General features: G+C 41.2%; 1 protein-coding gene across 1 annotated transcript; it reads left to right on the forward strand.

Annotated features, from left to right (window-relative positions):
• The first annotated feature begins 8,629 nt into the window (after positions 1 to 8,629).
• On the forward strand, positions 8,630 to 46,843 carry LOC145391462 (integrin alpha-PS3-like). Its single transcript, XM_080266076.1, has 13 exons — positions 8,630 to 8,799; positions 14,444 to 14,595; positions 16,635 to 16,720; positions 19,665 to 19,794; positions 20,153 to 20,290; positions 21,595 to 21,845; positions 24,663 to 24,881; positions 39,055 to 39,169; positions 39,439 to 39,618; positions 40,521 to 40,694; positions 42,396 to 42,532; positions 43,835 to 43,916; positions 46,716 to 46,843. The coding sequence occupies exons 1-13, from the start codon at positions 8,630 to 8,632 to the stop codon at positions 46,841 to 46,843; spliced, it is 1,962 nt and encodes a 653-aa protein (XP_080122202.1).
• Positions 46,844 to 63,029: the final 16,186 nt, after the last annotated feature.

Below are 63,029 nucleotides of genomic sequence, written 5' to 3' on the forward strand. Positions count from 1 at the left end.
GTATCGGCCAGCATTAAAGTGTTGTAGAAGAGAATTCTCGAACTGAAGGAGTTACATAAATTATAGCCTTCACTGACGCCATCAGATCAAGGATATAATTCTCTCTCTCTCTCTCTCTCTCTCTCTCTCTCTCTCTCTTGATGCATCTTCAACTAAATTTATTCAACCTAGGATAGAGTTTTTTTAGTTGGATGAGTTGGATATAGAACTCAACTGTCATGGAGTTCTCGTAAACTCAGAAAAAGAGTCAGGCAGGAGCAAGTAGAGAAGCCGATGACATTTCTGTTTTATCCCTGTTGCTTTGTAATTTTTATTCAGCGTACGAGAGAGTTAATTGAATCTGAGGGGCTAGATATTGCCTTCAGTAGCGCCTTCAGTAGGTGAGGTCTTTCATAAGCTGAATAAAATCGTATTTTAGTTTAGCAGAACGATTATATATATATATATATATATATATATATATATATATATATATATATATATATATATATATATATAAAGATACCACAGAGTATGTGTTAACCCACATACAGTAGAAGTAACACTTGTATTCAGTTCCAGCGACCACCATGTGATTATGAGCGAGCGAGCGATGTCTACTCTCAGTTAAATTGGGAAATGAGCGGCCCGACCCGGCCCTGCAGCATATTTCCCTTCTGTATTACGGTTCAGCACCACCGCCCTCAGCCAGGCAGCCCTGGTGGGATAGATTACGTTAAGTCAGGCTAGGAAATGCGTAGGTAATTTTGCCTGGGAAATATATTGACCACATTTCCGAGAAAAACCTATGGTTAGTTTTGAAACGACGGGGCGAGCGTCGTTCCTGGCTGACATTCCCGGTGGCGGCACTGAAGTGTAATACAGAAGGGAAAACTGTGCCCCTAGACCCGGCCGCCATGCATAACTTTACTGCTATGTGAAGCAGAGCTGAAATGCTTTCTGCATCAACTCTGGCAATTAAATAACGGAGATTCCTCTTACAATTTTACATTAACGTTTTTGCTATGTTTTCATGGTGAAATCACAGAGGGAAAACACCTCATTTCTGGGTTTAATGATCTCATCAGTAACTAAGTCTTTATATGTCAGAGGGAAATTGTGATAACATGGCGCCCGCTCTCACGTCCGGCGCTCACAAAGCACACCTTTCTGGTTTTATCCAGCTAAGCCACAGGAGCCTGGGCGTGTTGCTACTGTCACCATTACCTTTCACATGACCGGAAAAACGCCGCTGTTCTGTTCTAACTGAAACATGACGATTTTGTTCAGCTGGCAGTCAGTATAGGAGCCTTGGCGTGGTAAAATTGCCACCATATACCCTCTTATGGTTGAGACAGATGTACTGTTTTAGTCTAGCTAACACTGTACAATATCATTCAGTTGAAAGTAGGCCATAGGAGTCTGAGTATTGGTACTGTTCATTAATCCTCTCTTTGGTGGGACAACTCTTAGTATTATATTGCAGCTAATGTCAAATTATTATTATTATTATTATTATTATTATTATTATTTTGAGAGTCACAGGAGTCCAAAAATGTCAGTACAGTCACCACTGACCCTCTCACAATCGGTACAGCTCGAGTATTCTGGTCCAGCAAACACCAGATGTGTGAGAGTAAGTACCAGGCGCCTGAATGTGTTAACGTTTCTCTGTGTTGATCATGCAGGATGCTTGCCTCATTTCTAAGAACACGTTGTTCATAGTTCTCCTACTTCACCACCTTCAACCCGATGACGTTTTATTATATTCTTGCTGTCTCACGATGATTGTATACAATTTTAGTGATATTTCCAGCACTAGGTGTTTTACTACATAGCCTTAATTTACCCCTTCACTGCTACAGATATTTCCTCAGTTGATTAATCTATCTGTCTGTCTATCTATCTATCTATCTGTCTATATATTAGTTCAGCTAATATAGAAAAAATGTGTTTTATATTTTAGATGATAAAGTTTTCGTTTTTTTAATGAGATGGGGTGCGCAGGTTAGGATCCAATTGGTTAGGGGTGCACAGGCTAATAAAGGTTACACAACTCTGGTCTCTAGGTCATAGCAATGGAATAAATTAAGAGGTTAACATGAGCCAGTGCCAAGCAGTCACAGGTTTATCAAACAATATCCAAGCGTTCAAGGGCTAACTGGATTTATTTTTCTCAGAATTTCCAAGTCCTGAATGCTGAGTAACCGGATATGTGGTCCTTTTCCTGGGTACTCTATTGATTTGCTAGTTTTTTCTTCTTTCAGTTGTTCGATGGAGTTGGTGGTGGTGGTAGTAAAGTAGCAGTAGTAGTAATCGTAGTAGTAGTAGCAGTAGTAGTGGTGGTAGCAGTAGTAGTAGTATTAGTAGTAGCAGTCGTGATGGTGGTGGTGGTAATAGTAGCAGTAGTTGTAGTAGGAGTAGTAGTAGTAGTCGTAGTAGTAGTGGTGGTGGTGGTGGTAGTAGTAGTAGTAGTAGTAGTAGTAGTAGTGGTGGTGGTGGTGGTGGTGGTGGTGGTGGTGGTGGTAGTAGTAGCCTCAGTTTCATCTAAACGTGCATCCGGTTGACTGCAGACTGAAGTTGTCTTTCCTACTGTCCATCATTCCCCAATCCTGAGATAGGGTGGGAACTGAGGGACGTTTCTATTGCAGGGCAGGGGAGCTGTCAGCTTATATCAGTGCCACCACGTGAATGCGTCCCTCTCCGGCTACCAGCATAGGTAGTAGTAGTAGTCGTAGTAGTAGTAGTGGCAGTAGTGTGAAATGAGGTTAGACGATGAAGACGATGCAAATGATGCCAGCCCTTCTTAACACTCATGCTCTTATCACTCACTCTCAGCTGATTAAAACTCGCCTAGTGTTTGCTGGAATGAAATACTAGTTTTACTCAAATCATGAGAGGATAATAGTGTGGTTTTTAGTTAGAATGACGGTGACTCCTATTGTTTATGATGTATCGTGAAGTTTGAGGCGTCCATACTTGAAAGTGTGGGAAGTTGTTCCAGCATGCACACTTGCTAAAAGTGTTATTTATTGCTAACGGAAAGGGTATCCCGCTTGCCTGATATTAATACGCACTTGGAATAAGCTAACTTACTTCAGAATGTGCATACTATCAGTTTAAAATCATGGGACTCCTAATGCAAAAGCATGAGGGGTGAAACACTACTCAATGTTTTGTTGTTTAATTTACCAGGTTTGGCCTTTTTTCATCAGTTTCCTTGCAGATATTGAGGAACTTAATGAACATCTTCTCCATAAGCTTTCAGCTGTGTGCATAGGTCCGTTGTAGCTTTAACAGTTTTCGAGAGATGCTTTGGTGCTCAGTTTAGCACTTTTGGGCTCTTTCAGCAATATCATGGCAAATTTTATGAAAAACCGCCTGAGCATCATATATAACTTATTCGTATGAGCGTAAATTATTTCAGAAAAATATAGTTTTGATGCTCGCCTTAATTTTTTTTTTTTTTTTGTTCAGCAGTAATGAAGCGGATATTGAGAAACGTTGCATTTGTGATACCTATGACTTTTTCGGAAGCTTTCCAACAAAGTGCGAAGACACGGTGTAACTTTCATGGCCCCTGAAACATTAGTTCTGATGTTATTTGGTGCTTAGTTTGGCGACTTTGCCTTTTCATCGCAATATGGTTGCGAATTTTGATAAGTGACTTAAGCAACATGTATCAAGCATCATTGGCCTTCCAACGATGTGCGTATATTCCTTGCACCTTCAGTAATTTCAAAATACACACACACACACACACACACACACACACACACACACACACACACACACACTTTTTTACACAAAGTTGTCCTGCTAGAGAAAATGATGCATACTAAACCCAAGGCTGGTGTACTTCTCATTCTCTCTGGTGCCAATGTGTGTGACTGTGCAGACCAATCCTGGATCCGCAAACTTTGCCATACAGTCGGCATGTCAGATTTGGGTTTGCTTGGAGACCTATGTTTTGGTTGTGCCTCCACTGTCTATGCTTCTCTCTGGCCAGGTTTCGAGCCTCTTCGAGTTGAATGGTTCCTTTGCTACACAGGGCTCGCCATTGTTTCCTGTCTGAGCCACTGGTTTCAAGATTTTTTGGTATGATATTACATTTCTTCAGAGATGTCCTTATATGATCTTAATATCTCTTCTTCTGTACCCTTGGGTTGCGGCGTGCTGCAGGGACGACCATAGTGAACCTGGTGGGGAAGGCGGTGCTCAGGCATGCAGAACACGTGCCCGACCCATCTCAGTTGCATTTTAGACAGCATGATTTCTATGCTGGTTGACTTCACCTGCTGGAGAATTTGTGAGGGAGGGACTTTATCCTTCCATATGAGTCCTAGGATGCGATGCACTGAAAGCACTGGATGTGAAACGACTCAAGCTGTTTGATGTGATGCCGGAAGGTTGTCCAGGATTCAGCACCACATATGAGAACTGAGTTGCGTACAGCCATATATACTGATACTTTCATCTCGATTCTCAAGTCGGTGTTTTCAAAGACTCTGGATCTGAGACGTCCAAAAGAGCCTGAGGTGGGGGTGATTCGTGCAAGTACTTCAGCATCACCGTTATGTTTATCTGTGAGCACACTTTCAAGGCAGGTGAAATTCTCCACCTCTTTTACATTTTCGCCATTTATCAGATATTCACGAGGCTTTGCTGGGTTGTTTCTCTGAGATATTTCCGATTTATTTCTTTTCATTCGTAGCCCCACTGCATGGTATGTATTGGAGACTTTGGTGAGGCTGTTGTTGGGGTTCTAGGGTATGTGCAAGGACAGCAGAGTCACCAGCATATTGCAGCTGTAGGGGATGAGTCATTTCAGTCTTTGATGTGTTGAAAGACGTCTGAGATTAAATAAGGTACCGTTTAGACGGAAATGGATTTTTATTCCATCAGGGTTCATTTACTGGTGACTTAAAAGAGTGACTGCAGTGAGAGAGATGTTGAATATGACAGGAGACAGGACACGTCCTTGCCCTACTCCCATGTCCACGCTGAAGGGTTCGGCTTTGCTCCCGCTTATGGACACACGAACATTCATGTTGTCTTGCAGGCTCTTCAAGATGGTAAGCAATTTCTTTGGAACTCGAAATATGAAGGAGCATTCCATAAATATTCCTTATTGACAGTGTCAAATGCTTTTGCAAGATCGATGAATGCAGTACATATTCATTTCTCTTGTTTCTGTCGGGCAGCAAATATCATACCGCTGGTTCTTTAATTTTTCCGAAATCCACACTGTGTTTTTGGAAGTGTTGACTCAGCCAGATGTTATGTCAGTCTGGAAAACATAATATTGGATAGTATATACTTTGCTAGCGTTCACAAAGAGGGCGATTCCTCTGCTGTTGTCACAATTTGAGCGGTCCCCTCTCTTCTTGTAGATGGTTCAATATCAAAAGTAAGTCATTCAGATGGAATTCGTTCTTCATTCCAGATAGTCAGTATGAGATTATGGAGGCACTGGTGGAGTAACTGGCCACCCTCTTTGATTAGTTCAGATGGTATGCCATGAGGGTCAAGGCTTGTGTTATTTTTTAGAGATCAGATCGCCTGAATTGTTTCTGCAAGTGTAGTTGAGACATCGAGATCTGCTGCTTGAGGAGCATTTGGGATACTATCAAGGATGTTGTGCTCCACTGAGTTTCTTCGGTTCAGTAACGTATGGAAGTGTTCTGCCCATCTTTCTAGGATTGCTTATTTGTCTTTCAGGGGCTCTGCTTCTGGTGACTGTTGTGTTTTGTTGGCTCTTGATGGTTTTCATAGTCTTATAGAACCCATCTTGATCAGCCACTCTTTGCAGCTCTTTTGCTAGCTTAGTCCACCATTCGTTCTCCATGTCAAGCAGTTGTCTCTAGGTTTCACTGGAGAGATTCTAGAATTATTTGTTTTAGGGTTAAGGAGCTAGGACGAGCCAACCAGTTGTTATGTGCTCTATTTTTCATTGCAAGAAGGCCATTGCAAGAAGGTCACTCAGCATTTTCGTCAAACTAGTCTTTATGACGGCGAGTGAAGAAGCTTAGGATTTCTTCTGCCGTGCTTTGAAGGGGTGTCTTAATTTTCAGCCACTCTGTTTCTAGGTTTGTTGCGGTGTTGTTTGGGTCAAGTAGTGGGCATTGAGAGAAACTGTGTGTAATAATGCTGCAGAAGGTGTTACAAATTGCTGCATCGTTTAAAACACTTCAGTTTAGCTTCTTGGAAGATAGTCTATGATGCATTTGTGGATGTACGACCAGTTGCAGTTTGGCGAGTTTAAGGTTATGGTCTGTTGAGCACTCAGCGCCTGTCATAGCATGGGTTATAAGAGCTTTTCGGTCTTGGTGCCTTTCAATGACCTACTCAATTAGGTGCCAGTGTCTAGATCGTTGGTGCATCCATGTGGTCTTGTGTTTATTCTAAAGTTGAAAAATGGTGTTGGTGACGACAAGACCGTGTTCCAGGTATTAGGAAAGCAGTCGAAGCCAAGGCCATTGTTGTTCATGTTACCAGCACTATGACAGCCTATAATGCCTTGCCAAAGGTTATTATCTTTTAGTACACTGGCATTAAAATGTCCAAGCTAGATGAGTTGACATTATGTGGCTTTGAACGAATGGTAGATCCAGAGTGTCATAAAAGGAATCTGTGACGGTGTCCTTAGAATCAAGCACTGGGGCATCGGCAATGATAAGTGTCACATGTTGGCCTTTAGAGGGTGGAATGTGCCAGGGCATCAGCCTCTCTGATGTGCCCAAAGGTGATTCTTGTATCTTCTGTAGTAGGTTGCATCGGAGTGCAAAGCCAATACCCTCCAGAAACAGGTATACCTTTCTCCTGCCTCTATTAAGTTGCCCTCTCCTGAGAGGCGAGTCTCAGAGAATGCAGCAGTGTCAGTTTTATATCTTTTCATTTCATGGGCAATAAGGGCTGTCCTATGGCATGGTCGTGTGAATTGGTAAGTATCAAGGAAGGTTCATATATTCCGGATAGCAAGAATCAGAGGGAATCTTTTACTGTAGCTTTTCAGCCACAAAGTGGAATGCCTTGACAGACGCGGTTATCTGTCCAGGTGATGCGGAGCAGTAGATGATTAGGTTACCTTTTCTTATCCCCTCCCCGTCAGGGGTATGCATTTGGGGGTCTGTTTCCTGCTACTTAGTCGCACTGGATACTGCCAAGGACATGAGCTGCTCTTACGCCATCATGGCAGCGACCACTGGACCAATGCGGCCTGTGTGCAGGACTCAGGCTAGCAACTTCCAGCTACATCCATGACCTGTCACCATTACCCTATCCTGTCGCCACAGGTTTATTAATTTTGATGAAAGGATGAAATGGGACATGAGTATAGCAGTGGACTTGCACGATGAACGGATTTGGTGTGATGGTGGGGGTGCGCAGTGTTACCACCATATGACTTGGCCCTTCTCAGCCTGTGATGGTGGCATGAAGATTTTCAATGACCATCTACTGAGCAGGGTTGCAGAAGTCTGCTGGGAGCTCTGTCTGTCGAGCCCCTTCTTCCGTAGGACTCCACCCACAGATTTTTCGTTTGGGATTTACCTCCCTAGCCTTAACCCATCCAAGGGTAATCTACAAAGCAGTGGTCCTGGAAACACTTAGTCTGACCCATCACTAATGCCTCGTTCACCAAGGGTAACCCTGTCCCCCTCCTGAGTCCGGGGGGGATCTCCCCCCTTGGTGTATAACCCACAAGATTTACGGGTTACACGAGATCCCCACCACGACAAGGTGGATCCCATTGGGGGCACACGCACGCACGCACACACACACACACACACACACACACACACACACACACACACACACACACACACACACAGTTTTGGTGCTGTTCGTGACATAAGCGTTCATAACCTCATAGTTGGGTCATGTTCCCACCTGTCTAATAGTGTTCGCGCTCACTTCGCCTGCTCGAAGAATAACTTTTCGTTCTGTGAAAAAAAAAAAAAAATCATGCTGTCATTGTCTTCCAACACACAAATCATCCTGTTCTCCTCTCCGTCTAAAATTACACCTTTCAGTTACTGTCAGGAGAATATACTTACTACCTTCTATGGTTCATTTACTAACCACGCCTTTCTCCCTTTTGCTGTTTCAACTAAGCTTAGCCTAGCCTTACCTAAACTAACCGAACAAACCTTACCCCGACTCATACCAACCCATCCTTACCTAGCCTAACCTAACCTACCTATCCTGACCCAACCTGACCTACCTCACCTCACCTAAACTGCCCGAATCCAACCTCTGAAATACAATAACATCATCACATCCTTTCTTCTTGCTGTCATGAAAAGAATTTGCTTATCGCCAGTTGTTTCATCGTAATGTAACGAAACTCATCTCGACACTTTCTCGATTTGTGTTTCCCCTTGTTCCACCTACCACCATAAGACTATATATCCAGGGCCCTTCAACCTTCAAAGTAACTTAACGAAACCAAAATAGAATTAACCACACTATTAATCTACACTATTTCACCTGTCACCAGAAGAATTTGATCAGCCCCTATTTTTACTCTTTAGTCTTGGGCGGCGTCTAATATTTCAACCTTAACTAACGTAAAGTAACCTGATCCATTATAAGCCCTACCCAGTTAATGCTTTTCTTTATTTCAGCTGCTGTCAGAAGAATGTGCGCAATGTTGGGTCTGCTCCTCCTCGTATGGGCAGTGTCTTCCTCCCACTCTTTCAACTTGGAGCTTCGGGAAGCTCTCGTGTTTCCCTACCCTGGACCTCCACACCCCCGGCACCGACAGCCGTACTTCGGATTTACTGTAGCACTCCACTTACAACATGACGGAGAGCCATGGTTGGTGTTATATTTATTTTTTATGGTGTATACACACACACACACACACACACACACACACACACACACACAGACAGACATTGATATAAATATATTACTGTATATTACTGGAAGACTTAGATGGAACTTTCACGTTTTGATGGTCATGACATAAATAATACTCCCCATTTGTGATACTAACTAGTTCATGAACTTGGCAAATTGTGAAAAGGATTTTTTGCTGTGAGCAAAAAAATATTTGAGACAAAAGGAGCACTCAAAGATAACAACACTCCCGCCCTACAGTTGGTCTAAGGGCCAAACATTTGATTACCTGCGTAGATATTTCAGTGTGACCTTCACTTTTGGCTATTCTCAAGAGTGAATCTCTTCATCTCTGGTTGACCCTCAGTTCATCCAACAATATTGATCAAACACGAAACAAAACTGTTATGAGTTATGAGGTCAAGCCGTTGACCTTGCCCTGTGATCCTCACATTTGATGTTTTTTTTCGAAATAGAATCCCTTGATCCTTACATTACACTTAACTCTCCCACGTTGTTTCGTCTCTGTCGGAGGAAAATTGTTAAAGATGATCTTGCCATATGACTTTGACCTTTGGTCTGTTGTTCCACAAAAAAAAAAAAAAAAAAAAACTTTCGTGATCCTTAACCCTACCAAGTTTCGTTAAAATAAAAACAAAACTATTTTAGTTATTTAGTTCACACGCACACGCACGAGCTGAACTTTGATCTTGCCTTGTGACCTTGACCATTCAGTCTTTACCCTTAACCCTTTCACTGTCTTTATTCTATATCGGATCACACCTTTAAGCTGAGACTGCCATGTGTCCTTGATTTTTTATTTATTGCACTAAAATAAAACAAGAGGCCAACCTCGTGAGTGACACTCAACATATCTAACAAAGTTGGTTGAAACCACAACAAAACTGTTCGATTAATACTGTTCACACACACACACACACACACACACACACACACACACACACACACACACACACACACACACAGACACACGCACACCGATCCATACATAACACCTCCCGCATTTTGTGCCACAGGTTTAATAACCCAGTAAACATACAGAGAATTTGCGTAAATCAATGTACAGTACATATCCTGTAGCTGTTTCCTGTGTACAATAATTTCTCTCTGTACGTGACACACAGTTTGGCGTACTGCACTGTTATATGAGTGTAAGTAGAATGTTTTAATACTGAACTAGTTACTGCTTTGCATGTTTTCTCCTCCAGTGCTAGTTTTTGTACGTAAATCATGAATAATACTGTTCATTACAATGCCCTTACTTGCAGTTTACTTACTGGTACCTTTGGCAACATCATTTAGTCCAACGAGAAATCATCATCTCGTCGAACACACACACACACACACACACACACACACACACACACACACACACACACACACACACACACACGTTTAATATTTTACTAGTACAACGTCATACTACCCAACCCACCGTCCCTGGCAGCTTTTGTCTTATTTTCTGCATTTTAACATTTCTGTAATTTTCCGTTCATAATCAGCTGTACACATGTATTGCAAGCATATAATTCTATGCTGCCTTCAACACTAACCCTGTAGAAAAAAATGCAGTTAACAAAATGTGGTCCTCTTCTTCGCTGGCGCAGTGACAAATGTACGGGATGCGACACTTCCGATTATTCCAAATCAGAGTTAATCAAGAGCAATTAGTTCCCTACGTTCCCAAGCAGTTTGACTGTCATTAAGTGGCTTATCATAGCTGAAAATTCTAAATAGCAGTCAGCGGATTATTGCTTGTTTTAGGGGTCGCATGCATGATGTCACCGTGTCTTTGAAATATTACGAGACATCAGATTAAATACCATGCAGATCATACATCTAGGAAACTTTTAACCTCCAGCACGATGTTGCCTATTTCATGAATTGGGCAGCAAATTTGTCCAGTTCATGAAAAGGCCTAGTCGGAATGCTCAGTTCACGAACTGGGCAGATTCACTGTCCAGTTCATGACTGAACATAATTCTGCAGCAGTTCTGGTAGCTGGACTCTGCATATAATGTAAGGGTATGAGAAGAAAGGTTTTGCGCTATAAGACTCACACGTTGTGTAAAATCAGGCAAATTTATCTGCATGTTTTTTTGACTAGGGAGTGGAAAACTGATTACCTCCATTCAAAGAAGCAGGTATGCTTTGGGTACAATTTAGAGACTTGGGAACTAAATAGGGAAAAGGGTAGAATAATTAATATGTATTCATGCTATAGTCTGGCCTTAAATTACAGTTTCCATTTATCTGTAACCTTGTGTGAGCAAAAGAGAACCCTGGGGTATACGGAGTGGATACTGTTGTCACATCTCTGGCAAGATTTTTTGGTTTTCATACAACTCAAAGTTATGTGCTGTATCAAACATTTTATACAAACAATAAACAGAAAAAAACAAATCCAACATCGCTGGAGGGCTTCTGTTATACGTGAGAGTATCTTTATTTTGTTTGAAAAGCAACATTCCGTTCCGGAATTGGTAGGTCCGACCAGACATCGTGCAGATGACAGTGAGAAAAGACTCTCAAAAATGTGGCACAAACAAATGAAGAGTTGTTGTACCACATTTACCCTAATCTATAGACGATCGGTCATTTTGCCTCTTGAGATGGGCAGCTTATCAAGTTTGCTTCAGAGATTTCGAAGGACCTCTTCCTCAGCAGTATTTTCTACACATTACTCATCTGTATCCTCTTGTACGTCACTTACTCAAAGCGATCTGTGCCGATATTAAAGCTATATTCTGAGTATACGATAGAATGTTAAGGAGTAAAATGCAAAATAATGAGGTAAGAGGTGCTACGAAACCGCCAATGCTACTTAATATATGACAATAAATCTCATTCCGACCTTAGTGAGACCAAGCCCTTAAGACTGTGAAGGTCTATCTATCTATCTATTGCCAGACGCCTCAATCCCATACGGGGTGGCCACAAATAAATCGCCTCTACGTCGCCCTGTCCCCCGACATTTCACTGCCCTGCTCCCAGCTCACAGCCCCGTCTCTCATATACCTCTCCACTCCATGCTCCATCCCAACATCTCACCCTTAGCCTCCCCTTCCCTCTCTCCCTCTCCACCTCACGGACATACACTCTCCTCGTCAGTCTCTCACTCCATCCTCTTCACATGACCAAACCACCTCAGTGTGTTTCTCCTAGCGCTTCCTCTCACATTACATCCACACCACAACGCTCCTTCACTTCCTCATTTGTCAGTCTGTCTCTCCATGTGACTCCACATGCTCCTCTCAAAAACTAATCTCCACTGCTCTCACTCTTGACTTGTGTTCCTCAAGCAAGGTCCAAGCTTCACTTCCATACTTCAGAGATGGTATCACAATACTGTCATGTAGCAGCTTTTTCACTTCCATGCTCACTTCCCTGTTTCTTATCACTGCTTTCAAGGAACCAGCAACCTTTCTTCCTTGTTGTACCCTTTCAAGCACTTCACCCTCCAAACTTCCATCCTTACTCATCACACTACCCAAGTACTTAAACTTACTCACATTTTCCATTTCCTCCCCATCCAACCTCACTGTACATTCACTGACTTCACTTCTCTCGAATACCATAACTTTACTTTTCCCTACATTCACCTTTAGATTCCGTTTCTTATACACTTTCCCAAACTCATCCACGAAGCCTTGCAGCTCCCCTTCGTCTTTACTTAACAACACAGTATCATCTGCAAACAGCAGTACAGGGAGTTTCCAAACACTGCCCTCTCTCATTAGGGCCACTCCAACGTCCACTGTCCCACCTTGCATCTCTTTTATAACCCCATCCATGTACAGATTGAACAACCATGGAGACTTAACACATCCCTGTTTCAACCCAACCTTCAAATAGAAAAATTCACTCAGTTCACTATCCTCACACACTGCAGCCTTAGCACCCTCATACATACTTTTCACAGTCAACAACTTTCCATCTACTCCATATATTCTTAATACTTTCCACAATCCTTGTCTATCCACCCTGTCATATGCTTTCTTCAAATCCATGAAGGCAATATACAACTTCTTTCCCTTCTCTAGAAACTTTTCCACTAAAGATCTAAGAATGAATATCTGATCTACACAACCTCTTCCCTTCCTAAAACCTCCCTGTTCTTTTCCAACTAATTCCTCTGTTATTTCCCTAACTCTTTCAATAAGTATCCTACCATATACTTTTCCAATTACACTAAGAAGACAAATGCCTCGATGATTACCACACACTTCTTTTCCCCCTTTTCCTTTGTATGGGGGAACAATTATACCTGACTTCCAATCCTCCGGGACTCTACCTTCCTCCCATGCCGATCTGCACATCTTCCACATCCATTCTACTACTATCTCTCCCCCATGCGTCAGCATTTCACCACACACTCCATCAATTCCTGGGGCTTTCCCCATTTTGACTTTCTTCATTGCTTCCACAACTTCCATCCTACTGATTTCTTCCTGTTTTCTCACATCCCTCCTTCTCCCAGCCATTCCCCAGCCACTTATACTCGCATTACGTTCATTCTCTATGTTCAATAATTCCTTAAAGTATTCTCTCCATCTGCTCACTTTTTCTCCCTTCTCCACTACTAATCTACCATTTTTATCTTTCACTCCCCGACTAACTTCACTGCCACCCTGACTAACTCTCTTTACCTCTTTCCAGAACATTTTCTTACATTCCCTCCACTTTACACTGAAATTCCTTCCAAATTCCTCATCCACTCTCTTCTTACTCTCTCTTACTAATCTTTTCACCTCTCTTCATTTCTACATATAAGTCTCTCTTCTGCCTCTCATCTTCTTTCACGTCCCTATTTCTCATCCATTCATTATATGCTTTCTTCTTTTGTGCCACAGCCTGTCTCACTTCTTCATTCCACTATGCTGTTCATTGCACCCCCTTTCGTCTTCTGTTCATCCCACAGACCACCTCACATGCTGCACATATTTCTTCTGTATCTTGCACACATCTTCCACGTCCCTCATCTGCTCCAATCCATATTTACCCAATCGTTCCTCCGCTTCTCTCCTATATTCTGTCTTTTTCTCATCCTCTTGTAACATTTCCACTCTCCTTGCATCTACTGCTTCCTCCTGTCCTTCGCTTCTTCTATTTCTCCATTTTACTTGGGCCTTGATTCTGACCACTACCAAGTAGTGGTCAGAAAGTCCACTCCCCCAGCCTCTATATGCTCTTGCATCCGTTATACACCTTCGCATTCATTCATCCATACACATAATCAATCATAGCCTTCCTTTCATTCAGTTCACCACCCACCCTTCTCATCACACGCCAGCCATGTATACCTGTGGATCATTTTGTGCTTGAAGAGGGTATTGGTTATCACCAACCCCCTCCCGGCACAAATGTCCACTGTGACAGTAATATCGTTTATTCACAATAAGTAAATGGAATTTACTGTCTTTTGGAGATAATTTTCCGTAGCTCAGCGGCAGCATGAAACAACAGTATGGCTGTAACGTACATCCATTCTATATCACTGTTTTTATGATTAGCACGATTTTCTTACTGTTTAGTACTGAAGACATGAAAAGTTATGCCCAGTTAAAGTGCACACAGTATAGTTTGGTATGATCCCCAGGTTAGTAGTTGGAGCCCCTCGAGCGAATTCCAGCCAGTACCAGTCTGAGGATGTCGTGGAGCCTGGCACTGTTTTTAAGTGTAGCCTCCACAACAACCAACAGTGCCAAGAGATCATCATACCAGTGCATTTGCCAACAGCACCAGTAGAAGGTATTATTCTAATCACTATCATCATCAACCCCACCACCACCACGATCATCATGAAGGTCATAATCATTACCTTTTTACCCTTATATGGATCGGCTAGGTTGGATCTAGTAACAGGGAATGAGGTTGTACATGAGTGGGAGAATCATCATAATCATCATCATATTCATTTTTTTTCCATATAAGGATGGGTTAGGTTCCAATAATATGGAATGAAGAGTTACAAGAGTGGGAGAAGTATTATTATCATCAACATCATCAATTTCTACGTAACGCTCATCATCAACACAATCCATATCGTCCCATTTCTGTCAGCTATGTACTGGGTGATGTAGTATGGAGAAGCAAGTAAACGAAACTGGAAGGACTATTAAGCTAAATACATTTGCCTCGCCAAGTAATGTAAACATGAGGACAGTAATATTGATCCACATTTTATGAGAACAGTTCATGAAGTACTGTACTTATATAATATTTTAATATTCATTTGAATTACAATTTTTGTATTATTGAGTTTTGAAATCCATTACTCACTGCCCCTTGATATATCATAAGGACATGGATCAATGATATATTCGTAGCTGTACAGTTGTGGACATGAATACTGATTCACCTCGTTACAGCATATATCGGTACCAGAGTGTGAACAGTGACCTTAGAACCTCAGTGATTCAGTCTTCGGAACTAAACATTTTTTTAACTGAGTGTTTTCTTATATTTATATATATATATATATATATATATATATATATATATATATATATATAGTAAGAGAGAGAGAGAGAGAGAGAGAGAGAGAGAGAGAGAGAGAGCACTACCTTACTTTACGATGAGGATACATTTGATAATACATTGCATGACTATCGATCGAATATCGATACAGCTATAATATGGAATCAGTGGGGTATGTTTTTGACCAAATGTCACCCACCCAACGATGTCTTAAAACAAGTCTTGAACTCGCCTAAACTATCCGTTATTACACTCCACTGCACTTCACTTGGCGCTTAGCCCCCAGAATCAATATAAAAATTAGTTTCCAATTCACCTAAACTGGTAGCTGTTTCACTTCACTGTGCCACACATGCTACTTGAACCGGACGTCACACAGCTATTCCATCACTAACACCAACACACACGACAGTGACCGAGTTCAAAGGTCATCTTGGAACAAACAAATGACTGTAGCCTTGCGTGTCGACGATTATATAAACAAAACAGCGATCGTACATTGACCAGTTAGGCTTTGTACGGTATCATAATGGTCGTATCAGAGAAAATGTGATCTTATATCGACCGAATACTAATCTTTAGTTGGTGTAGGAACAGTTTATTTCATACGAGCTCGCCACATATGGAGTACACACACACACACACACACACACACACACACACACACACGGAGTATCGGGAGTTGTCATACTAACTTAAGGAGATAATCCCTGAGGTCATTCTAAGGCACAAATAAATTGTAAACATACGTCCATTTCGCAGCGACTATGGAGCAAATGACATTTAAATGTGAATGACTTTACTGGAGAAAACTATCCACTTCCGCATTGTATTACTATCCTTTGTACTCTTCACTGCTTAATTTTGCGATCAGACAGCTGATAGTGTAATTTGTAAATGTTGTTTAGGATAATATTAAAAACACTGCAATGAAGAACAGAATGGCAACAGTGGGTGGAACAGTGAGTGGAAGTGGAGAGAGAGAGAGAGAGAGAGAGAGAGAGAGAGAGTGTGTGTGTACAATGTGTATGTATGTATGTTTGTATGTATGTGTGTGTGTGTGTGTGTGTGTGTGTGTACAATATGTATGTATGTGTGTGTGTGTGTGTGTGTGTGTGTGTGTGTGTGTGTGTGTGTGTTCATACCTAAAGGGCGTCCAATTTGGGCAAAAACTCTTGTATCTACCATATACTGTATGTGTGATTCACTGCTTTGATGCAATGCTGATAACCAGTTTATTATTTTCCACAACTAGTGTTAGTTATATTATGATGTAAAGCCGACGATACTTAGCCTATTCTATGTTGCAGGGAACAACATTTACAGGAGTCACATGTGGCTGGGAGGCTCTTTGGACTCACAACCCACATATTGCAATGATCGGCAGGCTACGGTGGTAAGTACAGAGTGGATCGTTTATTGCTCCCCCCAGACATTATGGGAGGCATGTTTTAGCCTCATAAGACTTGGTCAGCACCACAGCTTGAATACTGAGTCATGACGGTAAAATTCAGTGAGCCTTAGGGATAAATTCCCCAGATTACTAGTCAGGCTGACCGTCCACTCTAACTACACTTGGCCATTGGCTGAGTTCCAAGGGTTAGGAGTCTTCATCAGATTAGAACGTGTTGTTGTTGTTGTTGTTGAATAATCATGGTGTGGGTTTAAGAACGCCTCAGTCACCGTTATCATTCGAGTTCCGATAATCCTTTTCATGCCTTGTAGTGTCTGCTTTCTTACGTACACTGACTGCATAGATTATTATCAGTTTCACCGTCGGGACATGTTTTGTATTCTATTCCAACTAATGCAAGACAACTGTTTTCAGCTGAGAGTACTGCATAAGATTCTGGGAGTGTTATTAACTTCATAGGGCAGCCAATTGTGTGCAGTTCTCACACCAGCAGACCGAGGGGGCAATACAGGCACCCCGCTACATAATTAGTGGCTGAGATTTGGAAAAAAAAAAAAAAAAAAGTGAATTCAAGCACAGTGTTCCGTTTTCCTGTGACTGACGTATGATTTTATTTATTCGTGTGTGTGTGTGTGTGTGTGTGTGTGTACTGGATGGACAAAAATGTGTAAAAGCATACCATATTTCCTGCCTTTCCTTCCCCTTTTCTCTTCCCAAAGAAAAATCCATCAAAGAAGTCATGTTCAGAGTTTCTCTCTACACCAAAACACAGCTCTTTGGAAACTGCTTATTCATACATCCGCCGTTTTGTATTTATTACATCCACCAATGAAGTTGGACGAAAGTTATCTGTTCACTCGTACCCGTTAGAATACAAGCAGGGGCGTAGCGAAGGGGGGGGGGGGCGGAGGAGGCGGCCCCCTCCCCCCTTGAGGTTCTTGAAATCGTATGGGGCTAAAAAAAAAAAAATGTAAAATTGAAAATATAAAAGAATGAATAAATAGAGAGAGAGAGAGAGAGAGAGAGAGAGAGAGAGAGAGAGAGAGAGAGAATCGTGGTGAGTCAGCGGGACACGATATCAAGTACAGAACGCATCCTCGCCTCTGCTTACTACTTTCTTTTTCTTTTTCAGGTTCAGAACTACTTTGGTTCAGTGTCTTCTAACGAGTAGTAGTGAAAGGTTGTTCGTTCTTCCAGGGCTATATTATAAGAGCAAGGCTTCTTTTGCAAGTTTTAAGAAATGTGCAGGATGAGTCTTGCAGAAAAGGAATGATTTTAATTGTAAATTGTGAGACAAATTAAATATCACATAATGTTTGTTTTCACATTTGAAAAAAAAAAAAAAAACGAACAAAACTATCGGAGTTTATGTGTTACAGAACAGTACGTACGCCAACTGAATATCCTGTGTGTGATGTCAGTACAAGTGTATGAAGATATATTGTGGCAATATTTTAAATACAATTCTCATACTTCTAATACTGACTGGGGAGTTTTAAAGGTTTACCCATTTAGTTTAACCAAGTAAGTAGAATTCCAGTGCATGGCACATTTATGATTACAGATGATGTATGGACTATGGAAGTGGTTCTTAATATGTTACATGGTACTTGAGTCTTGAGGTAACAAGAGACTTGTGAAATATTGGAAATTATATTGCTTTCCTTTAGAAAACAATATGTTTTTGTTATCTTCTTGTGTCAGATTAATTTTGACATTTCCAGGTTCCAACTAACTTAGCTAAGATTATGATGCACTCAAAGGCGAGGAAAATGCACGAGACTGCCAGATGCATTATTGTTCTTTTATTCATCCAGAATCTTTTTCATGCTCTATTTTTCGCCATTTTCACTGTAATGAGTTATCATCTAAATATTCCAATACATTCCTTCATAGGCCTCAGAAAGCACCTAAAAGTACTTAATTTTCAAAAATTCTCCCAGGGGGGGGCGTCACAGCGCCCCTCCCCCCCCCAGCTGCAGAGGCTTGCTTCTCTCACCTCCCACCACCTTTTCAAGAATCTATAGACATTTTCCTCCCCCTCCCTTGTGAACTTTCTGGCTACGCCCCTGAATACAATATGTCAAAAAAAAATAAAATAAAATAAACATCAGATTTCAGTGAAATCTGGATAGGCAGGCAGTGGGTCAAAGAATAGCTGATTAGATGGGTTGATGGTGGATCCGGATCCGGATGCAGAAATAAATGATATTGGCAATAGTGGGGGTATGCGCTCTCTGAAAATGTGTGACAGGGCAGATTAAGTTTGGAGAATTAACTGTGAGATCGTAAAAGTTTTAGTCGGGTAGAAAAAAAGGAATTATAGCATTAAATTATATAGTATATTGGCGCTGGTGGAATTATGATCCCTGAGTGCTTTTTAGTTTGCCCAGTATTGTATATAGTATCGTTATTGTACCGTACCGCCTTTTCCTACTCAGTGATAAGGCAACGTAAAGCCAGATAACAAGACAAAATTTGATTCAGCGAGGACAGACCAACAGCACGCCCAATTAAATGGTCCAAACTCTCATTCACTCGCTGTCCAAGCCCCGGAATCCTGACTCCACCTCGCACTCATAACTTTTCACTATGCACTTTGCGTTTCACAACTAGAATCCGTCAAACGCCCATCAGGGCACCTGGTTAAGTAATGGTGCTAAAGTCTGTACTCTTTACACTAACTTGGCCTAAAATTCCATCTCTCCATCTTGCAAGCTGAGTAGCATCAAGAAATTAACACTCGAATTTTGATCATAGTCACAACGAAGTGCTATGGAAAGATGTAGACACGTAGCATTGTTATTGTCCGTTGCAGAGCTACGGTAATTAAGCCGCAAAAGAATGAGCATCAGGGCCAAGTTAAGGTGAATAGAATATAGCCATACGTTCTGTCTTGCTGCTGCCACCAAACTATTTTACTCAGGTGTGTGCCCCACTCTTGAGGTCGTCCATCATCGAAGTTTCCTGGACGCTGATGAACGGTGCTTGCTTTTGGCTCAACTCATCTCTTGTTGCCTCTCCCTTTAGTCAAAAATCACCTCTGTCTGATAAAGGTAAGTCTGTCTGTCTGTCTGTCTGTCTGTCTGTCTCTGTCTCTGTCTGTCTGTCTGTCTGTCTGTCTCTCTCTCTCTCTCTCTCTCTCTCTCTCTCTCTCTCAGCTGAGTGTAAGCATGGGAGTTGGCGTGCGTTAATACTGTCACTGTCAGCCCTCTCATGTTCTTGGCTAGTCTGGTATTCTACTCCAGTTAAGAATAGATGATTTGACACAGGTGGCAGTTTGTTATTGGAACGTATTACTGTTAAATATCGAACTCTAGTCATCTATTTCAGCTAATGTCAGATCTGTTTTCAAAACTGACAGTGAGTCCTAGGAGCGTGTATGTTAAATAATCACTTTTTTGTTTACCACAGAGAAACAGTCTATAAAGTACACAGAGGCAGATCCCGACGTCTACTACTATATTTATGGCCAAGCTGGTTTTTCTGTTCATTTCCCGGACGACCATACCAAGATACTACTGGGAGCCCCGGGGGTTTTTGACTGGCAAGGTAAGGCTTAGTATTGTCCATTTTGCCAAAAGAATATGGCGTCGTGTCGTCTATTTTGTCCTGAGTGGCAGGGCCTCACCATGAACTTAGTATGGACGTTGGGTATTAACACAGAAGTCGAGACATGTAAAGGCGCGAACAGATTTGCAAGAAAGCCTGTGATCGACCAAAGGATACGAAGCAAATCACTCCCTCCGAGGTTCAGAATTTACTAGTGTAATTAATAACCAACTCTATGCTTAATTTCATCTCGTCGATCACACGTTTCCAGCGTGTGTATTCGCACCATACAGAAGAGTGGCATGTAGGAGGATACGGGCTATCAAGTCTATGCCAGAGCCGGACATATAAAAATAAATGTGGCTTACCTTTGTTCACTTTGCACTGAATGAGTCTTGATATATCTTTATTGTGGTCGGTGGGAATTACTGACGAAATAGTAAGATACGAACGGTGTGACATAAAGGAGGACTGTTGGGCCATAAGGAAAAAAAACTATTAAATCCTTGATCAGAGCATAATACAGGCTAGGCGTGAGTTATAATATTATCCAGCTTTTCCCTTTGTGTGCAGAATGAGGTGTAATATTGTTCATATATACAAAGGGTGATATTTAGTTTTGTCCACATACCTGAAGGGTTTACACGTTTCGGTGTCTATGAATGGCAAGTTGAAGCTTACTATTATGAATTTTGTCAATATACGAGTAACAGGGCTGGGTATAGCAGACACTTTGTGATTTAGAGGGTTAAGGCTCAAACCAGATATGGCTTATATGGACTTATATCCAAGGAAAGATTTGGAGATAAGTGCTCATGTAGTGTCACTCTGGGAGAGCGACTGAACACTCTTGTCATAAATATCGGAACTACGTAGCCTGGCTTGGGTCGCTACACTCCTAATGAAGCAATGAAGAACTGGATAATAGATACGTTGATAGGGTGTGGTAATGGAAAAGGACGGGGCATAATTTTGCTTCTGTTTGTCTCATACAGAAATAGTAATACAGACCTTAATATTCAACTGGTCAGGGTCTGAATTCACAAGCAAACAGACGACCAATTTCCTGTCGCAACTGTGATTTGATTTTCCATGAATGACAAAACAGATATATTGCACTGTCCATTCTTTGTCGTTCCTACAAAACAAAATAGGTTACGATAATTTTTCTCCCGTACCTAAGATTTGTTGTTGCAGGAAGACCAGTGTACAAGGGAAGATTATACGCTCTCCTTGTCCATCCTACAAAAACGAATCACGATTTTGATAAGGATCTGATTGCAACTTTGTGTATTCGGACCCAGGAACGGTGGTAAGGCTGAAAGACTTTCGGCTTAACATTCATGAGGGATCTAGAAGACGAAAACGTCGCCAGGCGCATGGAAGCAATGAGCGATTCATGTTCGCCTCCAGCTACGTCCCCAACCCAGACAGCACTACCCAGATAAAGGACTATGACATGGCGGGGTACTCAGTGACTTCGGGACGGTATCTGGAGAAAGACAGGGTACTGTACGCCACGGGTGCTCCAAATGGTGCTAATTCTCGGGGAAAGGTATAGTCTCTTGTACTCTTTGTCTTCTGTTTTCACTTGGGTTACAGTTGCTGACAGTATTGCTCCCCCTTTTCATTGTACAAACAACATCATTTAAGTTTTTAGCTGAACATTTACGTAGCCTTACACAGTTGCTTGCTGCTGTGCTGTGATGAATTTGTTAGTCTTTATCTTTTAATTCCACTTTGGTACAGTTACGGACAATAATATCGCTTCACTCTTTAATCAAACATCGTTATTCCGTTTTTTTTTTTTTTTTTTTTTTCCGGAGGTCCCTTCGAAGTCCTTTTTATGTTTGTCTTCTGATCCCACCAGGATACATTTCCAGTCGAGAGTATCACAATTTTTTTAGTCGAACAACAACATTCGAGGAACGCAAAACTAAAACTTATAGGTTTGTAATGTATGTTTAAAGTCAGAATATTTTAATTTAGATCACATAATTAGATATGGAGGCATACGATACCTTGTACACTGATGCTTTATAGTGAGCAAAAACTGTTCTCTTTGGTGTAATATACAACACAGACCAGCCGAGCTAGATGAGGAAAGTCATAAACTGCTGTAAGACGAAAGTGTCAGTCATGGGTCACAAAAATGTTATTATTATTTGTGATTTTAATGCGATTAGCATTGACTCGAACAATTCATGCAGCAGCAGATCAGGGAACAGGCTGCTAAATTTGATAGATGAAGCATTTCTAATTCAAACGGCGAATGCACCAACTTATAATAATATATTCGACCTTGTCTCAACAGAAGAGAGTGATTTAAATAATTTGTATGATGTAAATAAAAATTTTAATGATAGCAACAATATAATCTGCTTTGAGATTAATTCAAACTATAAGACCGACTTAAATAACCTCTCACTTCCCAGCTTAAAAAAAAAAAAAAAAAAAAACAATGACAAAGATAATTGCCAAAACTAATTTAATTAATACAGGTTTACAGCGTTGAAGAAATGAAGCGAATATTTGCTGATAAATTAATGTCAGTCGAACGAAATATTCTGAGAAGAACTCGAAGAAATAATTGCGATAATAAGCCACTACAAATAGGCAGTTATCAATCAAAAGAGAAAAGCATACGAAAAAAATAGACAGGAAATAACTATGATGGTACCGAGTATTTTAAATAACAACGGTAATGCACGAAAAATATTAGAAAAATTGAACGAGAATTGTAGATAAAAATATCGCATGAAGATACGCGTTCTGTTTTAAAAATTTGCCATTAAGTAAGAAATGAGAAACCTTGTCCTCTGATTTCACCCTGGGTACAATTGCAGGAAGTCCAATATTTAACAGATTAGATTATGAAGTCGTCACAGTCACTTGTTTTTGCTGCAGGTGATAGGTCTCTTTCATTCTTTGGCTTCAGATTCCACTGGGATACAAATGTTCAATAAGACCTCGCAGATTTTTAGTCACAAGTTATGAAACTCTTACACAGTCTCTCTTTTTCTTTCTTTGTCTGTTGAATCCACAAAGAGTGAAATCGCGGACAAAATTATTGCTCTAATTTTTAATCACATTTTTGAAAAGTTTGAATATATATGGACTCTTAAACGGGCGGTTTCTTTTGTGACAAGTCCCTTTCATCCTTGTTTTTAGTGTGGTTATGGACAGTAGCATCACTCATCCTTTTAGCAGAATAGTTTTGAAACATTTATATGGTTGCACTGCTGTTGTGATGGGTAGGTATGCTGCAACTTTGTCTTTTAATTCCAACTGCAGTACATTACATTAGCGGATGGTGTTGTATATTTACTTTTTAATTGAACAAATAGCACTCCAGCTTTTAGTTGGATAGATATGAATCTCTTACCCTGGGAATACTCTAATGACAGATATGCTTCATTGTTTATAGTCTTTGTGTTTCTGTTTGCCAACCCGCTCCTCCTGGGTGTGGAGTACGAGTCACTCATAAAAGCTCATGAGAATCCGTGTGAGCGTGAACTGTGCCAGGGGTGTATTGGTGGTATAGTGGTGGAACCAGTGGTGTAATAGTGGTATTGGGTGTGTAGTCATGGTACTGGTGGTTTTGTGATGGTGCTGGTGGTTGCAAAGTGGTAGAGGTAGTGCAGTGGCACCACTTTTTGCATTATAGACCTGGTTATTGTTCTTCTGTCCCTTCGTGTTGCCACCACACAGGGTGGCACATAAATAGCACTCCACTAGAAACACCTAAAAGTATCATATGAGCTGTGGGAATGGCTGAGTCTGGTGGTCTAGGCGTGGGTGTGCAGTGAAAGTAGGAAATGGATAAATGATGCCGATGTCATATGCACGGAGTGACTATGCTGGAAATTACCGTCCCCTTTTCTATTAAGCCTAAATTAACCTAACCTAACCAAACCTAACCTAACCTTAACCTAACCTTATCCTAGATCAGCCTAACCTAAATAAACGTAAACTAAACTAATCTTAATTCACGAAATGACTAATTTCACAATCAGCCTGTAACACACATATATATATTTATTTATATATATCCATATATCGACCTATAGTTGCCTACAGGTCGATACGACATGCAACTATCTTCCTGGCACATGTATTTCATAAAATGTTGTTGATAAATGGCACAAAGTTTGAGATAACATGTGGATACTTCCAAAATAGAAGCTAATCGGCCACTCGGCACATGCGCACTGAGCGAAACGGTAACTTCCAGCATAAGTCACTCCGTGCATACGACACTGGGTAGATTGATAATGCTGAATGAGACGTCTCTGTAACAAGTGAAAAATTGCTCGGTGGTGTGGAAGAGAGGTTTTATATGTGGGTCATTCTGTATATCTTCGTGCTTCAGGTCATCATCTTCGACTTCCCGAGCACTGAGTACGGAGAAGAGTCACTGGATGTTGTGCAAGAACTAATCGGACCGCAGTTTGGAGCGAGTTTTGGGGCAGCTCTCGCATCCCCAGACATAAACGGGGATGGCCTTAGCGACCTGGTGGTGGGCGCCCCGTTATTCTACGAGAGTGAATTACCAGACATGGGAATGGTTCGAATCGCCCTGAGCTCGAAGGTACCCTTGTTGATGTATGTTTTGTGACTTATGATCTAGATATTGGCTTGTTGTTATAATAATAATGATAATAATCATCATCATCATCATCATTATCATCGTCATAATACAATAATAATAACAATAATAATAATAATAATAATAATAATAATAATAATAATAATAATAATGATAATAGTAATAATAATAATAATAATAATAATAATAATAATTATTATTATTATCATCATCATCATTTAAATTTCCCACATCCCTGTGGGAAGTTTTCTTGTTTTTCTCAATATTATTATTATTGACGGCTGAAGTGTCACACTATCGTGACCATGAAATAAGATACAAAAACCCACACTGACAGACGAAAAAAGATGTATTAACAAAAAGTTTTGGTGACAGCTGCCGCCCTCTTCAGTGGATCTACAGACCAAGAGTGGTACATACAAATGCTGAGAAGCTGCTTATATGCAGGGTAACGACACTTTTTCCCAACCACACCTGATGTGACCTCACCTGACTCTCCTTATACTCTGTCCTCGACCTGAGTGAGGGATTACAAGGAGCAGCAAGGACCTTGCCACTAATCCTCTAATCTATCTATCTATCTATTGCCAGACGCCTCAATCCCGTACGGGGTGGCCACAAACAAATCGCCTCCACGTCGCCCTATCCCCCGCCATTTCACTGCCCTGCTCCCAACTCACACACCCCTCTCTCATATACCTCTCCACTCCATCCCTCAACCTCATCCTCGGCCTCCCCCTCCCCCTCCCCCCTCCACCTCACTCACATACACTCTCCTCGTCAGTCTCTCACCCTCCATCCTCTCCACATGGCCAAACCACCTCAGTGTGTTCCCCCTAACGCTTCCTATCACATCCACATCCACACCACAATGCTTCTTTACATCCTCATTTGTCAGCCTGTCTCTCCATGTGACTCCACAGGCTCTCTTAAATAACTCATTTCCACTGCTCTCACTCTTGACTTGTGTCCTTCCAGCAACGTCCAAGCTTCACTTCCATACGTCAGAATTGGTATCACAATACTGTCATGTAGCAACTTTTTCACTTCCATGCTCACTTCCCTGTTACGTATCATTCCTTTCAAGGAACCAACAACCTTTCTTCCTTGTTGTACCCTTTCAAGCACTTCACCCTCCAAATTTCCATCCTTACTCATCATACTCCCCAAGTACATAAGCATACTCACATTTTCCATTTCCTCACCATCCAACCTTACTGTACATTCACTGACTTCACCTCTCTCAAAGACCATTACTTTACTCTTCCCTACATTCACCTTTAGATTCCGTTTTTTACGCACTCTCCCAAACTCATGCACCAAACCTTGCAGTTCCCCTTCGTCTTCACCTAACAACACAGTATCATCTGCAAACAACAGTACAGGGTGTTTCCAAACAATGCCCTCTCTCACTAGAGCCACTCCAACATCCACTACCCTACCTTGTACCTCTTTTATTACTCCATCCATGTACAGATTGAACAACCATGGAGACATGACACATCCCTGTTTCAACCCAACATTCAAAGAGAAAAATTCACTCAGTTCACCATCCACACGCACTGCATCCTTAGCACCATCAAACATACTCTTCACAGCATTCAACAGCTTCCCATCTACTCCAAATATTCTTAATACTTTCCACAATCCTTGTCTATCCACCCTGTCATATGCTTTCTCCAAATCCATGAAGGCCGCATACAACTTTTTTCCCGTCTCTAGAAACTTTTCCACTATAGATTTAAGAATGAATTTCTGATCTACACAACCTCCTCCCTTCCTAAAGCCTCGCTGTTCTTTTCCAACTAATTCCTCTGTTATTTCCCTAACTTTGTCAATAAGTATCCTACCATGCACTTTTCCTGTTACAGTAAGAAGACAAATGCCCCTATGATTACCACACACTTCTTTTTCCCCTTTTCCTTTGTACAAGGGAATAATTATACCTGACCTCCAATCCTCCGGGACTCTACCTTCCTCCCAGGCCAATCTGCACATCTTCTACATCCATTCTACTACTATCTCTCCCCCATGCTTCAGCATTTCACCACACTTTCCATCAATTCTTGGGGCTTTCCCCAGTTTGACTTTTTTCATTGCTTCCACAACTTCTATCCTACTGATTTCTTCCTGTCTTCTCACCTCTCTTCTTCCCCCTGCCATTCTCCAGCCACTTATACTCACATTACTTCCATTCTTTATGTTCAGCAATTCCTTAAAGTGTTCTCTCTATCTGCTCACTTTTTCTCCCTTCTCCACTAGTAATCTACTATTTTTATCTTTCACTCCTCTTATCCATCCACCATCCCTCCTCTTATCACTGGATCTAATTTATACATTCCTTCACTATGGTTAAAATTATTTTATCTCTGTGTATACAGCTTCTATTATCCTACGTTTCTTATAATTACTACATTTGTACAAAATTTTGCTACAGTTCCAGTCGATTCTATGGTCGTTTTCTGAAGAGTGAACGTACACTGTGATATTTATGTTGCCTATTTTACAAGCGTACTTGTCAGTGGCGTACTTGAGGGGGGGCGGGGGGGGGCTGTTGAAACTGCCCCCCGGGCCCCCAACTGAGGGGGCCCCCAAAAGCCTTAAAAATTTATAAGCTTATTTATTAATATTTAAAAATATATATTAATCATCCCGACAATCCCGGCTGAGATGGTAGATAAGTTTTGAGAATTAGGGGGGTTAGGTTCTTTGCGGGGCCCTCCTCAGAACCTAACCCACCGGGCCCCCAAATCTCTGGGTACGCCCCTGGTACTTATGTTCCTTAATGCGCGTGTCCAGATTCCATCCAGTTTCACCAATATAAACCAAATCACAGTCTCTACATGAAATTTTGTATACCCCTGCAGATTCGTTACTAATGAGTTTATTCTTTACTAACATTGATCTTAAAGTGGAAGTATATCTAAATGCAATGTTTACATCCAAATCATGACACAGACTTCACCAAGCTAAGATTTGACACATACGGAACTGTGATGTATGGCTTATTTTGTTGACTTTGTGATGTTGGTCTAGGTACAAAAAAGTTTTTTTCTGGCTTTAAAATATGCTTGCCTTATAAACCAATTGGGATATTTTAGATTTAAAAATATTTTCCATATCTTAGCGTTTCCAGTATCCAGATGTTGGAGACTACTAATTCTATGTGCTCTAAGGAACATAGACGAAATAACTGACATTTTAGTGGAAATGTGGGAATATGAATAATAATGTATATACAAATTGCACTGGGTTGATTTCCTGTATACAGAAAAGATGAGTGTCCCATGTTCATCCCTGTGCACAAATACATCTGAAAATGGAAGGGAGTCATTTTTTTCCCATTCAGCTTTAAATTTACTTGAGGGAACCAATGCATTTAATTTTTTGAGAAAATCGTCAAAGTTAGCATTTATGTCTGGCCACAAGGAAAACACATCATCAAACACATCATTAACATACCTATACAAAGTTAGATGTTTTTTGTACCTAGACAACATCACGAAGTCAACAAAATACGCCATACATCACAGTTCCGTATGTGTCAAATCTTAGCTTGGTGAAGTCTGTGAGTCATGATGTGGATATTAATATTGCATTTAGATGTACTTCCACTTAGTAAAGAATAAACTAATTAGTAACGAAACTGCAGGTGTATACAAAATTCCATGTAGAGACTGTTATTTGGTTTATATTGGTGAAACTGGAAGGAATTTGGACACTCGCATTAAGGAACACAAGTATGCTTGTATGATAAGCAACATAATATCACAGTGTACGTTCGCTTTTCAGAAAACGACCATAGAATCGACTGGAATTGTAGCAAAATTTTGTACAAATGTAGTAATTATAAGAAACGTAGGGTAGTAGAAGCTGTATGTATAGAGATATAATAATTTTAACCATAGTGAAAGAATGTATAAATTAAATCCAGTGATGTGAGGATTAGTGGCAAGGTCCTTGCCGCCCCTTGTAATCCCTCAGTCAGGTCGAGGACAGAGTAGAGGGAGAGTCAGGTGAGGTCACATCAGGTGTGGTTAGGAAAAAAGTGTGGTTACTCTGCATATAAGCAGCTTCTCAGTAACTGTATGTACCACTCTTGGTCTGTAGATCTACTGAAGAGGGCGACAGCTGTCACCGAAACTGTTTTGAAATACATCTTTTTTCTTCTACCAGTGAGGGCTTTTGTATCCTATTATTGTTATTATTCTAGCGAAGATCTAAATTGCTGCCTTTAGCATACTGCTTTCGCTATAGCTTAATTTTTTTCATATTAAAGTGCACGTTTGCCGCGTCATGTGATTCCTCCTGATCCGACTACCGGAACCCAGATAGGATCTGGGACAAAAAAACAAACAATAGTGACCCTAAAGCTCAAAAACCACTTAAGTTAAGGGACTAAAATATTTATGGCATATACCTGTACATGGCCAGAATGCAGTGTTTAACATAGTCCAGATCAGATCGTTATTCTCGGAGATCGCCTATGGTACAAATTTCTGGACTACTCCAGAAGGCAGAGAAGTTGATTGATTTTACATGAAAGAATAAAGCTAGAGCTACCAAACTTGGTGGACATATAGATCTTGATGACTTAAAGTGACAAACACAAGATCATGACCTAAAGTGACATGCACAAGATCAGTGATTGTCACGGAGTTTTTATAATATCACGGTAATTTTAAAATATATGCTTTAAATGTTATTTAAATTGATAATAATATTCAATAATATTGAAGAGCAGAGACAATGATTGTCTTGCTACATCAAGCAACGATTACTTTACGCTGGCTTAGCACGATTCTCTGAGAACGAGAATTTATAAACTTCCTCAACAGTACACAGCAGAGACTAATTACTCACAATTGCTGAATTACTGTACTGTCAGCCTCTGAAGAAAGTTACATCACCCCTGACAATAAATAACTAATACTAATAATAATAACATCAGGTTCTTGCTGATGCATTAACTCCTATCTGGCACAACGGATTTTAAGTTAATACAAGACTGGTCTAAGTACCAGTTATGAATAGTAAAACGTCTATGCAAGCTAGGAGCTATGTGGGAAATAAGCTTAATTACGGAGAAATGAAACAAGAGTTTACTTTACATTGAGCTCAAGAAAAGAGAACTGTTAAATTTATTAATTACAAAAAATAAATTTAACGTTACAATTCAGATCAAATTAAATGAGACGCACTCGCTCACTCACACAGAAGCTAAATACTTACGCCTAGGAAAAACACCTTAACTAAGCTCTTAAAACTACAAAATACACAAAGGAAATACCAGTCGATGAATACTATGTATCACCCGAGGAGTGGGGTGGGAGTACTGGGATTAACTGTACTAATGGAGCTTGGGGTGCTAGCTGACCTCTCCACTTCTGAGCACAGACCCTTTCTCCGTCACAGCAAACACAAGACTGAATTCAAATAATGCATAGGCAGGACGACAAGCCACCAGAAGAAGGCGTGGCTAACGGTTGAGGAGCAGGGGCGAACGATAAAGAAACAATAGTATCGCTCAGTAGCGCACTTAGTGACGTGCATCAAATCGGTCACCCCTGAAAACGGTGACGAATGATTTGAAAAGTATACCCCGAAATGGAGAGAGAAACGGTTAACTGAGCGATACACAGTGAGTTTTCCACTAATAGTTCGTGGCTTCTCACAAAAGGAAATGTCGCGAATTGATTCGTGACATTACGCCCCATGAAAATTAAATCTTTCTTCCTTCAGAAGAAAGATTTCAATATACATACATATAAATCCTAACTCAGTCACACAAGATTCACACTGTGGTGTGTGTGCTATCCTGCTACAGGAGAAAGTCGCAGTCGTCAGTGAGCGAAAAAACCTCGTATTTACGTTAATAGAAGCAAGCTTGAGGGAAAAACTCCGTGACGACGGTGAAAATCCTGTACTCAGGTCAAACTGAGCGAAAATTCGCTACATTTACACTGACAACTAATTGTTGTGTAGCGTGGTGTATGTAATACACGGTGTAGGTGTGACAGTTGTAGTGTAACTGTACCTACGTGTAAAATGACACAGTAAATAATATGACGACGACGAAGACAGAGGAGAAGAGGCGGCAGTGTGCGGCAGACGATCAGCTGGTCCGCACAGCAAAACTGCTACACCCATTGCTGAACCTGCAAAACCAATTGAGGTGGAGCATCAAAAGTGTCAATGAGACAAAATTCTTATTATGTTACAATTACTCTCTCTGGCTAGCAGTCAGTACATGCTATGAAAAGTACACTCGAGGTCGCCATTAATTTTAGCACACGATTATGATCGGCAAGTTGAGAATCCCTGTGCAAACTCGGGTCTTCCATAGCCTCGAACCGCACACGGGTCCTCAACCTGTGCCTCAACCTACAGTACTTATATTAATATCGGAGAGCTGAGAAACCTTGTGCAAACTTGGGTCTTCCATAGCCTCAAGTCGCCTCTGCAGAGTTCTCACTTCCCCCTTAACCTACAATACAATACTTATATTAGTACCGGAAAGCTGAGAATCCTCGTGCAAACTTGGGTCTTCCATAGCCTCAAGTCGCCTCTGCGGAGTTCTCTCTCGAACTTCCCCCTTAACCTACAATACTTATATTAGTATTGGGAAGCTGAGAATCCTTGTGCAAACTTGGGTCTTCCATAGCCTCAAGTCGCCTCTGCGGAGTTCTCTCTCGAACTTCCCCCTTAACCTACAGTACTTCTATTAGTACCAGGAAGCTGAGAATCCTTATGCAAACTTGGGTCTTCCATAGCCTCAAGTCGCCTCTCAACTTCCCCTTAACCTACGGTACATATATTAGTACCGGGAAGCTGAGAATCCTTATGCAAACTTGGGTCTTCCATAGCCTCAAGTCGCCACTGCGGAGTTCTCTCTCGAACTTCCCCCTTAACCTACAGTACTTCTATTAGTACCGGGAAGCTGAGAATCCTTATGCAAACTTGGGTCTTCCATAGCCTCAAGTCGCCTCTCAACTTCCCCCTTAACTTACGGTACATAATATGTATGTACAGGCCCTGGACATAATGTGTCCTGTGGGGCCAATGGGCGAGACGTCAGGTCTGCACCCACTTCACCACTACCCTGTCTCTCAACTGACTCAGAGATTACAGGTTTAGTTACAAATGGCACAGGAAGGGCATGTCCCTGATTAGTGGTGATACTTTGGCACACACTGCAGGAACGGACAAAACTATCTATGTCCCGTCCCATCCCTGGCCAGAAAAAGTCAGCTCGGATACGGCCCTGGGTCTTCCTTTTGCCCATGTGACCTCCTGAGGCTGAACAATGACCCCATTGTAACACTGCTAGGCGGTACTTGGCGGGAACGACAAACTGCAGTCGAACCTCGCCCTCGGGTGTTCGTGACTCACGGTAGAGCCGTCCTTGTTTACGAAGGAACTTGGCTCGACCTCCCCGTGAATACTTTATCACTCGACCCTTTTGTTTGTTCCGCACGGTAGCAAGTGTCGGGTCAGAATGTTGTTCTTGCACAACAAGTTGACTACACATCAGATCTTGCGGCGATTCAATAATCACTGGGGTGACACAGTCTGGAGCCTCAGTCATGGCTCGTGTTACCACAGCAGCCGAAGTCTGAGTGGCGCCATCATCGGAGCAACTATCCTTGGCTCCTTGAATATTGCCTACTATCAAGTCAAATAGAGGCTCTGGCATGACAACTGCAAGTGTCAAGCCAGTGAAAAATGGAGACGCCACCTGGATACAAGCCTCAGGGAACAATCTCACTGATCCATCAATAAGCTTTGCATGGACCTGTCGACCTGTATACTGCTCAGGCCGAACTAGACTCTGCTTGACAGAGCAACCTGAGGAACCATTGTCTCTCAGGACCTTCACAGGAATGTCTCCCACAAACCCTGGCTGAACAAGGAAGGTACTGTCACCTGTGGGAGGGCCTGTGGAGGAAGCAGCTAGCCACTCATGAGGCTGCTGAATTGATGTGGCAAACATTGTGCCTTGTGAATTATAAGATGGAACATTGGCCATCTGTGGAGGGGGGTTCAGTGTCACTGTAGGACTAGTGAACTGTGGGGAAGTACCCACACTGGTAGGGACGTGACCACCAGGCTGCTGCTGAGGAATGAAGGCTGCATTCGCTTCCTGCCTCTTCTGAGCTGGAGGTGAAAAAGTTTGTCCCGACGGTCGGTTGCGTGGCTGATACTGCTGCTGGTTAGGGTACTTGTTGTACCTCTTCCACTCAGGTTTCTGAGTGTTTTGCCCCTGGTCCTTCCACTGCGGTTTTGGACCTTGACCATTACTCTGAGAACGGCTTTGGTGCTGGGATTCAGTCTGAGACGGCTTCCCAGACTTGGCAGTATCTTTTCTGCTCCAGGTGTTTTGCTTACGAGCTTGATACCCGTATGCAGTAAAGAATGCGTCAGCCTTCTCTGCCATTTGGCTGGCATCTTTCACCTGGCAGATCTTAAGCTGTGCTATGAGCTCAGCAGGCCACGACCTCTCTAGCTGTGTACGCAGCATAAGGTCAATTATCCCCTCACGCGTGGAAGGAGTTTCATCTTTCTCCATCCACTCATTTAAGTAAGCTGTGAGACGATCAAGGAACTGAACAGCTGTCTCCTTGTCTTGGAGACGAGCTCGCATGAACTGAACTTTGGCGTCGTCTACTGTGAGACCATACGCCTTAATGAGTGCAGCTTTCATCATCTCATATGTGAGATTGTCTCCACGAATTCTGTGGAGAATATCGAGGGCGGGGCCCTCAAATAAACTAAGGAATTGGATCCGCTTAGCTGCCTCATCCAGTTGATACATGTCAGCCATGTCCTCAAAACGAGCTATGTACGGCTCGATTCGCTCGCTTTCCTTGTATGAAGGAAGCTTGATGTGTGGTGTCACCATAACATGTGCAGGGAGAGCGCTCGTGGAGCTTGAACCAACTGCACCAGATGTGTCTGAACCCAAGGAATCTCGCTTGAGCTTCAGCACTTCAAGTTCATGTTCTCGTTCTTTGTCTCGTTGTTCACGCTCGTATTCGCGCTGTTCTCGCTCTTGTACTAGCTCGTGTTCGCGTTGTTCTCGCTCGTATTCGCGCTGTTCTCGCTCGTGTTCGCGCTGTTGTCGCTCATGTTCACGCTGTTCTCGCTCATATTCGCGCTGTTCTCGCTCACGTTCACGAGCGTCTTTCTCACGTTCTTGCTCGTAATTGAACCGTGAGAGAACGTAACTCTGTATTTTCTCTGGGTCTGTGAGACCAATATCTTTGGCTTCCTGTACATAAGCACTGGCTGCCATGATGCTAGCTCAATTTACTAAGTAACCGAAACTGAGTACTGACTGCTTAGCGACGAATACTAATGACACAAGTAAAGAGTACAGACACAAGCTAGTGGTGACCAGTCTTATCTAGTTAACTGGCAAAAATAAATCAAAAATGTAAATGACTGGGAAGACTCAGTAATAAACACAATGGGTACGCCGACTTCCCAGGAGCGAATAAAATCGTCTGGCGTTACCAAAAATAAACTAGAGTTAAGTACTCTATTGATTTATAAAGCAAAAACTCACTTGCTAAATTAACGGTAAACACCAGTAAGCTTGTGCCTATAAACTTTAATGATAAATACCTAAATATGAATGAGTGAGCACTATCTCGTGAATAGCTTTAGAGCTAGGAGTTAATATCCTGGAATGAGGTCGCCAATTGTCACGGGGTTTTTATAATATCACGGTAATTTTAAAATATATGCTTTAAATGTTATTTAAATTGATAATAATATTCAATAATATTGAAGAGCAGAGACAATGATTGTCTTGCTACATCAAGCAACGATTACTTTACGCTGGCTTAGCACGATTCTCTGAGAACGAGAATTTATAAACTTCCTCAACAGTACACAGCAGAGACTAATTACTCACAATTGCTGAATTACTGTACTGTCAGCCTCTGAAGAAAGTTACATCACCCCTGACAATAAATAACTAATACTAATAATAATAACATCAGGTTCTTGCTGATGCATTAACTCCTATCTGGCACAACGGATTTTAAGTTAATACAAGACTGGTCTAAGTACCAGTTATGAATAGTAAAACGTCTATGCAAGCTAGGAGCTATGTGGGAAATAAGCTTAATTACGGAGAAATGAAACAAGAGTTTACTTTACATTGAGCTCAAGAAACGAGAACTGTTAAATTTATTAATTACAAAAAATAAATTTAACGTTACAATTCAGATCAAATTAAATGAGACGCACTCGCTCACTCACACAGAAGCTAAATACTTACGCCTAGGAAAAACACCTTAACTAAGCTCTTAAAACTACAAAATACACAAAGGAAATACCAGTCGATGAATACTATGTATCACCCGAGGAGTGGGGTGGGAGTACTGGGATTAACTGTACTAATGGAGCTTGGGGTGCTAGCTGACCTCTCCACTTCTGAGCACAGACCCTTTCTCCGTCACAGCAAACACAAGACTGAATTCAAATAATGCATAGGCAGGACGACAAGCCACCAGAAGAAGGCGTGGCTAACGGTTGAGGAGCAGGGGCGAACGATAAAGAAACAATAGTATCGCTCAGTAGCGCACTTAGTGACGTGCATCAAATCGGTCACCCCTGAAAACGGTGACGAATGATTTGAAAAGTATACCCCGAAATGGAGAGAGAAACGGTTAACTGAGCGATACACAGTGAGTTTTCCACTAATAGTTCGTGGCTTCTCACAAAAAGGAAATGTCGCGAATTGATTCGTGACAGTGATCCTGACCCCAGGGTCCCTATACACTTGTAGCTTGGTGTCTATGGTAGTAGGCAGTGACTGTGAGAAATTTTTCCTTATCCAATTGCCCTTGGACAATTTTACCGTGTTCTAGTTATTGTTATTACAATAAACTCTCACTTATCCGTCGCCACAATATTCGGCCCAAATCAATATCCGGCGCTGCTCTTTTGGCTGTATTACAGCAATATCCAGGAAAATTATGCAATATCAGGCACCAAAAAAGGACGTAACCGGTGATTTTGTGCAATATCCGGCATTGAGGTGTATCAACCGGCTCATAAACAGTAGCCAACGAGCGCTGAATTGCTGTATTGTAACATTATTTTATTGTATTTTATGCTTGACCCGAGGGCTGTGGCAAGGGGTCATGCAGACATCCCCCATGGTGTGGCAAAATGGCAAGTTTGGTCGCTGTTACAGATTTCCTTGAAATGTATATCAGTGGCTAGGAAATTGCAACATGCAGCTACCCACAGATTTTTTTTATTTTTATTTGGTGTAGTATTGGAGAAATAATTGTTGGAAATTACATTTCTGGCAGGAACATGAAAACTGCTTTGAGAGAGAGAGAGAGAGAGAGAGAGAGAGAGAGAGAGAGAGAGAGAGTAATGCATATTTGGGCAGAAGAGACAGGCTTTCTTCAGGTTCCCTGCTTGTCAAGTGGGTTGCCAGCTCATTCTGCTCACTGCAATACAAGCTTAGTGCACTACTTTCACACCCATTATTTACCACCCTACTTCTGTTCCATTACCTCATATTGACCTTACATTAGATTTTATATTGTTCTAAACAATTTCGACCTATGACTGCGTTTCCTGGGGTGATAAAATTGCAGGAAATGCGTTACGAATTGTGTACTTTTGGGTCATTGTTGCTGGTGCTACTTAGCAGCTGGGCTCAAGATAGGGGGTGGGAATTAGAGCTACCAGTTGCTCTAATACCCCATAAATTTTGTCCTCTGATTCGTCTAGAACCTTTGAGGTGCGGTATTGAAAATTTCACTCATGAGAGGCATGTTGCAGCTTTCCTGTACACCCTCATATGAGGTATGTCACAGTCCATGGGTTATTTTTCATCTTTTAGTCATGGGAATGTTTTTAAGACGGGTTCAAGATGGATAGTAACGAAATATCTAGTTTGACAGTGAATACTGAGCCAAGGGGGGGTTATATGATGTGTCCCGCATTTTGCTTTAACTAGCACAGGGCTTGGTTGAATTATGCCAGATAATTGAGAGTTTACTGTATTATTCACCCCGCCAACAATTCATTGTGGAAGGGGTGTATTTGATCGTCGGGGTTTATTCACCCCGTCTGTATTTCATTGCAGAAGGGGTGTATATAATAGTTGGTGTTTATTTATTTATTTGTGAGTCTATGCATCAATTATCTCTTGAACCATTTAATGGATCATCTTCAAACTTTGCATACAAGTTAGGTATGACACACCGAGGATGCGATTCGATTTTGGTGAAAATGTCCTAGGGTTAAGATGCTTGAATTTGACCCTGAAAGGTCAAATTCAAGATCATCCATATTTTGAGACCTGAAGTCAGCCAAATTGTGAGAGATAGACACATAGTTACTATTAATCACTGATAGGAAGTTTTATATAAAGATCATATTGACAACATCAGATGTGACCTTTGGTGACCTTGAAAGGTCAAACTCAAGGTCATGCAGATTTTGAGGTCTGAAAACAGTAAATGAGAGATAGATGCATGTTACTCGTAATCACTAATAGAAAGTCATATATGGTGATTCTGTTGGCACCATTACATTTGACCTTAGGTGACCTTGAAAGGTAAAAGTAGAGGTCACACATATTTTGACTTCTTAAGTCAGCCAAATGGTGAGAGATGGGCACATGGTTACTGTTAATCACTAATAGGAAGTCATATATGGAGATTCTGTTGGTGCCATAATATGTGACCTTGAATGACCTTGAAAGGATACACTCAAGGTCGATCACATTTTAAAGTGTTAAATATCAGATACTGCCGTTTCGTTTGGTAATAGTGCTGTTATTAAGCCATAAAACTTCATTTAACCCAATTTCCCTTCACCAAAAGTGACTTTGACCTCAATTCAACCGGCACCAGGGGGTGTTTTGACCTCGGGTCACATTGCACCAGTTATTATTATTATTATTATTATTATTATTATTATTGTGGACCTTGCAAGAGGGGAACAAGTCAAGAGTGAGAGCAGTGGAAATGAGTTACTTGAGAGGAGCATGTGGAGTGACATGGAGGGACAGGTTGACGAATGAAGAAGTGAAGGAACATTGTGGGGTGGATGTGGATGTGGTTGAGAAGATTAGGAGAAATACACTGAGGTGGTTTTGACATGTGGAGAGAATGGACAATGGAAGATTGACTAAGAGGGTGTATGTAGGTGAGGTGGAGGGAGGGAGAGGGAGGGGTAGACCGAGGATGAGGTTGAGGCATGGAGTTGAGAGGTATATGAGGGAGGGGGGAGTGAGTTGGGGGAGGGTAGTCAAATGGTGGGTGACAGAGTGACTTGGAGGCGTTTTGTCTGCAGCCACCCTTTGCGGGATTAGGGCGTCGGGCTATAGATAGATAGATAGATTATTGTTGTTGTTGTTGTTGTTGCTGTCATCTTCCAAGCAGGAACATCTTGACATGGTAACTATTTAAATCTTCCCAAGCTGCGAGATACCAGTGTTAATTTTACAGTTTTGTTGCCAGTTAGAGGCTAGTAAGGGCCTGGATATGGGTTATATTGTTGGTGTTGTTGTTTCAAAATATTTTGAAATATGAAAGTATTCGTGTCCTATTTTTTCTAGAAACTGTTATGATAATTTCCCTCTTGTACTTTCCCGTCCCTTTTCTAGATCCCTCCCACCCCATGAAAATGCCAGAGAGGAGTTTGTTACTTTTGTTGTTATTTCAACATCGCCTTTCTATTTAAAAAAAAAAAAAAAATGGTGTGGATAAAAATGAAGATGATGATGATGTTAATTATGATGATGATAACGATGATGGTGATTGATGATAGTGATGATCATGATTCAGGAGCTTAGCACCTGGGTTCAGAGCGAAAATGATGATGGTGGGAACATTAATTTTGATGAAGAATACTAATGTTAAAAGTAATTTTAATGATGATGGCCTCAACAGGGACAGAAATTACCAGAGCTGTGCACCTCTTACTCCGAGTTCAAAGTGAATGGTAATGATAATAATAGAAGTAGTAGTAGTAGTAGTAGTAGTACTACTACTACTACTACTACTACTACTACTACTACTACTACTACTACTACTACTACTACTACTACTACTACTACTACTACTACTACTACTAATAATAATAATAATAATAATAATAATAGCCATACTCTCAGCAGGGAAAGAAACTACAGGAGTCCAACACATCCTACAATGGATCAGGAGTGAGCTTTGCAAGATTTGGGACAACCCTTGCGTCAGTCGGAGACCTGAATGCAGATGGATACGAAGGTGAGACTGACAGCTGGGGACCAGGATATAACATACAAATTTGGTCACATGTTTCCATAAAACCCTTGCTTTGCTCAGTGACCTTAATGCTAATAGATTTGAAGGTGCCATTGGCCATGTTGTAAGTGGACTGGGAATTTCATGACACATCTTCCTTGGCGATTTACTTTACCAATTGCTTACACCTTACCAAATACCTCCTGATAGTAATACATGATTTTGCAGTGGACAGAGCCTTTTCTTGTTTATTTCATACTACTATTCACCAGACTTTGCCGTGGGCGCCCCGTTTGAAGGAAATGGAGCCGTCTATATTTACCTTGGGGCTGACGGTGACATGCCCTCCTCTCATTCCCAACGACTGACACCAGACGACTTTAGTGCGGGCCTCAGGGGCTTTGGCATGGCGCTGTCTAGAGGCGTTGATGTCGACAAGAACGACTACCCTGGTGCGCATAACTTCTCCCCATTACATCTCATCCATTTCCCGAGCCTTTTCCTAACCTCTGCCCCTCCCTCCATCACCTCCCTTCTAACTCCTATCGCTTCTCTCACCCATCCCCTTTTCCATCCTAACCCCTTCCACCTTAACCTCTCTTCCTTCTCTCATCTTCTCTTCCTTTCCATCCTTACTTCTCCCTTCACATTTTTCTTCCTTTCTCTCCCATTCTATCCATCCCTACGTCTACCTCGTTCACCTTTCTTCCTTTCTCTCCCTTTCTTTCCATTCCTGCCTCTAGCTCATTCACCTCTTTCTTCCATTCTCTACCCCCTTTCAATCCTAATCCCACCCTCCTTATCTTCTTCTTTTCCTAAACTTAATATCTCCCTCCCTTATCTCTCTTTCGTCGCCCCCCCTCCCCCTCATTCGTACCCCAACTCCGTCCTCCCTAACTTCTTCCTTCCTCTCTTCTCCACTTCCTCTTTCACCCCTAACCCCTCCGTCTTTACTTCTGCCGAGCTTCCTCTCTCTCTCTTTTCCCTTCACTTCAGTGGATAGATAAGGTTAATTTATGTTCTAGTAAGGAAAATACAAAAACACACGAACGTTCATAAAGTGTAATTCTCATGCCCCCCCCCCACACACACACACACTCGTAGCGTTACAGTAGCCTCGCTGCGCTTCCAACACATGCTGTTGTAAAGATGATCAGATGGATAAGCCTGGAAAAGGAGTCAGGATTCCCTGGGCCGAGGTGATGTATAGATCATTGTCATGTATAAACGTGTGGGTCGTTTCAGTAAGTATGCTGCTGATAGTTTTCCCTTTTTCGTGTTTTTTTTTCTTTTCTTCCTTAATGACCTCTTGTAGTGGGTAGGCGTTAATCAAAGCCATCTTCTATTCCTACAGACTTAGCCATAGGGAGTTTCCTGTCTGGGCATGCCGTTGTGATTAAGAGCCGTCCTGTTGCTGTACTAACTGCAAATATCACCAGCTCACCCACGGCCATCATGTTGGGCGACACAGCATTCACTGTCACTGCCTGTGTCCACTATCACGGCATGAGTGTTCCCACGGTGACAGGTAGGATGCACTGCAGAATGATGAGTTTGCAACAGCACAGATTTCAAGTTTTATCTGATCCAGTTGAGATTTTGTAACTCAAGCTACAGAACAGAGGAGTCGTGGAAAACACTGCTTATATTTTTTCATAAGATCGTGTTGTTGTTGTGGCTCAAGGCCAATCTGTGTGTGAACCCAAAGGATATCAGGATGAAGTTACCCTTCTCCTGCAGTCCAGAAACTTCCTTCGTGAGATGAGCAGGGGGATGAAAAAGTTTGAATAACCGGGCAGTTATACTGAACCATCACGTCAAGGTGTCTCTCTCTCTAGTACCTCGTAGAAATCATGGGATCAGGGATCCACCTGTGTACATCGTGTACATTTATATCGTAAGCCAGGTGCTGTACACTGGAATCACCATATCTCTGTGCTAATAGGGCCCTTGCACTGCAGTTGCTTCGTGTACTTGTTATGGCCCCAGGCTCACCTGTACGAGAACTCGGTGGCCTACGGGTTGAAGTTATCTTTGCTCTGAAAACTATTCAAATTTCAGGGAATAGGGAGTGAGTAGAGAAATAATTATGTAACCTGGCAGTGGAGCCTTGTAGATATGTCAGTCCGCCATGCTGAAGCATCCCTTTTAGTCACCTTCCTCCATATGACTAGCATATTTTCTTGACTGTGCAATCCGAAACATACCATCCCCGTTTCAAGGAGGTCCCAGGTTCGATTCCTTGATCGTCCATGAGATCATTTCCGCCAGGTCTTTCTTTTTTTGTTTTTCTTTTTTTTAATCTCCCTATTTGTACCAGGAACTGGAATATGGACCTGGAATGTAAATTAATGGTTGTGTGTTGTAGTGGCGGTGGATTGGGACCTAGCATAATTTGGATGCCGACCATTATGGCCCTTGCGTAGTTAATAGGCGTTAATCTAAAGCTTATTATTCTTCCACTACCCAGAAACTCCCTATGAATACATTTAAAGTTTCTTCATCCATTCCATGTAATAAAAAAAAAAAACAGTTTTGAGGCTTTACTTTCTTATGAACAGCCATATTCAACAACAGTCATGCCGTTGTCGAAATGAAATTATAAGATTATACATCTTTAAAACTTGATTATTCAGATATTGTTCTGCTTTGAGTGATAACCTGGGTTCGTGGGTTTTCAAGTGAACCGCAGTCAGGTGGTTGAAATTCATTCTCTACGATCACATGGTAACACTAATGTTATCATACATAATAAGCGTAATGCATGAAAACACGATATGGGACAAAACTATTCCTGATCAGTTTCTTCATGGAGCTCCTTCAGAGGAATGACAAATGTTGAGACATTAGGACAATTATAGAGGGATGGCAGAATATAGGAAACCATGAGGTAAGGGAAAGTGTGAGAACACCACTGAACACTAAGTTTAACTCTTTGATTGGTAGATCTTTAATCTGAACAAAATTGCCTAGTGTAGCCCATGTAAAAAGTCCTGGATGTGCCATCATTGGACGAAGGACTCCGGAGATAGTTTTCGATGCCACTGACTGTTGGGCTTTTTCTCATTTGAAGAAATATAATGGAATTGCACTGAATAATATAACCAGTTGCATCAACCGCAGCGAAGGGATAAAAGTGAACACCGCAATAAATATTGCCTATGTATGAACACACTAATAACCTAATGTAACCTAACCAAACTTAACCTAACCTAACCTAACTCAACAGCCATCAAGGGGACGTTGACTCTGGACCCTGTCAAATCAAGGATCCAGTTCAGTGATACCAAGACCACCTCACGTAACTTCGCAACCAACATCAGAGTGGATAACCTTACATGTATTCCCTATTCCATCGACGTCAAGGTTCGTCTTCACACTTTCCTTACTCGCTCCTTTAGTTTCATACGCTCTCCGCGATCATTACTGCATTTTCACTTTTTCCTGCACTCACTCAACTTGACAACCACTCTCAAATTCGATGCAGCAGTTGTAGTTATACCATTGACGCCAAGCTTAGTAATCACGCCAAAGTTATACTCACATTTACACACTTTTTAACACACATTCTAAACTGTCACACTATTCCTCCCTCAGTATTACCCTTATACAGATATTTCAGTCGTACTCCTAGATTTTCATATTTTTGTCTCACTTAATCCCAGCACTTTCATACTTTCTTTCACCCTCAGACATTTACATGAGTTTTCCATACTGACGTACCTTCACAACCAATCACAAACTTTCTCACTACGAGTCCTTGACTACTCCATCAATGTAACAGTTTTTTCAGAGGGCCCGAGTTTGATCCTACATTTTACTTTTTTTCCACCCATTCTTCAGTTTCGCACTCTTTCTGCCTTGTTTTCCCATTTATATATTTTTTCTTACTACCTACGCATATTCCAACATGTTCACATTTCTTCCACAGCTATTTTTTCGCATTTCTACACTTTTTTACCTTCAGTACTGCATATTCACTCCCTTTTCTCACATTTTACCATACTCGTTCTGATATTTTCACCTTTTCTCAATAATTCTTATATTTATACGCTCGTCTACGCCTCTCCTTATATTATTACTCATTTCTACACCCACTCCTGTATTTTCACGTGTCCTCAGCCCATTCCTTATTTTTTGACACTTTTTCCCCACATTCACGTAACATTACAACCAGCCTCTCCACTACCACAGATAAATTTAGTATTCTGTCGGCATAAGTGTAAAGGCATGAGTTCAGTCGTACATGTTCACATATTTCCCACGCTCACTCCGCGTTTCTAGATTTTCTCTAGGCTCATTCAAGCATTTCACACTTTCTCCGTTCTTACTCCTGTTTTTTTTTTTTCTACTTTCCACACTCATTCATTTTCTCACCTTTTTTTTTTTTTTTTTTTTTTAATACTGGGAAAGTTTTCATTCACTGCTACTTTGTCACATTTTCTCAGTCCTGCATTTTTTTTTAAATTGCTATTTTCACACTAGGTTGCTTGTTTTTGCAAATTTCTTCATACATTCCTGCCACTTACCCTTTACTTCTACAGTTATTCACAAGTTTTCGTTTTACGCTTTTCTCTTCAGTTAATTCTTCATTTTTATAATAATCACTGAATAATGGTAGTAATAGTGATGATTATGATGACGATTCAGTAAAACCTTAACTTTCAGGATATCACCACCTCAGTACATGAACCAATCCTGCTACAGCTCAGCTACGAACTTGCGGAAGATCCTGAACAACCTCTCATTGGTGAGTAGGAGAGTAAGCTGAACTCTCTCTCTCTCTCTCTCTCTCTCTCTCTCTCAAGTACAGTCAGGGAAAGTTCCGCGTTACCCACTGTTCGGAGCATTGGTGGTCAACGAAAATAGTCACGAAGCAGCAGCCAGATCCTACATGTCTGGTAACTGTGAGTGGGAGAGAGGGTGGCCGGGGGTGGGAGGGTTTGGAGAGTTGCTCACGTTACACTATCAGTAGCCAATGATAATGCGTCCGACGTATTCTCAAAGTGCAAAAGTAGTATGTTGTTTGTATGGTATCACACTGTTCTGAGTCTGTCTACTGTACATTACTGTATATATAATACATGTTTACTGTCATAGGTGTGCTTCTTTTCCTTCGTTTTGTTATGTTCGATAGGAATGATAGTTACAGAGACTGAGTTTATATGTATGACTCCTCATGTAATTCTGTCTAAAGGAAAACGAAAAATCTGTTCGTCGCTCATAAATACAGTATATTTATTATTATTATTATTACAAACTACCCTAGATTCTAAGTTCGAGATGAATAATGGCCAGAAAAACACTGGAAATGTTTGCAGGCGGATGTTTATAGTGGAATGACTGGGGGTAAATAATTAAACATATATATATATATATATATATATATATATATATATATATATATATATATATATATATATATATATATATATATAGTGGCATTGTTTTAGAGTCAGAACAAAATATTAATATATGTTATACCATTACGAATATCTCCTGGGGAAACGTCTTATGAGTCGAGAGGGAATGAAGCATTTAAATCTGTCCGAACCCAGCAAACTTCCATCACTTTACTGATGACATTAACCCTACAGACATCAACGAAATTTTTAAATAAAATGCTAGCGTCATATTGTCATCTATCCTTAACAAATTAAATCAGACACACCGTCCAAGGCATACATTGCAGACTTACATGAGATTCCCAGCCTATCACCAAACCCTCCTCTGCCCCCAATCCCCCGCCCCCCCCTCCTTCACATTCACAGTTACCAGACACATGAGATCTGGCTGCTGCTTCACATTCACCCGTTCACGCCAGTGCTTCGGGAGGTGGGTAATGTGGAACTTTCCTTGACTGTACTTTACTGAAGCTACCTCCCAACAGTTTAATTGAGATCAGAGTGAGTCGTAGGAGCCTGAGTGTTAATACTAGTCTTCTCATGGTCAAGATAGTTTTAATATACTCCAACCAATGCCATGCGATTTTTAAAAGGCGAGAATAAATCGTCGCCTACTGAGAACGGTCACGAAATCAGTATTAACACTCACGGCTCGTATGACTTATTCTCAGCTGAATAAAATTATATTCCATTAGCTGGAATAAAGCACTAAAGTTGTCCCGACTGTAAGAGTTAATGGGGACAGTACTGAAAAATAATAACTTTAAATGGGTAATCTGGGGTAAGTTCCCCTAAATATATGATTGGTTGCCACTTAGTTGATACACTTTGCTTTTCTCCACCTGTTCCGAGTCACCCAGGCTGAAGACAGGCGTGTGTTGTTTTGATCCCACTTGGTTCGTCGCTTATGATTCTTTGTTTATGCTTGAGGGATAGCATGTACCCAAGGTTGCCCATACTGGGTGCAAATATTATAGGTAGGGATAGTGACATTTACAGGTTGTGTGCAGTTTAGGTGAAAACTTTTTAAAAATTCTAGACATGCAGAGGCACTGTATACGAGTAAGGGTGATGTGCTTTGGCAAGAGGGAATTCTGCGGGTGAAGGACAGGGTGGTTTGTACGCAATTCATTTGTGGTCACCCCTTTCAAGATTACGCGTCTGACAACAGATAGGTTGATAGGTAGGTTGATAAGTATCGGTGGTAGTATGTGGTCATATGGATTCACTTAGTGAGTTTAGGGCCATATGGACTCCGTGACAGTAAACCATACCTTTCCCCAAACTGCATATTTGTAAAATTTCCCATTTCGAAGGTTCCTGTGTGTCTTTTCAAGGTGAACTGCTTCCTGCAGAAATAACTACCATACATGTCTTTGGCATGTTCATAACAACTAAGAGTCTCAGTTTCTTCTTTGTACTGTGAATAAATACTTTCTCTATTTTTTCATATAAATTTAGTTTGGAAAAAGTAAAAACTTGGTAAATACGTACAGCCGGGGAAAGTTCCACGTTATACACTCGCTCACCACTTCGAAATAGTAAATGTGAGACAAGTGTTGAGCGAAGCAGTAGCCAACATTCATATGTCTGGTAACTGTGTGAGAAGGATGGGGATGGAAGAGGGAGGGGTAGGAACTATCAGCTCCTCCAGTCTTCCTCCTCCCGTAACCTCTCCCCTCCCACACAGTAGTACCAGACATTTGAGTGTCTGGCTACTGCTTCACTAGTGGTTGTCTCACGCATAAAGGTCCGAACTGTCAGGAAGGTGTACAACGCGGAACTTTCCCCAGGTGTACATTAGTTTCAGGTAAAAAAAAAAAAAAGTGCAGTGGTTCGGAGCCTTTCTTGCTTCTCTGTACCTCACTTAATTCTTAACATTGTTTTCATTGGTATACCCCATCCTATGTTGCCAACAGTGTTATAAATGAATAGCTTACCAGTCTAGAATGAAATATATCTGCAGCACACACACACACACACACACACACACACACACACACACACACACACACACGATAACTTTTCTGTAACCAAATCTAGCCTAAACTAACATCACAAAACCCAGTTTTACCTAAACCAACCCAGTCTAACCTACAGCAACTAAACCCAATCTAACCTGCCCTTTCTCGGTATGCCCACAGGTCAACCCATTGGTGACCCTGAAGCAGAAACTGAAGTCATCTCTCGTGTTAGAATAATGACTGGATGTGAGACAGAGATATGCAAAGAAAACTTATTTGTAGCAGCGAACTTCATTGCCTATGAGTAAGTTATCTGTAGTTTTCTCTTTTCCTCTCCCTTTCTTTCTACGGGGTATTGGCGGAGGGTCTGGAAGGTGGGGAACGTGGGGGAGAGAGCCTTCTACTGAACAGTCCTTTAAATGAAATTTCTATGGATACATTATGCTTGACCATTATCTTGGAATTTTACGGTTTTTGCTTTCTCTCTCTCTCTCTCTCTCTATTGGCCAGCTCCATGCTGCCCTTATTGTCAGTCGCGTTTTCTTTTCTTTTTTCTTGTATTCTTGTATAATTGTGGCAGGCACTTCTACCCTTCAGAATTAAACCGATTCTGACCAAACACGGACACAATGAACAGCCAGTGACCTAGTTGTGCCCACAAGGTTTTGGTTGCTAGGCAACATTGTTGTCTAGCAACGGCCAAAAACCCGCTTTTTTCGTACTTTTCACATTTTAAGCTGTAGAAACATTACTAATGGGCGTAAAAAGCTCTGACTTCTTAAGGCATAATCTTGAGGTCATTCCCTATTGGAAGTGTGCCATTTGTTTTCCTCTCTCTCCCCTAGTTTTCGAATGGCAGTCCTGAGATGATTGACCTCAGCATCCCTAGCAACCAGTACCGGTTTTCAATAATGTCCCCCTAGATCCTCAGTGGCTTGATGAAATTGAATGAAACTTTGCATGCTAATAAACATTGACTAGTACTAGAACTTTCTATTGTACACCTATGTGCTACATTGGCCGGTCAGGGGTCAAAGGCAATCAAATGCAAAAACGGTGAAAATAGCTAAAATCACAACTATGCTTGCATGAAATGCTAAGGCTCCGAAGATTATTAAGCCAGGGTCATGATTCTTTGATGGAATATTGCACTGGAGTACCTCCATAAATAAAATGACTTTTAGTGTTGAAACTCTTTACCAGTCGCTGGCAACGCTACCTAGAAGTTGTACCTCTGCTGGGCCATTCTGCAAATTTCAAGTTTCCTAGCTCCACAGTGGCTGGATAGAATAAAGTGAAACTTTGCATGCTTATAGACATTAATGAGTACTACAAGTATGCTTCGTACATGCATGACCTGTATCTGCCAGGTTAGGGGTCGAAGTTATCAAGTGCAGAAAATATGAAAAGTGCTAAAATTACGACTTTGCTCGTGTGAAATGCTAAGGCATCGAAGATTATCAAGCCAGGGCCATGATTCTTGGGTGGAATGTTTCACTGGAGTATCTTCATATAGAAATGACTTTTAGTGTCAAAATTCACTTCCATTCGCTGACAAAGCTTGGTCCGCTTAGAGCTGCCCATCATCACCTACCAGCTTGTGTGTGTGTGTGTGTGTGTATATATATATATATATATATATATAACAGAGTAGGCCAGCATGATATATATATATATATATATATATATATATATATAACAGAGTAGGCCAGCATGATATATATATATATATATATATATATATATATATATATATATATAACAGAGTAGGCCAGCATGATATATATATATATAACAGAGTAGGCCAGCATGCTCTCCAGTACAAGTTTCTCTAACTATCAACACCAGACTACATGCACAGTATACACTACACTTCCTTTTCCAAAATTTAAAAATAAATAATCATGGCTTGGAATCACACAGCGTCGGAGTTCCCAGGGGGGGGGAACCATAAATGCCCCCACCTTCCGCCCCTCTCCTGGTGATGATTCGAGCTGCTTGGAACCACTGTCTGACTCACTTCTTCATTTCTGCAACATTCGCAGCCTTTCCTCTAACTTTCGCTCTGTTGAGCACCACCTCTCCTTCTCTAAACCTCACCTTCTTTTCCTAACTGAGACTCAGCTGTCTGAGGCAACTGACAGCAAACCCTTTTCTGTATCCTCCTAATTTCTCTATACTCATTTCAAAGCCAAAGGTGGCTGTTGTGTATATATACGCAATGACTTATCTTGCTTTCGTGTTCCTGAACTCAACTCTTCTGAATTCCGTACACTCTGGCTTCGGCTTTCCTGTCATTCTCTGACTAAATATATCTGCGCTGTTTACTTATCGGCTAATTCAACTGACTATCAAAAATTCTTCAACTATCTTACTTCTATGGTGGAACACATTCTATCCTTTTCTCCTTTCTCTGAAATCTCCATCCTAGGAGATTTCAATGTTCACCACCACCTTTGGCTCTCCTCTCCTTTCACTGATCCACCTGGTGAACAAGCTACACCTTTTCTATCCTTAATGACCTAGAGCAGCTTGTACAGCACCCTACCCATAACCCTGACTGCCTTGGAGAGAGCTCCAACATGCTTGACCTCTTCTTTACAACTAATCCTGCTTAAACTGTTAATCTTTTCTCTCCATTGGGCTACTCCGATCACAACCTTATCATCTTAACCTGTCCTATCGCTCAGGTACAGCCTGTGGACCCTCCAAAGAAACATCATTTGTGGCACTTTGGAGCTGTGGATTGGGAGGCCCTCAGGCAGAACTTCTTTGATTTTCCCAGGAATGATCATTGCTTCCTTGGCCGGGAGCCATCTGAGTGTGCCTTGTGCATCACGGAAGTTATTCTCTCGGGCATGGAAGCATACATTCCTTTCTCATAACCTTTGACTAGGAGCCAACCCACCCCTGAATCACATCTTTTATGCGTTTCTTCCCGGAATCGTGCAAAGTCTGTTCTTCGCTCTGCAAAAAATAATTTCATCCGTACTAAATGCTCTCAACTCTCCAACTCGAATTCTTTCCACTCCTTCTGGCACCTTCCCAAATCCTTTCTAACAACTTTACCTCATCGTCTTCTTTCCCTCCTCTTTTCTACTCTGATGTCTTTGTAGCTATTTCTTCTACTGATAAAGCAGATCTCTTTGGTCAGACTTTCTCCTCCAATTCCACCTTAGACGATTCCGGTGCTGATCCTCCATCACTTCACCCCTCTGATTTCCCCATGGCTGACATTAAAATTTCTTCAGCTGATGTATTTTCTACCATCACAGGCGTCAATACTAACAAGGCATATGGGCCTGATGGAGTCCCTCCTGTTGTTCTCAAGCACTGTGCTTCTGTCCTTACACCCTGCCTAGGCAAACTCTTTCGCCTTTGTCTATCAACTTGTACCTTTCCTTCTTGCTGGAAGTTTGCTCTCATTTAACCAGTCCCAAAGAAGGGTGACCATTCCCAACCCTCTAACTATCGTCCAATTGGTTAAACATCCTGTTTATCAAAAGTTTTTGAGTCAATTCTTAATAGAAAAATTTTAAAGCATCATTCCTATCACAACCTTCTTTCTGATTGTCAGTATGGGTTCCGTCAGGGACGTTCCACTGGCGATCTTTTCACCTACCTTTCAGACTCCTGGTCATCCTCCTTTCGGGACTTTCACTAAAGCTTTGCCATTGCACTTGACATCTCAAAGGCTTTCGATCAAGCCTGGCATAAATCTTTAATTTCCAAACTGCCCTCTTACTTTTTCTATCCTTCTATCTGTGCCTTCATCTCTAGCTTCCTTTCTGGTTGTTCTATAGCTGCTGTTGTAGACAGCCATCATTCTTCTCCTAGATCTATCAACAGTGGTATTCCTCAGGGCTCTGTCCTATCACCAACTCTCTTCCTTTTATTCATCAATGACCTTCTAAGCTGTACATCTAACCCTATCCACTCATACGCTGATGACTCCACCCTTCACCTTTCCATCTGGTTCCCGCAACACCTATCTCAGCAGTTACTTCAACAAACAAGGGATGAGGCTATGGCACACCTAATATCTGACTTGGCTCATATCTCTGACGGGTAAAAATAATCTTGTTTTTAATGCATCAAAGACTCAGTTCTTACACCTATCAACCCAACAAAATCTTCCACAGGTGTACCCACTAATGTTTAATAATATTCAGCTTAATCCTGCATCATCCTTGAACATGCTTGGGGCTTCATTTACTCGGGACTTGTCTTGGAAAGATCATATTACATCTCTTGTAAAATCTTTTTCCAAGAGATTAGGTGTGCTAAGCCGACTCCGTTCCTTCTTTACCCCTGCACAATTATTGACTCTATACACGGGTTTTATCTGCCCCTGTGTGGAGTACAACTCCCATGTGTGGGGAGGTTTCCCACTTACAGCTCTTCTGAATACGGTGGAGTCAAAGGCTATTCGTCTAATTAACTCTCTTCCTCTTACTGACTCCCTTCAACCTCTGTCTCTTTGCAGCACTGTTGCATCTTTATCTCTTTTCTATCGCTACTTCAATGGTCACTGCTCCTCTGAACTGTCTGCATGCATTCCTTCACCTCTACGACGGGCGCGTAGCACCCATCTAGCAGCAAACTCTCATCCCTTTTCTGTCCAGCTCTCTAATGGAAGAGTTAACCATTACTCCCAGTCCTTCATTTATGTAACAGGTCAACTCTGGAACTTGCTCCCTTTGTCTGTGTGTCCTGTTTCATATGATCTCCAGTCTTTCAAACGCAGTGTGTCCAGGCGTCTCGAAATGAACGGATCTTGAATTTGGCTCTCTCTTGTATTTTGTTTTTCCTTGGAGGAAAGTTATTGCGGGCTCGTGGCCTTTGGTTCCTTCTTTCTCATAATATCTATCTATCTATATACAGTATCTATCAATCTGTCTATATCTGTCTATCTGTGTATCTATCTATCTAATATATATATATATATATATATATATATATATATATATATATATATATATATATAAAATATATATCTATATATATATATATATATATATATCTCTCTATATATATATATAGATATATATCTCTCTATCTATATCTCTCTCTATATATATATATATATATATATATATATATATATATATATATATATAAAATATATCTATCTATATATATATATATATAAAACTATATATCTATCTATATCTATCTATATATTATCTATATATATATAAATATATATATAAATATATATCTGTCTATATCTATCTATATATATATCTATATCTATATATATATCTATATCTATCTATCTATCTATCTACTTATATCTATATCTGTATCTATATCTATCTATATCTATATATACAGTATATCTATATCTATCTATTTATATATATATATATATATCTATATCTATCTATATATATATCTATATCTATATAAGTATCTATATATATCTATATTTATCTATCTATATATATATTTATATATATCTATATCTATCTATCTATCTATATACCTATATCTATATCTATCTATCATCTATCTATATATATATATATATATTTTATATATCTATCTATCTATATCTATCTATCTATATATATATATCTAGATATCTATCTATATATATCTATATATCTATATCTATCCATCTATCTATATATCTATCTATATATATATATATATATATATATATATATATATATATATATATATATTCAGCGTGTAACGCGACGTATGACAAAAACTTACACCAATGATCTACCATGTAATTTTGAGTATATTTTGTTCTATAAACATATGTTCTCTGGACCCCAGCTCAGTACCCAGCAATCTGCAGTTTTGTGTAAAAGCTTCGTCTCTTGCATGTACCATTGGGTGAGAGCTTCGCAGGGCGACGGGAGACGAGTATTATTAACTTATACTGTACTATACATGAAAATCCCATATCCTATCAGTACCCACGAGTTTTAAGAAGAAACTTTACGTAGTCTATTGATTCTTTAACAACAAGTCATGCATTCATGCAATTCTTTTGCACAAATCGACTGTAATTAAGGATTAAATTCGAATTTTATGGCTTGCAAGGGATAGAGAGGGAGGGAGGACAGGCTGGTGTGTTGTTGCCAGTTATGTAATATTTGGTTTGTAGGATGTTGCTACCAGCATTAGCATAACACCCACAGCTCATTCAGTGAAAAAAACGTTATTCTAAAGGGAGATTAGCCTCACTTTAAGTCAGGAAGAATATTATTTATCACAATTTTCCTTGGGTATCTTCACCTGTGTTCCTCTCTGCAGCACTGGCATTACCATCGCAGAACCCGTAAAAAAAATACACGATATCTGCATATTCTTCATTGCTGTACGTACATAGCATGCTGTTTCATGAACATGTGAAGCTGAACCCGGTGAACAGTATTTGAAGTGCGTGCCTCCCCTGCAAATGTTCCCGTTCAAATGACAGTGGACTAGTGATGTAAGACTCGCGAGTCAATCGTTCAAATCGAACGATTCCTTTCGCTGAATCGGGTGTATCGAGTCATTGTTTTCATTAACTCGTTCACTTAGTATTAGTTTATATTCTAACATTATATTTCGGTTGAGACTCGAGAGTGGTATGTGCACTGCTCATATCACTGCCTGGTATGAGGACACACCACCACTCATACCACACCATCACTGGCTGTTCACTGACCTAGTGACCAGACCTTCAGCTCGTGGCAGGCTGCGGGTATCAGCCTCGAGTTATGGACACGAGTGTCACGAGTGACATAACTTTAGAACTCGACTGACTCAGGCCGCTCCGGGCAAATGTGGCGGGGCCCGACCCGGCTCACCACTCACGAGTTTGAAGTACCCGGTCGCGGTATAAGTATTGCTCAGTGTTCACACCACTGCTTGGTATGAACAGTAGTGTGAGCACACATCACCACTCATAGCACAGGACCACTTGCAGGCAGCGTGTTCCAGCTTCGATTATTGAGTGTAAACAAGATTTCGCAGAACTCGTAATACATGACTCAGGCCACCCCGGACAGATGCGGTGGGGCCCGGCCAAGGCCCGGCTCACCGAGTCACTGGTGACTCACGAATTGGAAAGGATTTAACATAACAGGTCGCTGTGTTTTTCATTTCTGTTTTATTCTAGCAATAAAATAATAATTTATTAAGCAATCTAAATGTTTTTCTTTATCCTACTAATAATTTAAAGCTATTTACATCACCTCAGAATGGCTTAACGTTTTTTAACTTTTTTTTTAATGCAGTCCTCTCAGTGTCTCAGTTTGTTTAAGGTTGGTTTAGAGACGATTCAGTTTTGGTAACCCCATCGAGGATAATGGCGTCGGCCAAAAGATAGAAAGATAGAATTTAACTGCCACAGTTTAATGGATTATGTTTATTTTTGCTCTAAATATGTCATTATTCAATTTGTTTAACGGAATAGTAAAGTTTTTTTTTTTTTACGTAATATAGGTGTTTCATTCTTTACCCCGATAATTAAAATGTTCTTGCATCAGGTCCATAGTATGAATAGGAGGGAGTTGACAACATTCAATGATTAACCGAGTGTTGAGCGAGCGAGCTACGCTCTCTCACCCACCACCGACTTGCTCGGCTAGTCGGCTGGCAGAAATAACGGTTGCTGCAGCCAGGCTACTGACTTGGTGAATCGAGTGACTCAACTACCCGATTCTCTTCGGTGACTGACTCATAAAAACTCGAGTCACCAAAGTGAATCGAGTTTTCCATCTCTACAGTGGACTCAGTGGAGTGTGGACGCAAGGTTGCCAAGTCCTTTGCAATCTCGCTAGTTTAGTCCTGAAAACTTGCTAGAATGTCGCTAGATAATAAACACTGCAAAACATCGCTAGAAAATACGATAAAATGTTTAGAATATCACCTAAAAATGGCAAAAATATCTAGAATGTAGTTAGATATCATGTTGCCACATGTTAGTGCTACAAGTAGAAGCAAAAAATATGTCTAGTTGCATAGGCGTTACATTGGCAATCCTGTATCACTGTTCTCACGTCATCATATGAAAAAAATGGTGCCACGTTTATTTGCAGCAGAAAAATTGTTATGAATAATAATATTACTCCTGATTTAAAGTGATGCTAGTCACCCAGTACAGTAATGTTCTTTCACTGAATGAGCTGTGGGTGTTATGATAATGCTGGTAGCAACATCCTACAAACCAAATATTACATAACTGGCAAACACACCAGCCTGTCCTCCCTCCCTCCCTACTCCCTTTCAAGCCATAAAATTCGAAATTAATCCTTAATTACAGTCGATTTTTGCAAAAGAATTGCATGAATGCATGACTTGTTAAAGAATCAATAGACTACGTAAAGTTTCTTCTTAAAACTCGTGTGTACTGATAGGATATGGGATTTTAATGTATAGTACAGTATAAGCTGGGGTCGCAGAGAGCATATGTTTATAGAACAAAATATACTCAAAATTACATGATAGATCATTGGTGTAAGTTTTTGTCATACGTCGCGTTACACCGTGTGTGTGTGTTTATATATATATATATATATATATATATATATATATATATATATAAATCTATCTATCTATCTATCTATCTATGTATATATATATAATATATATATATATATATATATATATATATATATATATATATATATATATACTGTATTTATCTATGTGTATATCTATCTATCTGTCTATCTATACATCTATCTGTCTATCTATATATCTATATGTATACATCTATCTATCTATATATGGAGCCTCTGTGGTACAGTGGTAGAGTGTGCGTCTCCTAAACGGGTGAACTATGGTTAGCGCCCCGCCAGGGTAATACTTCGTAAGCTTTGGGAGTGTTCACCCGGCCACGAACTGCATTGGTGGACACAGTGGGTGCTGTGGTTGATCCAGTGTCGCTTACTTTAAGCATGTTTGCACCCATTCGGCTTGCGCCGCCCGATTACACTTAGTTCACAGACTACACACACATCCAAAGCCACTCCAACACTACAGTTACACTTACAAGCACTTATCACCCTACATACAATCTCTACCAGACAGCCTAAGCCACTTGGTAGAGATACATTGGCTGTATCGTCCCCACTTCGTTCGGGATAGGCCGGTCCTGCAGTGGATACTCAAACGGCTGATGATGATGATGATATATATATTTATATTTATTTATATAGTTATCTATTCATTATCTGTCCATCTATACATCTTTTATTCTGTCTGTCTGTCTATTTATCTTTGTCTATGTGTCTATCTGTCCCTCTGTATCTCTTTCCATATATCTATCTGTCTTATCGGTCCGTCTGCTGATCAATCTACCTGTCTTGATCTATCTGTCTGTCAATCTCTGTTTGTCTGTCTCAGTCTCTCTGTCTGTCCACCTGTCTATTTGTATCAGTTTGTCCACCTGTCTGTCTATTTCCTTATCGTGTACAGTAAGCCTTCTTCTTCTCCATTTGTATTCCATGCCTTATCGTATGTATCTGGCCAGAGAATGGTAGTAGGAGAGAATGAGACACAGTTAATACCTTTTCTTTCAGTGATTGCTGGATTCATATATCGGTGGGAGAAAGAGTCATGATAATGATAATGGTGATCATTCTTCTCCCGCAGTCATGGTCAGAGGATGGTGTTAGGAGAAGATAAAACCGTCAAACTCAGCATCAGGGTCTCCAACTCTGGCGAACCATCTTTTCAGCCTACTATGACAGTGAGAGTTGACCCCCCTCTGGCCCTCATCCTGCCAGCGACGCACAACTGTAATTTTGCGGATACAGGACGACCTAGGTGGAGGACTGAACTTGCCTGTTATCTCTCTAACCCCATTGGAAAAGACGGTGAGGTGAGGATGGTGAAGCATGTGTCTTTGTAAGCCCGATGGACTGCAGAACACATACCACTTTAGCTAAGCACACCCAGACATCATTTGCAGACCTAATTTAATAAAATAAAACCAAAACACAACCTATCCTAACTAGTAAATACACACACACACACACCACACACACACACACACACACACACACACACACACACACACACACACACGTATGTATATATGATACATTCTAACATACATACGACGTGCGTACGTGCGTAAGTACCTGCACATGCATAAAATAATTCTATAATTCATCCTACTGAATTCCCATACAGCTGATCCTTCCCATGGCTTGGGAGATACGGGAAGGGCCAAAACCGGCTGATTTTCCCCCAGTTATTGCAGGAAAGTGTTAGGAAAAAAAAAAAATGAGATCAGTAAGATTTTTAAGATATGAAGGGTCTCATTTGGGACTTTGATACTAATCTAATCTAACCCAACCCAACCCCAATCAGACCTAACCTTTTCCAAGCTAACTCCATTCTGGGACTTAGATGAAAAAGAATTGACACACGAAAGCTAACTAAATCAAACCCAACCCAACATAAGCTAACACATCCCAGTCTTATCTGACCTAACCTAAACTAACCTCACTTCACACCAAGGATGCAGTGGAGGTTGAAATCGACACAAGAAAGCTTAGCGACGCATGGAGTGAACTGAGAGCCGAAGTGGTGGTTAGCGGGGAAGGCGAGGAAGTGTTGCCACAGGATAACACCCTCACCGCTGTCTTGGAGCTTCAAACCAGTGCCACACTTAGATTTGAAGGGTATGTACGAAGAAGGAGAGGATGTCTGTAGGAAGAGTGATGCATGTGGAAACCGAAGTGTTGTAGTGACTCATTGTGTTGCCTTTCATTAACGATGTATTTCACACACAATTCCCAGAGAGTGTGAAATTAAGAGAAGGAAGCATATTCAGTTGACTGTAGTGTTACTACATGTCAAACTGTATCCTACCTTTGGTTTTCAGAGAGAGAGAGAGAGAGAGAGAGAGAGAGAGAGAGAAAGTAGCTCGTTAAATAATAATGACAACAACAACAGCAATAATAATAATAATAATAATAGAAATAATCTATCTATCTATCTATAGCCCGACGCCCTAATCCCGCAAAGGGTGGCCGCAGACAAAACGCCTCCAAATCGTTCTGTCACCCACCATTTGACTACACTCCTCCCAACTAACCCCCCCTCCCTCATATACCTCTCAACTCCATCTCTCCACCTCATCCTCGGTCTACCCCTCCCTATCCCTCCCTCCACCTCACCTACATACACCCTCTTAGTCAGTCTTTCATTCTCCATTCTCTCCACGTGTCCAAACCACCTCAGTGTTTCTCCTAATCTTCTCAACCACATCCACATCCACCCCACAACGTTCCTTCACTTCTTCATTCGTCAACCTGTCCCTCCATGTCACTCCACATGCTCCTCTCAAGTAGCTCATTTCCACTGCTCTCACTCTTGACTTGTTCCCCTCTTGCAAGGTCCACGCCTCGCTTCCATATGTCAGGGTGGGGATCACAATACTATCATGCAGTGACTTCTTAACTTCCATACTATCATGCAGTGACTTCTTAACTTCCATACTCCCCTCCCTATTTCTCATCACTGCTTTCAGTGAACCAACAACCTTCCTTCCCTGTTGTACCTTTTCACGCACTTCATCTCCAAAAGTTCCATCCTTACTCATCACACTACCCAAGTACTTGAATGCACTCACATTCTCCATATCCTCACCATCCATCCTCACTGTGCATTCTGTGGCTTCATTCCTCTCAAACACCATAACTTTACTTTTGTTTACATTAACTTTCAGCATCCTCCTCCTACACACTATCCCAAATTCATTCACCAAACCTTGCAACTCCCATTCATCTTCAGTCAACAATACTGTATCATCAGCAAACAGCAACACCGCAATCTTCCAAATCTCACCCTCATTCATTAGAGCCACCCCGACATCCACTGCCCTACCTTGCATCTCCTTTACAACCCCATCCATGTATATATTAAACAGCCATGGAGACATCACACGACCCTGTTTCAGTCCCACATTGAGATCAAAGAACTCACTCAGCTCACCATCCACTCGCACCGTAGCCCTAGCTCCTTCGTACATACTCTTCAAAGCACTCAACAATTTCCCATCCTCTCCATATATCCTTAATACCTTCCACATACCTTGTCTATCTGTTCTGCCATAAGCTTTCTCCAAGTCCATGAAGGCAGCATACACTTTCTTTCCCTTCTCTAGATATTTCTCCATTAAACATCTTAGAACAAATGTCTGATCTACACACCCTTTTCCCTTCCTAAATCCCCCTTGTTCTTCTCTAACTAGCTCCTCTGTCATATGCCTGACCTTATCAATGAGTATTCTACCATATATTTTACCAGTCATACTATCTATCTATCTATCTATTGCCAGACGCCTCAATCCCGTTTGGGGTGGCCACAAACAAATCGCCTCCAAGTCGCCCTGTCCCCCGCCATTTCACTGCCCTGCTCCCAACTCACACCCCCCTCTCTCATATACCTCTCCACCCCATCCCTCCATCTCATCCTCGGTCTCCCCCTCCCTCTTCCACCCTCCACCTCACTCACATACACTCTCTTCGTCAATCTTTCACCCTCCATCCTCTCCACGTGGCCAAACCACCTCAGTGTGTTACCACACACTTCTCTCTCCCATTTTCCTTTGTATAAAGGAACAATTATACCTGATATCCAGTCCTCTGGAACCCTTCCCTCTTCCCAAGCCAATCTACACAACTTCCATATCCACTCCACCTCCATACCTCAGCATTTCACCACACACTCCATCAATTCCTGGGGCCTTTCCCAACTTGATCTTCTTCATTGCTTCCACTACTTCCACCCTACTGATCTCTTCCTCCCTACTCTCATCTCTTCTTCTCCCAGCCATTCCCCAATCACTTATACTCGCACTGCTGCCACTCTCTACATTCAACAAATCCTCAAAGTGCTCCTTCCATCTCCTCAAGTTCTCTCTCTTCTCCACCAACAATCTATTATTCCTATCTTTCACTCCTCTACTATTTCCTCTTTCACACTGCCTTACTTTCTTTACCTCCTTCCAAAACAATTTCTTACTCTCCCTCCATTTCACACTCAGATTTCTCCCAAACTCATCATCCACATTCTTCTTACTCTCCTTCACCAGTCTCTTCACTTCCCTTCTCTTGCTCACATATACCTCTCTCTTCTCTCTCTCATCTTCTTCCCTACCTCTACTCACTAACCATTCACTATATGCCTTCTTCTATTGTTCCACAGCTCGTTTCACCTCATCATTCCACCATGCTGTCCCTTGCACACCCTTGCATCTCCTCCTCACTCCACAAACCACCTCACACGCTGTGCCTATCTCTTCCGTAAATATCTTACATACGTCTTCCACCCCTTCCATCTGCTCTAGCTCATACCTTCCCAATCTACCACTATGCTCTTATACTCGCCACTTTCTCACTATCTTGCAAATTCTCCACTCTTCTCACAGGAGCTGTTTCCTCCTGTCTTCCCTTTCGTCTCCTCAACCATTTTCTTTGCACTTTTACCTTGGCCATCACTAGGTGATGGTCCGAGACTCCATTCCCCCACCCTCTCCACACTCTTGCATCCAACACTTGTCTTCTCATTCGCTCATCCACACATACGTAGTCTAACATTGCCTTTCGTTCAACAAGTTCCCCATCCATCTTCCTCATTACTCTCCATGTATACCGGTGGATCATCTTATGCCGAAAGTACGGTAGATGTTGGCTATTGCCAACCCCCTACCAGCACAGATGTCCACCAAAGCACTACCATTCCCATCTACTTCAGCTGGCACACCCCACTGACCAACCACTCCATCCACTCATACATTCCCAACTTTGCCATTCATGTCTCCAATCAAAAGCATAATAATAATAATAATTAGAGCAAAGTGACCCGAGGTCACAACACCTCGTCCGTGCGGGCTGAATTGGGGTCAAAGTCACTTAGGGTGAAAGTGATGTGTTATGACTTAATAATAGCACTATTACCAAAAGAAACAGTAGATTCAGATATTCAAAACTTTAATATTTCATCGACCTTCAGTTTATCCTTTCAAGGTCATTCAAGTTCACATTTTATCGTGCCAACAGAATCTTCATATATGACTTCCTATTAGTGGTTAACAGTAACCATGTACCTATCTCACCATGTGGCTGATTTAAGCAGTCAAAATACATGTGACCTTTACCTTGACCTTTCAAGGTCACCCAAGGTCAAATGAAATGGTGCCAATAGAATCCCCGTATATGACCTGTTGTTAGTGATTAAAAGTAACCCTGTGTCTATCTCTCATCGTTTGCCTCCAATGACACTTTGAAAAATTTACACCCTATCTTTATCATGGGCCCCAAACTTGGGGTCCCCCACTCTCACCCTTACCCGAGGTGGGTTTTCACCAAAATCGAATCACTTCCTCCATTCCACATACCCAACACCTGTGCAAAGTTTGAAGATGATCCATTCATTGGTTCAAGAGTTAACTGATGCACAAATAAATAAATTAATAAAAAAACAAACAAATAAACGCTGATGATCACATACACCCCTTCCGCAATGAATTGTGGGCGGGGTGAATAATAGTACTCATTCATCATAATAATAATAACTAGAAAGCACTCAAAGATCTCATACGTCCGCCAATGCCATTGCAGGATCCGGATCCAGATCCACCCCAAAATTTGATCAAATCTCTCTTGGCCCATGGCCCAGCCTTCTACAAAATATCATTGAAATTCACCGAGAACTTTTGGAGATACTGTGTGGACAAACAGACAAACAAACAGATGAAACTGCCATAGACAGAATGCTTGGCGGGTGGATCCCAATGTGTCTGACTTTAGACATTACCAACCTCTGTGTGTGTTTAAATTTCATGAAGATCCAATAAGAATTGACGGAGATGTGAATTTTTGAAAATTTGCCCCATGTTCAAGATACGGATTCAACCTTCCATCCAGCCCAGGGCCTTTGATCGATTTTGATGAAAGACAATAGGCTTCCACGGTTTATGGATATCTAAATTCTGACTTTTTTTTTTTTTTTTTTTTTTCAAAATGGCCCAAAATTGTGATCTGTGGAGAGCAGATAAACAAACAGACAGACAGACAAACATACGGAACTGATCAACATACATGTCGAATCTTTCGATTCCGGCAAGCAACAAACACAGGTAAATACATAACCTCCTCCAACTTTGTTGGCAGAGGTAACAATAATAATAATAATAATAATAAGTAATAATAATAATAATAATAATAATAATAATAGCTACAACGCCATAAAAGTATCCAAGGACAATTAAAAAATAAATAAATAAATAAATAAAAACCTTTTCACACATAGTGCCAGAAACTGAGCTATAAAGGGACCTTGAGGTCAGGGTCACTGATCTTATGTATGTCACCTTAGGTCATCACAGTCTATAAGTCCACCAGGTTTGATGGTTAAAGCTTTAATCCTTCATGGAAAATTAGGTGACATCCGGAATATCCGGAAAACTCCCAATTTTTGACTCCATGCGATATCAGAGAAAACTTAACTGATTGGAACCATACTTCTTTCTGCACTGCGTCCACCTTAAGGCTGTCTTGCAGTAACATTTCAGCTTCCTAGCTTAAGCGGTTCTTGGGATGTTTGGCTGACTCACTTTTCTGTGTTCCGGATAATAACAGGATAGCCAGTTGATGGAGTGCCATAATATTTGGCCAAAAGAAGACATTTGTCCGACTACGTTGACCAAGTGTGAAGGCCCCGGCGTTTGAAATATCGATAATTTAAAATAAGTGTATTATTATTATTATTATTATTATTATTATTATTATTATTATTGTTATACTGACAAAAACTAGAAAACTCACATGGATGTAGGAAGCTATTATTATTATTATTATTATTTTTATTATTATTGTTATTATTGTTATTCAATCATCATCATCATCCAGACCTCCTTTCCCACCCTAGGGCAGGAGGAAGAGTAGCAATGTCCAGAGAGCCCAATTTTGCCCAATCCAATGGTACACGCTTCCATTCACTCATCATTCAAGTCCCCGGAATCCTGGCTCCATTGGATACGCCAAAAAAAACATTCACCACGTTCCGTAACTTCGCATAAACGTATCCGAAACAGTCAGTCCGGACGTTGCCACATTAAAAAGCGGTGCCAAATCCCTGATCATGCACTTCGCACAACATTTATCCAGCCAGCTCGTACTCATTGACAGTTCCCTAGCCTCACCACCTTCCAAACCTCTCTTCCTCACACACTCATCCACCATATCTCTCCACCTTCTCCTTGGCCTACCTCGCCTCCTCCCTCCTTCAAATTCCCTCAGATATACCTTTTTCACCACTCTATTGTTATCCATTCTCTCCACATGACCATACCATTTCTGTACACTCTCTTCGATTCTGGTGTCCACCGACTTCCTCACTCCACATCTTTCACGAATCACATTATTTCGTATCCAATCCACCCTCTGTACTCTACATACATTCCTCAGCAGTCCCATCTCCACTGCTCTAACTCTTGACTTTTTATTTTCATGCCACACCATAGTCTCA

Source organism: Coenobita brevimanus, chromosome 18, assembly GCF_032717465.1.
Source record: "Coenobita brevimanus isolate Jiangsu-jjx chromosome 18, ASM3271746v2, whole genome shotgun sequence".
Classification (NCBI taxonomy): Eukaryota; Metazoa; Arthropoda; class Malacostraca; order Decapoda; family Coenobitidae; genus Coenobita; species Coenobita brevimanus.

Excerpts from the sequence above, each read along its gene's own strand:
- LOC145391462 (XM_080266076.1), top strand. The coding sequence starts at position 8,630 with ATGTTGGGTCTGCTCCTCCTCGTATGGGCAGTGTCTTCCTCCCACTCT. Across the intron at positions 16,721-19,664 it reads ATGATCGGCAGGCTACGGTG|GTGTGTGCCCCACTCTTGAG; the intron begins GTAAGTACAGAG and ends TATTTTACTCAG. Across the intron at positions 21,846-24,662 it reads GTGCTAATTCTCGGGGAAAG|GTCATCATCTTCGACTTCCC; the intron begins GTATAGTCTCTT and ends TTCGTGCTTCAG.